The sequence below is a fragment of the Juglans regia genome, chromosome 7, assembly GCF_001411555.2.
Source record: "Juglans regia cultivar Chandler chromosome 7, Walnut 2.0, whole genome shotgun sequence".
Lineage (NCBI taxonomy): Eukaryota > Viridiplantae > Streptophyta > Magnoliopsida > Fagales > Juglandaceae > Juglans > Juglans regia.
The window spans coordinates 3,251,589-3,311,670 of record NC_049907.1 but is presented as its reverse complement, the minus strand read 5'-3'; the positions used below and the strand labels follow the sequence as shown (position 1 = coordinate 3,311,670).

The following is a 60,082-nucleotide window of genomic DNA, read 5'->3' as shown; positions in this document are numbered from 1 at the left end:
ATTTTGTTCTTAGACAATGTACGCGCACGTAATACTTACCACATGATGTTTTATTTCCAAAAATCTGCAAATATATATATATATATAAAAAGTAATTTATTTGTAGATAATTAAAAGAAGCCAATGCATATCAAATAAATCTCACATAAGAATTTGTAGTTATATGATTTACTCTACAATTAGCAATGAAGTCAAATAACTCCTAAAAAGATTGATATATATATAGATGACTCCTAGAATAATCGATGCATATATACCATATATATATAGATGAATCTGATCCTTGCTCATCGAGGTTGTATGTTTATATATTGATCTAAAATTGTAACTCCTTGAGGCACAAAAACTGGACAATGAGCAGACAAACTAATGTGAAAATTCAGTTATGTATGTAGAGAAAAATATTGTATCCAACTTATTTAAATCAACTTGCACTATGATCTAAAAAGAAAAATAATTTTAGACGCATCCGTGCCACTAAAAGTAGTGGTCATATATACCTATGTATATTTGTGACCATTACATCTGATCATTTTCACATATCATGTACCACATTTTTTTTTGTTTCAATCTTTTTTAGGTTTATTATTCTTAAACTAATTAAAATATTTTACTCGTCATCTATATATTACACATTTTGTAAGAAAAAATGAAAAAAGAGCGGTATGTAGCAATGATGAATAAAATTTTTTTTGATAGAGTATGCTCATCTATTCATTAGTCTTTTTTGGTTTCTAAATAAATATATGTTCGTCTGATTTTTCTAAGTAAGGACTTCATATATAATTTAATTCTCGATGGAGATTAAAACTGTTATTCCGTACGTACGTACGTATGTAAAATAGATAAAGATTTATGTGACTTCTGCAAATTGTAAAGTAGATCAGATAATTATAAATTCTTATGTGAGATATATTTGATACGTATATGCTTCTTTTAATTATCTACAAATTAATTACTTTATATATATATAGATTTTTAGGAATAAAATATCATGTGATACTTACCATGCACGCGTACGTTGTCCAAGAACCATATTAACTAAGACATGTATGGGTTATTCAACAGCAGCTTAAAGATCAATGTGTCATAATATAATTGTATTATGTGGCTAGATGAATTAATTATAAAAGCCTTCTTGGGGTTATGAATTGAAGTTCAAACCTTGACATTCGACCTAGTATTATTGATCAACATTGCAATCTTTTTTCCTAGTCTGGAGTACAAATATTATACTATTGGATAAGAAAAGTAAACTGAATGTAATGGATATTTTGGTTGCCCCACTAGAAGCGGCGATGGATAACTCCCATCGATAAAAAGTACTAGAGATTTATAAGAACTTGAAAGAAACTCGGGTTTGTGACGATAGACGTTAGCCAACCCGATCCGGCTCATCGATAGTAATGGCTGGTTCGATATCTTTTTTTTTTCAGGTAATACCCGACGAGCTCTACATTTGTTGGGTAGAACCTATATCCAGAATGATAGTGTCTTTAATATTCTTCCAACTCCTTGATGCTAGGGTTATGGAAACTATCAAAGAATATTGGTGTGAGTAAGGTTTGGGGTTGATTTAGGGAGTCAACAACCACTGCTTCTTGTGGGGTAATCGAAACGTCCATTACATTCAACTTACTTTCCTTATCCAACGGCATAATATTTGTACTCCAGATTGGGGAAGAATACTGTATTATTGATCGATAATACTACATTAGACGTCAAGGTTTGAACTTCAATTCATGACCTCGTGAAGGCTTTTATAATGAATCTATCTGGCTAGCTATAACATAATACAATTGCACTAGGATACATTGATCTTTAAGTTGCCCTTGAATAACCACTCGTATGTGTCCTAGTTATTTTGTTTTTGGACAATGTACGCGCGTGTGATACTTACTACATGATGTTTTATTTCAAAAAATCTACATATATATATATATATAAAGTAATCAATTTGTAGATAATTAAAAGAAGTCAATGCATATCAAATATATTTCATATACGGATTTGTAGTTATCTGATCTACTCTACAATTAGCAGAAATCTCATAAATCCTTATCTATTTTATGTACGTATGTACGAGAGAACAATTTTGATCTCCATTAACAATTATTTTGTATGAAGTCCTCACTTAGAAAAGTCAGATGAACATATATTTATTTAGAAATAAAAAAGAACTAATGAATAGATGAGCATACTCTGCCAAGAAAAATTCAATTCATCTTTCCTACACACCATTTTTTTTTTTCATTTCTTCTTACCAATATGTGATATATAGATGCTGAGTAAAACAATTCAATTAGTTTAAGAAGAATAAAATTAAAATCGATTGAAACAAATAATAAAAAAAGAAGTGTTGTTTGTGGTATTTGAAATTGATCAAATGTCATGGTGACAAATACACACATTGGTATAAATGATCAGTACTTCTAGTGGCAAGGAGGCATCTAATTTTTTTTTTTTTACATCACAGTCCAGGTAATTTAAATAAGTTGGATACAAATTTTATCTTTACATAGCATAACTAAATTTTCACAACAGTTTGTTTGCTCATTGTCCATTTTTTGTGCCTCAAAGAGCTATAATTTTAGATCAATGTATAGACATACAATCTTGACAAGCATATATAGATGAATATGATCTTAGGATCAGATTTATCTATATATATATATATATATATATATATATATGGTATATATGCATCGATCCTTCTAGGAGTTGTATGAGCTCATTGCTAGCTTGTTTCATTATTACAGAAATTACACTTCACTTGATAAACTTTTGTTAAATTTGTGTGATCAAAATAAAGTTTCTGATCCCTAACTACTAATTCATATCTAATGATTGCATGCAAGGTCATTTGATTATATTGAATTATTATTATTATTATTATTACATATATAGATCTGCTTAATCATAATATCAATATATAATTAGATTTTTTCAATTTATTTGAGTTCATAATGTTCATCATGCAAAGTGGCATGCAAACACTGTTTCTCTAGTATTGCGCGCATATAGTGTTTTTGGTTGACGTAAGATTATTGACAAGAGATGTGTGATCCTGCTTCGAATGAAAAATTCAATTTTCAAGTTGGTGTGTAGAGCACTAGGGCTGAAAACCGATGGGTTCGGCGCAGTTTCGGTGCCAAACCGACGCCGAACCGATGTCTGCCATGAGATGAAAAAACCGGCCGAAACCGATCGACTAGGGGAGAGAAAACATATATTATCGGTCTCGGCGCGGTGTGGTTCGGTTCCTCGGTTTGCCGTCGGCGTCTCTGTCACGGAGGAGGGATATGCCGCCGTCTACCATGAGAGAGTAGAAGAGAGTTGCAACTTGCAGGTGAAACAGAGCGAACGAAAGAAGACGCGGGGAAGAAGAAGAAGAGGGGTGAGGGGCAATTAAATCCATTTTGAAACGACGCCGTTTGGCTTTTAAGCCAAACGGCGCCGTTCCATATATATATTTTTTTAAGTTCCAAGAGAAAAACGACGCCGTTTCACTTAAATAAGTGAAACGACGTCGTTTTATATAAGAAATATATTGTAAAAAAAAATATATAAGACGTCGGCCGGTTTGTCGGTTTAGACCGGGATTGAACCGCAGACCGAACCGGCCGACGTCGGTTTCCTTAATTTCCTACCGCCGGCCGACCGGTTCTTTGCCGGTTTCAGCCGGTTTTTGAATCCGGCGGTCGGTCTGAGTTGGCGGCGGTCGGTCCGGCCGGTTTGTGTACAGCCCTATAGAGCACACCTAATAAAGTATTGTTTACATGATATAATTTGATTTGAAAGATAAATTTTAAAATTTAAATTTTACAAATCAAATCTTATCATTTCAGTTATGTGTATTGTATGCTCTACACATTGACTTAAAAATAGAATAACTTGTCTCGTAAACACCTATGTCAAAAAAACTTCTACCCTATATATTCGCTTTATAAAAAAGTAGAATCTATTATTAAAAAATTAATTTTATCATGTGGGTCCTATGTTTTATTCATTTTTTTTCAAAGCGATTACGCGACGGTTGTAGAATTCACGGTTGTAAATATATTTTCTCATATATTTAATTTCCAGCAACAGTCATATGTAAAGTCACCATTTATCTCAAAAGTTTAAACTGATGGAAATATATAGAATTTATTATTCATATTAATTATTGTATGAAGTGATAAAGTTAAAAAAAAAAATGTAGATCGAATATCTTAATTATATACATTGTTTGTATTGTTAAATACTTCAATTTTTAAAAAAACCTCCTTTCTATGATTTCGTTTTCTTTTTGCCTATTTACTTTTCTTAGTCAATACGGAATCTTATATGTTGGATTTAATTTAATTCCTTAGGCTATGAAGAATTTCTCCTGATAATTTTGGAAAAAGGTGGAGAAAAGGAAATAGTATTTTATAGTTTGAATTTATGATTTGCTCATTCAGAGGCCTATCATGTGTATTTTGTTCAAGTGGAAAAGGGGATTTCCATTTTCACCTATTGGGCTCCCAAAAGGCCCACACCAGGCCTGCTATCAGTGTTATGGAAGCTGGGTGAATGAGCCGGAGTATGAGTCTTGTAGTCAAACTAATATCATGGACCTTTGAAGCAAGAAGAAGGAGGCATAAAAACCTCAAGGCCCATCACGAGTTTGCATTACGGCATCGATTCGTACACATTGTATGAATTTTCTTATCCCAGAAGATGGATCAAAACTTCAATCGAATCGTCACTGCAACTTAACAAAATGTCGGCCAATTCACTTAAAATCAATTAGCATTAGCGCATGTTTCAGGGAGTAATACTGATGTGGACACAGTACCACAAGAATCAGTCTCACGATCACGATGATGTTCTTGCAATTCGAATCCATGATTTTTGACTCTGATACCACTTATCAGATTGTGAGCGACTAATATTCCACTTAAAACAAATGAGGAATGCTATACATCAGTCACTATTCACTTTTACACATCACACTTATAATTTTTTCATAAGATGTAAATGTATTTTTTATAAGATGTGAGATGATGAATAATGACTGATAAAAAGAATTTTTCAAAACAAATTAGTGTTAGAGAATGCATACTCAAGTCTTTTACGACATTCGACGTACATCGTATTATACGGTCCATTTTTAAGCGATTGTAGAGAGTAGCGGCTAGTATTGTGGATCGACCAACATACACGTACCCCAAAACAAAAGGTGGTTGTTACTTTAATTAAGAAACCCTAGCTGGCCTTGTGTTTGGCGAGAATGGGATTTCAAACTTTACTGGCCAAAACATCAATCACAAATATGGTTGGTCCTTGGCATTGTAGTTTTATCCCTTTCTTTTTCACCCATTGATGAATATATATATATATATATATATATGTATGTATATATAAACGTACATGATCTCTTTTTGTCGAATGTAACCTGAACTCTGGAGTTTATGTTCTATTGTCATGTCAATTTTCATGCTTGAAACAGCTTCACAGCAAACTGGGAATCATACAAAGATATAAAAGAAGAGCAGCACGAATTGACAGTTAAAAAAAACACAGCTTTAATTGCCAGTACTACTGGAGCCTTTCAAAACTTTCAAGTAGGACAACGTACACATGCTATATCCAACCTCGATCGAATAGGTACATTAAAAACACTGTAAAAGATTTCATGTATTGTCTTTGGTCTTGACGATGGACCCAATTAAAACAAGACACACTACTTCGCAAGGCTGTACATAAAGAGAGGCCGGCTAGCCTCTTTCCCTCCCATGTTCAACATGATGATCAGAAACTGCTTGCTAATAGCTCTTGTTGCTCAACATGGACAGCCTGGCATCTCTCTTTTTTGGACAATGGTTAAAAACTTTCAACACCTCTCCATCCCCTTACTTTGGACCACTTCTCCCACGTGGCCAGGGCCACCCCTTGCCGGGAATGCCACGTGGACCACTTATTTGAACCGAGGACCACCTTATATATATATATATATATATATATATATAGATAGATATACCATCTTCATATGACACCATCCCCCATTTTTGTTTCACAAGTAGTGCTAGCTATGGCTTTCAATAATTTCAGGTCATTTTCTATATGGGACCGACCCTAAAACTCCCCCAAACCCGAGGCCACCAATAAATTTAGGGTTTGTCTAAAATACAAATTGGTCCCCGGCCTGTCATTAGAAATATTAAAGTTTCATTTCTTGGGTAATCACCAAGGAAAAAAATTGGCAACACTTGTCACGTCAACACCTATAGTACTGTGATATTTGCACGTGTTACAAAGGTAAACCTTTTGAGCAGTGCTATTTTAAGATTTTTACGCCATACACCATTCACGTGTTATAATTTAATTTATAAGATTTAAATTTTAAAATTTATTTTTAAAATTAAATTATATTAATAAGTACAAGATGATTGTGTAATATTAACCGGAAACTTTCTACTCGTGCATGGCTGGTTGCAAATTTTCAACTTCGATCAGTGCATTATATACATGCAGTACCTTACATGACGGGCCGGGGGAACTCCTGATCGATCCGCTCCTCCGATCCCAAGCTGGTTGTGTTTATTTTTTTTCTCACTTAATATATATTATTTTCATTATTTTTCTAATTCTTATATTTTTAATTTGAAGTGTTTTTCTGATTTAGTTTTTCGTTAAATTTTTTTCTCGTTTATATTTTAAGTACAATTTTTCTTTGATTTTCAAGGTTTGTTTTTATATTTTGTTTTAATTTAATTAGTTTCTTATGTTAGTTTTATAATTTTTAACTTAATTTTATTTTCAAATTTTAGAAGATTCTCCTCCTGTGGTGCGATTTTTAAATTTTTAATTATCCAAAGACAAACTAATATAGGTATTTTCTTCTAACTTTTAAGGCTTTTATTACTCTTTTCTCTGTGAAAATAATTAAAAAGAAAAGAAAAGAGTAAAGTGTGAAAGGAAAAGTAAAATAATCTCGAGAAGGGTGGAGCCATATATATAATCTCAGGATGAGAATGATGAGAATGTTGGTCCAATATTATTAATTTAATGTAATAATCTCAGGAAAGTGACCCACTTGAGAAGGCCGCCGACGTGGCTGCAGTTTCCCTCTCAAGTCCCAAGAACAACAACCCCTTAGAAGATTCGTCCATTATGGCTCTAACTTTCTAATTAATTTATATAATCTTTTATTTTGTAAGATAGTATTGTCAATCGTCTAGCTATAAGCCTAGAAAAGTGCTATATATTGGCCTTTAGCAGCATGCATGCACTAGCTAGAATTCCATCAATCTGATCACAGACCTTTTAATCTAATTCGTTTTTCATTTTCTTTATAAGCTAGCTAAAATAAAGTGATTTTAGGTGCTAGAGGCATTGAGTACCACATATTTAATGACATATATCTAATTAAGTTAAATCCTTATGAGCTTTTTCAATTTAAATGGGGTTATGTGATCAGTTCATGATTTGATTACAGAAAAGAGGTGATAAGATGTGTACCTAGATACTCAAATTTCTTTCCCTAGTGACTAGGAAAGTGGAAAATTTTAATATCTAATTAATTAGGTTTAATTATTAATTAGTATAATTGTTAATTTACTCCGTCAGCATATGATCATCACCACAATTATGATAAATTATTTATACATACAACTAATTAGTATAACATAACAATATACACACACACACACACACACATATATATATATATATATATATATATATAATCTAATGAATATTTTATGTTTTGATACCTCAGAAAACTTCTTGGCCGGGCTAAATTAAAAAAGGTGACCAATAATTTTCACTCTTGGTCCCACGTACACATGATATCTTGTTTCTCTTAATGCTAGCTACATATATATATAATCGTTTTTTTACCCCTTCAAAACAAGCACAAAATTATGATCTTGTGCGGCATGGATGGTACAATTGAAAAATCATGAACAAATAATATTTTGTATTATTTATTTTATAATGATTTTATCATTATCTATATATACGCGCGCCTCAACCTAGATAGATTTCAACTCTTTAGACCAATAGAAGAAGAAAACGGAACAACTAATTAAATACTAGGGTTTGGTGGGTGTGAGAAAGTCACGAGATTTAATTTTTAAGCAAAGAAATATACAATAATATTGTTCATGGTTGCTTTAGCAATATCTGATGGAGTATGATGATCTAGAGATGCCTCATTCATTAAGGGAAATGGTTAGTTAGGGTTTAACATCATTAGGTAAGGCGGCTTACCCAATTTATTATTGTTTATTTTATGTGGGAACAAGCGGTTATATATATATATATATGTATATTTATAGGATACAATTTAATTAAAAATATGATCAGTTTTTAGTACATGTCATCATCACCATTAATATTAAAAAAAAAAAAACCTCAATTCTTTATGATATTGTTGTACATGTTTGGTAAGTTCCGATTCTAAGGTACTATTGTCACCTGAGGTTTATGGAATTCGATCCTTAGCCATCATTTTAAGTAAACTTCCTTGCACGGAGTCTCATATAATATACTTCATTTACGATCGAGTTTGGTCAAATATATTGTCTTGCTTTAATATCCTATGCATATAGGGTATTTGACCTAGGAGGTTTCAAACTTTTCAAGATATCAATCGCTAAAATTGACACGTACACTGCCTATAATCGTGACGGCAAGTACTTCATTTTGTGATGAGGTCAACATGATCGATGACCAGAAGGACAGCCCTAGCTAGCTAGATGAGATCATTTGGAATTCACCAATCAGCTTTGATTAGTACTTGAAATTATTGTATTTTCTTTCCTAATTTTCTTTTCTTCTCTTTCAGGCCTTCTAAAGAGGATGTTTATATATGTCTCTGTGTGTGTGTATATATATAGTAATAGGTCATTAAATAAGAAGAAAGATTTGAGAAAAAGCAGTCCCGGCAGTGACATGACTAGCTTGATAGCGTCCGATAGTTGCATGCAGTACTTTCTGCTATATATGTCATGAATCGCAAATATCAGTGAATCGCAATCAGTAATTTTTAAGCTGATATATAAATATTCAATGATACATACTGCATGGTGATCATCAGGCCCTTTTCATCTGATCAGCCAGAATTAATATTGCCTGCCCAGGTTTTTGATCTTCATATATAGGTAATTCACACACACACACACACAATATATATATATATACACATTATACATATATACATATATATACATAGAGTACTACGTACTACTGCAGACATCATGAGCACAGTTTGTCGCTAACCAAAAGGAATTTCGTGGTTAGAGAAACAGAGAATTGCTTTATAAACAACCTCATGAAATTAAGCCAAGCCGGCATCACGTGGGGTTGGGATTCGCTACAATTGCCATATAGCATTATATATGTCATGGACGGCCGTACATATTAATATTGGTAATGCATGGTGCTTCAGTCATACTTAATCCGCCTAAAACACAACAAGTACTCTTATAATCCCAAAAGTTAAAAGTTCAAGCAAATTAATATTCAATAGTTCTAGGACTTTTAGATCAATAGTTAAATTTTTAACAATTGGTATCAGAGCAGAGACAACGTCATGCGTCCAAGTCACAGAGGGGGCGACTTGTAGGCCGGATTAAAATGTCTTGATACTATTTATGTGTACAGTATTAAGTCATTGAATACTGATATATACATAAAGCTGCCAAAAAGAAAATGGCTACCACCAGTTAGTGTGGATATAGTGGGTCGTTGTGGACGTCGGATTCGGAAGCATGGTGAAATGTTATGATCCTTAAAGCTAAATATTTAACAAAATTAGTATTCAGCAGTCCCAAGACTTTTGGATCAATGGTTGAATGTTTAACAAAAACTATATACGCATGCATAGATGAGCTTGGTTAGCAATTAGTAAATGTAGAAAGTTCAAGAAAAAAGGAGGTTGAATTTTCCAAATGTCATTAATTAATATCAGAACGTTCATCATGTTAAATGTTAATTAAAAGCTCTTTCAAATTTCAAGCATTTATTTATTTTAATTCAACGTACATATGCACATATGCAATATTAATGTTTATACAATTTACTTATTATATATCATATATAATTGTTGGGTCTAGCTAGTATATATAGACTAATTAATATTGATATATAATTTCTTGTTAATTTATTTATTTTCATTAACGGGTGCCAATCAGTTCGGTGCAGTAAAGTTTTTGTCATCCAGCTCCAGCAAGAGACTTTTTATATATATATATATATATATATATATATATATATAAATATATATATATAAATTATATAGGTAGGAATTATCATACCACATCCGGGAGGGAGTTAATTTTTTCTGCCTGCTTTTATTTTGAGTTTCTAGTCATTTATGTAGCTGTAACCTTTTTTTTTTTTTTTTGTTAATGATGAGGATCGAAGTCATAGTAGTTGAGAAATATAGTTTTTATCAATACACACACACATATCCAACAGGAACCAATTGATCATAAATAATTTCAGATTATTCTATATATATAAATTAATTAACCTAATTGGCAACTTGATCATACATATAGATATATAGTTGACCTCAACATGATATTATATATATATATATATATATATATTTCAAAAGAAATGTGCAGACGCTTACATACTCTATGATTACAAATATTATTTTTTATATAATATATAATAAACCTAATTGGAAATAGATTCCCAGCGTTTAAGACTTGGACTCACTCGACCCAGAAAATTTTAATTATGAAAAACAAAATTAGTTTGACCAGATCATGTGTATATATGTGAGTTATGAATTTGTCAAATATATATCCCCGAAACAAAGTCTATCAATTAAAGTGCTGTGCTCAAGAGTGAGGAGAAAAAAGTGGGAGGCATCCCGAAAAGGAAAAGAATAATTTTGAATGATATTGAAAAGCAGAAGGAGAGGGACCATCTTTTTTTTCTTTATCAAATATATATATATATATTAGAAAAATTATATATATTAGCAGAACTTAATTAAATTACAGAAATAATATTTCTTATAAATTAAAGAAAATCACGTCAGCAATCTTTTTTAAGTGAACTTACAAGTAGTTTAGGGATTGTTTTATTATCACCAAGAGAGTGCGGTTAATTAATTGGGATGTGAGGCTGCATGCATGCTAGCTGCAGATCACTACTGATCATGGGCGACTGCCATTTTGTCTTGCACTTTTGCTTTTGCATCGTCTTCCAGCTTTCTTCTCCCCTCTGATCTATTACATATTGGGGAAAAGGGACATTTAGAAATTAATGGCGTTGACGCCTCCTCCTCTTACGTACATCAATATGATGCCTGTAGACTTGCTTTACCACGCACTTTCTTTTTTCCCTTGATCGATCTATACAGCGTTGCGGCCTCTTTCTTCTTTTTCCCTTCTTTCTTTTCCTCCCAGACAGAGCACATGAGTATATATATATATATATATATATAGGCTTTGTTAAGGAACTTCAAAGTTGTCACCTCTTTATTATAAGAATTTAAATTTCTTTGATTCCTTTCCCGCATAATTACCAACAAGCTGCATGCATGCCTTTTAACATATATACGTCAATTATTTTTTTTTCTTTCCAACTGGCTGCCTATATATCTTTAATTACTAGATGATGATCTATCTCCAACTCGATACACACATTCCCAAAAAATAAAAAATCTTAGGTACTATATATATATACAATACAACAAATTATTTTTTGTAAGAAAAAAAAATCTTTGTTAAAAGTCCAATTTTTATTGCAAAAGACTATCTTCAACGATGACATGTTGTTGCCCTAGTCTCGCAAATGCCACGTTGGTAAAAGTTTATCCCGATGAATTTTTTTTTTCATTGCAAATAGTCAATTTTTGCAACGAGATTTTATTGCTGCAAATTAATTTATAATCGTCATTGCAAATTTTAGGGTTCACGATAATATAGACATTCGTTGATAGGGTTTTATTTGCAAAAGAGTATGTCTATTTGCAATGAAATGTACATTTGTTGTACAAGAAGAGGAAAAAAAAAATCGAGGCAAGCTATTGTTCAGAGTGCACCGATCGACGGTGACGCCTGCACGGTGTTCTGGACGGAATACCACTTATTTGCAAGGATTTAAATTTTCTTGTAGTAGGGCTCTAGCTAGTACATATTATATGCTAGCTCTCATGCTTGTAATTGACGTGTCCCTTTCTTGATATATATATTGCAATATTATTATAATAAGCTCTTTAATTAATTTCCTGCGGTAGGCTTTTGCGTATTATACGTATCTAAGTGCATGAAACTGATCTGGTACAAATAGTTGGTGAAGTTTGGATGATAATCCCGAGACCGTACGTACACATGGAAAAGTTAGTTAATATGAGTCCAATTGAAGGGAAGAATTAGTAGTACCGTCCCTTTCAGCATGAATATTAATTACTATGCCATTACGACGTACGATGACCAGCAAGAACAAATTAGGTAAATAATATTGGATTTAGTGCATTACAGTGAGAAATATAATTTAGAATTTTAGAATTTATAACTTATAATTTAAGTAATAAATTTTATTATTAAAAATTATTTAATGTTTGATAACTATATATTTAAAATACTTTCGGACAAGTTACGTTTGTTTAGAAACAAATTAAAAAAATATTTTTTGATGTAAAAATTACGATTATTTGAATTGTTAAAGATAATGACCATATATATCATTGAAAGTTTGAAAGTTGTAATTATCTAAAAATTGTATAAGTAATTTCATCCATTGACAATCTTTTTAAAATTTGGATTACGTTCCGTATTATCCAAAAAAATATATTTGAAAAAAAAACGTTGATATTTTTTCTCAAACATACTTTTTAGCTTATTATATATTAAAAGTGTTTTAATATGTAACATTCAAATAACTTAATTTTTTTATTAAAAAATTTTTAAGATTATTTAAATACTTTTTAATACTCCTACCGCAACTCCGAACAATCCCTTACTGTATGTCTGTACATTACGTTCATGATATAGTAGCAAATGGGGGATTATGGGTGACTTTTCGGTTATTATCATTTTCCGTACAAAGAGATAAACTCTTAAATAGTTATACATGATGATATGCATGCATGGATCCCTTATATATACATGTCCGATTTAATTGATTAATTAGATCGAGTCTCGTTCTTAACACATGATTGGGTATATTGTGAGGGAAAGAAAAGGTCAAGAAATATTTTTGTGGGGGCCCAACTTATAAATTACCACTCCATGCATGATCATGTGTAATCATGTCATGTGTATTATATATAAATTAATTTACTCAACCTAATTAAAAACGAACGAGTACAGTAATGTCAATGATCTTGTAGCTAGTGATCTGATGCATGGCATTTGGGTACGTGTCTCCCTTGAGTGATATATATATATATATATATATATATATATATATATATATATGTCGGGTAATGAGTCGCCAACGCACCTCATAAAAAATAAAAATAAAAATAAAAATAAAAATTTAATTTCCTAAATAAATCATAGTTTATATATATATAACTCTCTACAGCGATTACAAGTATATAAATATCTTAGAATAAATTTTTTCCTTCAAGTAAAAGTTTCCTAATTTTCTATATTTATAGAAATGAATTAACGAAAAAGTTATATAAAAAAAAAAACCAACTTAATTAGTGATCTCTTGATCTTTTCAAATTATGTTTAATTAAACATGGTATTTTGAATATATAAGATTCATACATCATCATCTATGTGTTGAAAAATTCTTTGTATTTTCTTAATTTCTCGATATAAACTTATAAATTAAAGGATTAATTGACCAAATCAAACTCATCCCCACTTCTGATTTTTGTTTTGCCGAGGCTCATATTTACTAATCTCGTATCGTATAATAACTTTGGGGTCCATGTTAATTAGCTTTTATTTTTCATACAACTCAAGCTTAGCTTTTATACACTTCTTTTTAAAATATTGGCCCTATAATTAAAAGAAATTGCTTGGAGGGCTAATATATTAGTTTTAGGAGGTCACATCATAAAAGATTATAAGAAACCATGCATACAAGAATTATAAAAAACACTTTGGATGGGCCATGCTTTTGGGAGGTTACTTCATATATAAATATATATATATATATATATATATATATAATAATGACCACTAATAAGAATTTTCAAATTTTGGGGGACCAACGCACAAAACGTGGTCTGCCTCTGAGGGAAATTGCTCTTAGTGAGGTCATGTACGTGCTTTGGCATGTTCTAAAGAGTTAGTACTAGGCTTGTGGAGTCTTGGCCGGTGAAAAGGATCGATCCTGCATCGTTACTCGGGCTAAGAGTCGGACTTTCTATTATTTTTCCTATCCATTTGATTATGGCCTCTCTCTCTCTCTCTGATCTATATATATAAATATATATATATATATATATATATAATATTATTTCAATTAGTTTAAATTTTTAAGATAAATGATGATTTAAAGATGTTAGAGAAGTAAGAAGTGAAAGCTAGCTGAGAATTAAAGGATCAATTTCGATCCTCAAGTTAGGCGGACTTTGAATTTACGCTTTTAATGCATGATGATCTTGTTGGTGTTAATATCTGTGCCTGGACATGAGGCATGTTTACTAATTGGCAAAGTTTGGTCGTATGCTCTTATTTTTGTGCCGTTTTGAAGGTGTAATATATATGTTGTGCTATGAATAGGTGGTGCTGGTAATTGTGGTCGTTGTTTATCGTTCCTTGGTCATCGGTTCATGCTGCAGCGTTTGTGGCCATTTGTTATTGCCAATTCTATACTCATGATGATCATTATTCTGCTTGTAGCTAGGGGTGGGCTCTGAGTACTGATCATCAGACTCCAACGTACAGTGCAAAGGAAAATTCGAACACAGCAAGAAAATTGAGGAAGATAGCAATAAATTGTGATATGAGTAGAACTCACATGCCTGCATCACTGAAAGCTAGCTACCCTCAATACTGATCATATATATCCTTGAGGCTTTCATGCATATTCTAAATGCATAAACATTTATGTTAATGCTTAAATTTACACAACAGATTGGAAGCAATGAAAGAATTATCTCTGACTCACGATGGTGATTCAGGAGTCGATACAGTACTCTTCACGTCTATCCATAAAATAATAACAAATAAAAATAAATAAATAGAGACACAGAGATTTACGTGGTTCAACATAATGCTTACGTTCACCGGTTGTTTGGGAGCGAAATCTACTATAATGGATGATTTTACAATCTCTCGTGGTCTCACATATCTCACAGCACAATAGAAGAATTTAGGAAATATAATTTGGAATCACTATGCAGTGTGGTAGAGTTTGTACATAAGGAGCTTGTGGAGAGCCTCTAGAGAGTTCATTAGATTTGTGGGAGATTTCCTCCTTATATAGAAATCTATTTCCTTGGAGTGATTGAGTTCAACTTGCCTTATGAAGCTATCACCTTTTAGAAGTCTGAGTCTCTTTCATTTTAAGAGTTAAGTTTATTTCCTTTTAGGATTCTGAGTAACTTTCTTTATATCTTTTTAGCTTTATCTCTTGGGTTGATTTTTGGCTTTATCTAGAAGCTAAATTATAGACCGTTAATTTGACCCATATAATTTCATTTGGCTTGCTTACAAATTGAATTTAAAAGAAATAAAACCCAAATGATCAAAATAAAACCATAAATCTTACAAAAATGTTAAAGAACATATATATTGATCGGTAAATTGGAAGCAGGGAAGATTGAAAATAAAAGAGCCTCATGTAGCAGTGGGTTAATTTCGGATCGAATTTTTACCTAAACTTGAAAATGAGATCAGAGGGAGAGAGGTTTAGATATTGGTCCAAAACTCGTAGTTACAAGTAGTACTAGTGGATTCCTGCTTCGGGTGCTATATTATATATATTTATATATATATATATATATATATATATATATATATATATAATCCAATTAATATAATGGCCCTCCCGCATGAGCCGGAGAAAATCATGAAAAAAAATTAAGCAAAACTATCAATTAGATAAGCTCTAGAAAATGTAGAAAAAACAATCGAGTTGCAATTTTCTAGATATGATCAGACATGACCTTGTGGACCCCTATGGTCACTATCTAGATCTGCCATTTGCAACGAGGGAAATTAGTAATGACATATTTAGTTAAGAATGAAGTAAATCATGAGCTAGTGATGTGATGAATTAACCTATTAGAAATTAAATAATTCAATTAGTGCATAGCAGAATATAGTTGCCGTCCTTGATTGATAAGTTTTGAAATTGTAGCTTATAAAGTTGGATATGCACTTAATCGGTTTATATACGTACTTAATTAACGTATAAATTGAATAATAAAATCTAGTATTATCTTAACTTTTTTAGATAAATGATAATTTTATATCTATAGGACGTATGGAACAGAGATCTTGAATTCTTTTAGGGCATGCTGCTTGGGTACGTACGTCATGAGATGAGATGAGATGAGATCAATTATGTAAATAATAATAAAGTGATTTGTGAATAATAATGAAATAATATGAGTTAAGATATTTTATTGAATTTTGAGAAAAAATGGAGGAAAAGTTAAATAAAAATATCATAAAGTTCAAATATTGTTTGAAAATAATTTTTTAATATTATTTTTGTTTTAAAATTTGAAAAAGTTGTATTATTTTTTGTATTTTGTTTAGAAGTTTGGAAAAGTTAATTAGATAAAAAAAAGTTAAAAATTTAAAATTAAAAGGTGTTTTATATTTAAATGGTGTGTATAGAAAAAAAAAGAAATTATATATGAAAAATTTTAAAATTAGTGCCCAAACATATATTAACTTGTCAATTCGGGGAGGAGCCTAATTGAAGAGCCTATATATAGCTAGTAATTAGGGCAAGTTTGGGGCCTTAGACGAGACACACAATTTTCATATGATTTCATTTCATTTCATCTCATCTTATTCTCAAACATAATTTAAATACAAAACTTTCAAACTAATCATTACAAAATTTTCAAACTTTCAAATAAAAAATAAAAAACAATTCCAACTTTTTCAAATCTCCAAATAAAAATAATATTATAAAATTATATTATTACAATATTTTAACTTTATAATATTTTTTATTCAACTTTTTCTCTCTCATTTTTCAAAATCTAAAAAATACACAACTCAAACTATCTTACTCCCCAAACAAGCCCTAGATAGGGGTTGCAAGAGAATGCGTGTCATGAACAATAGTTTTCCTATTATATTTGTATATTTGTAAGGGACAAAATACATCAGGCTCATAGTGTTTTTTATACCCAGCCCAAGGGAAGATGACTCATTAGGAAGGAAGAATAAAAAGAGAGAGGGAAGAGACAAAAGGATGAGAATGGTGTCAAAGTGTCAGGAGGAAAAAATGGGAGTGGACATAAAGGAAGGGTAATGTGACATAAGGGGGTTAAAGGGACGTAAAGTAGGCTTATTTAGGAAGGCTTATTCATGGACCTTTTGGCCAGACTTCTTCAGGAATGCTTATTCAACCTCACGACAGGAGCTCCCACAACAAGATCTCCACCATAAGATAGTCCTTCGATATCTATTATATAGTGAGGATGAAAGACCATGAGAGATTGTAAAGCAAGCATATTATAGTTTACTCTCCTCTCCCAAAAATCTTGTGGACGTAGACCCAATGTCAAACCATATAAATCTGTGTATCTATCTCTATTTATTTTCTCTGTATTGATTTACTGTTCATTGTCATGGATGTGTGCATAGACGCTGTACAGCACACCAGACTATCCTCAGGGGCTCCACACCACACCGATTGAGATCCAGAACAACCTCTACTGGTCGGGAATGGATCTTTCTCCCATTTCAGCCTGTTGTGCCCTTTTTAGGCATTAATATATAATATCTTTCTTTTTCCCTTAACTTTAGTTAAAATCTCTCTAAAAGTGAGATTCAACATGCTTCACCATTATAATGAGTTCCATATTTCCCTATCCATGTATATTAAATACAAAAGTAATATCTCTTATATATATGCTTTATAATCTTTCCTTTCTATATTAATTTATTCTTTGCTTTTATCTTTCATACATTTGACATGATCTCATTGGCATTTGCCAAATGGAAAAGTTGTACAAACATGCACTAAGATTGATTTATTAAATAATTAATTAATGGTATCATATAACATATATATGTTTGTGAAAGTTGGGAATTAAAAACATTGATATAAATAGTGTAAAGAAATGACAAGAATTAAAGATATACGTACGTATGTATTAACACATTTGAAGAGAAGTATATAAAAAGTAATTTCGATTTTGAAAGTACGTAGGATTGTATTCATGTCTTTGGAATCGATCAAATTAAGGCCACATGATCATCAGGATATATCAACCTTTCCATCAATATCGTGAATTAATTACGTGCAGTAGTACTAGTAGTAGTAGTACTACTGCACGTATTACTACTGGGTACGTATTACTATCACAAGCGCCAACGACGTCCTCCTATTCTGGCCACTACGTACTAATTAAGCTGGTGTCTATTTGTGTGTGATTTTTGGATAAAAAAATTATAGACATAAGCTCCACATCATGTATATCACTTAAAAATATATAATTTTATTTTTTTATTCTCATATTTTTGAAGAGAATTAAACAACAAATGGAAGCGAAAATTATAACGATATGGTGACACTCCCGTGAGGGTATTTGTCTCACAAGTTGGTGATGAGCAAAGGGAATTGAGTGCATTTGTTTGTGCACCAATGACCCCTATTTATAGGCCATCATGCACCGGTTGGTAAATGGCACATCCATTGGTTAACCAATGGTAACCCAAATGTCACAACCTTAAGGAGTGACACATCTTATTGTGAAAGGGCACAACCATTGGTAAACCAATGGTAACCCAAAAGTCACATCCTTAAGAAGTGACACAACCTTTTGACTAAATCAAAAGGTTGTGTCTCTTGACACTTCCTTTAACATCACACCTCATAGGAACCATCACCATGTTAGAGAATATCATTCCAAGGGGTACACCGTTTGGTGATCACACCCCTTAGAATAACATCTCTCACTTGATCACACAAAACGGTGATGATCTAGTTGAGTATTTTACCTTGGTACCAATATAAGCTTTCCACTACTCAACTCTCATCTGCTACTCTTGCAGATCGGCGTCAGAGCATGACAAGCCTCTACGTGCACACGTTTTTTGTCATTACCTTATCTGACCGCACCCTTTACCATATGTGCTCCCACTGATCACATATTAGGGGTGACTTCATTTCACTAAAAAATTTGTAGTGAACGGCATCAATTCTCTATGACTGGATCAACAATCCATACCCCTGTCACAATTGACGACTTCAGCCGAATACATAACACATGTATTGACCTGCGCTGAATTTTCGTTAAGTACTTCCTCTAGAGGCTATTCTTGAAGTTTTTCCCTAATCACCTTATTAATGACTTTGCAAATGATTAACCATTTACTTGGGTAATCAAATCACATTTCACTAAAACTTTAGTGAATGACACTGAATTTTCGTTAAGTACTTACTCACCTGAGTATTTCCTTAATCGCCTTATCAGCGACTTTACCATGATCAACATTTTATTTGGTTGATCAACCTGCACTGAAATTTTATCAAGTACTCACCCTAAGACCATTCCTGAGGTTTCAATTTCGGTGATGAATTGGTCTGTATCAATTCTTAAGTTTCCAAAACTAGCCATGTATATCAATTTGGTTTTAAATTTTTATCCAAAATGAGACATAACCGAACCCGTTACGACACCTCTAATCTAATCTATAGTTACTAAGAGTGGCGGCTGAGTTCGAATTCGAATATAGATCTGCCTTAAACTATTAGTATTATTGACTTAAAATTTTATTGAATTTTCTAGTAGAATTAGGGTTTAAGCTAGCTATGGTGTTAGTATGACCATACTCAGATAAAGAGGACACATCCCATTGCCCTCCTCATACGTATCTTTTTAGCCAAATATATATATATATATATATATATATATATATATATGGACTCAATTAAATAGGTCATGTTTATAAGAAGTACTTCGTGACTCGTGAATTTAGGAAACGACATATGATTATTGAAATCATGAGGGTTTTGCTAGCACTTGTTCAGAGCATCGATCAAGCTATGTTTGGCAAATGAGAGTACTTGAGGTATTCTCATTATTATTCTTTATTTTATTATTATTTTTTACCTACTTTTCTACTATTCATTACTTTTCATCTACTTTTTATTATTATTCAATATTTTATTATTACTTTTTCATTACTTTTTCACTACTATTCACAAACATTCACAACATTTCTCAATACTTCTCACTATCCAAACGTACCGGCTAAACGTACGTACAGATCATCATTGCCATTAAAAATCGCAACGTGTGTCCAAGTAAGAGATTGATTAATGATGACGGGCGGCTTTTAATAATTAATCACATGATGTTCATGTTATACTATAATATATAAGCATTGTCACTGCAATGAGCAATCTACCAATGACTAAATTAATATATATATATATATATATATTTTTTTTCAAAAAAAGATAATATATATATTCAACTAGTCATAATTTGGTTATAAATTAAGCTTTTAGGAAAATAATTAGTCATTTAGCAAGATTATAACTCTAATATATATATATGATGCTAAATTAATTAACAACTCATCATGTCTAAAAAGCTCATTAGAAATATTATTTTAAATCAGATATTTGCGGACGAAAGTAATTTATTTGGCATGAAAATAACTTTTTTAGGATAAAAAGTCCGATCCAAAATAAACATATCGCGTTAAGTTATCTAAAAAAAAACCTATTTATCTTTTTAACCATCATTATTTCCAAGTAATTACTTGATCATATTGAATTAAATTATTTGGAATCTTTTACTAACAGCTCGCTAATCATTTGATGTCACATCATAGAAGATTAAAAAACGATAGTTTGCAATATTTTTCTTTTAAAGTGAACTCACGAAATGCATATGTAATATTTGAAGTCACGTATTCCTCAGTCTTTACTAAATATTAACCTGTTTGGTCTACATTTTGCCCTAACCCTTGCTAATTAACTGATTCCACAAATAGTATATATCATCGCCATGTAGAAGAAAAGAATAGCCTGTAATGTTTGAAGTGATGCATTATAATTAATTGTACCTTAACTTCCAATATTACAATAAAGAAAAAGTGTGCACAAATGAATGTACATGCACATATGGAAATTCAAAGACGATAATTAAAACATCATTATTAATGGATTATCAAACTATATTAATATTAATGATACTGAGATGTGATCGAGCATAATGAATCAATTTGCAATATGCATGATGCATGACTGGCTAGCTAATTAATTCCCTGCAGAGTACTCTCCCGGAAAATTTCAAAAGAATTCAATATTCTTGCATGCATGATCATGAACATGATGTGGGGAAACAAAGTGACGAGTTCATCATGATCAGCATGTAGTACTGTTCCAAAATGGATCACACATCATCTTTTGGTCCCATCAAAGTAGATGATCAAAATGCAATTATAAGCTGAAAAAACGTGCTAGTAGTACTAGTACTACTACTACTACTGTCTGGTGGAGATCATAATTTCCAGTTGATAATTGCTTTTTTTTTTTTCTTTCCTTTTTTCCATCCAATTAAATTAAAGAACCATTAATTACTTATGTGCATGGTTGATGTTTCATGTGTGTGTAACGAGGAAAAAAGTAGGCCGGTGGCGCTGCTCATGCATGCATGCATGGATGGGTACTGATATTTAGAGGTTCTTAATTAATATCCTGAGATAAAAGCGAAAAAGCCATTAATTCAAAGCCAAACCTAAATATTTTCAGGAACCCCACAACCACCCTGCATGCATGCATGCATCCATCTAAAGGCCGGTGGCTCCTATCTCATCTCCTAAGCTTTTCCATACAACTTGAACGTGAACTTATACCTACATTAACAACAACAACATACAATTATTAATTAATTATAACCCCAAAAAAAGATTAAAGAAAAAAAAATGAACGTCATGAATATTTTACTTTTAGAATTAAAGTGCAACCAAAACATATGGGGGAAATTAATTAAATTCGAGACGTACGGTAATAAATATGAAGATATTAATTAGTCAGAGATGCACGTGCAGGGGACCGACTTTCACACGTGAGGGGAGGATGAGATAATTAATTATTCGCTAGGTTTTGTGAATGATGATCGATGAAGTGGGACAGCTTTAAAATATGAAGCGTGTGAGAGATCGAATTAAGAGGGTGATGAGATTCATGTGATATTACCCAGAAAGACGACAGATGGAGATCAGGAGGAGAGGGTTGGGCTGTCAATTGTCCATCCAAGTTTTGCAGTTGGAAAGAAAAGGGTTTTATCTCCCTTTCAACGGGTGCATGTTGAGTAACTCATACCTAAAATTAAAAATAAATAACAAGAATTTAAATTTAAAAAAAAAAAAAAAAACGAGTGGTTGACGCGCGTACGTACGTCGATGATCATGAACAAATATTAATGCTAGCTAACAAATTAATTAGGAGTCTAAAATTAACTTGTAGTTACGTACGTACGTACGTAAGAAGCTAGCTAGCTAGACATGTAGTACGTAGAACTAGTAAAATATATGATTTATTCTTGCATTTTAAGGGGGAAAAAAAAAGGAGGTTATATATATCATGATGTACTTAATTGCTTTTAAGAAATTAATAATCAGGTACGTGATCATGAGGCACGTGTACGTTAGTACTCCTAGCTGCATGTGTACAGTACTACTATATCTCTTAATTAATTATCATATATTGCTCAACCAATCCAAAAAGAGTTCTATTAAAAATTAATTAATAAATAAATGAATGAATATACTCATTATATATATGATGGTGTATTTATACATATATATATTTAATATAGGCTTATAATCCCTATATATGACATATTATTATAGGCCGGTTAAACAAAAAAACTTGGTTAATTAGTCAAACAATTGAAAATGATTATATATATAGGCTTACTATACATATATATATATATATATATTATTATATATACATACATGACACGGTGATGATCTTAATTCATATATATTTGTATAAAGTCAAATATGAAGAATGGAATATTGGATTTTTCTGTCTAATTTTCTCGAAGAGGTTATCTTCTGTCTAATTATTAATTAGCATAATACTATATGTATACATAACTTTGTCTCTTATGCCTACTTGGTGCATGTGTTGTCAATTATTTTTCTGGCCTCTTGGTAATTCGATCCCGGCCTGATCATGTCCTCAGAGGCAGAGTTTTGATCCTGTTTTCACAGTAATTAAAATGAAAAAATCTATACAAAACTGGCGGTTGATATATATATATATATATATATATATAATATTAATGGTACGGAAATGCATGTATATATGGTTCCTTAATTAATTATATATATAAGATCAATTTTAGACTTCTACAATGAAAATATAAGAATTTAGACCTAATTTAATTGGATGTTGAGATCATGAGATGATAAATTTGTGAATAATAGTAAAATAGTTTATGGGGTTTTGGAAAATGAAAGAGAAAAGGTTGAATAAAAAAAATTATAAAATTAAAATATTATAATTAGAATATAATTTTTATTTTGAGATTTGAAGAAGTTGAATTATTTTTGTGTTTTGTTTATAAGTTTGTGAAAGTTGAAATGATAATTAGGTAATGATTAAATAAAAAAGTTAAAAATTTGAAATTGATAAATATATAATTATTGTGTTTGAGTATAATACTAGTACTGGTGTTCGGGTGTTGAGATGAGATGAGATGAATTGAGATATTCTCGACATCCAAACGGGACCTAAATGCATTTTAATTATGATCATGGAGTACACAATTTGTTTTATGAACTAAAAAATGGGACGTCATTATATATTAATCTTTCCCACACACAAATTATGATAGGGTAAGTACACGAACACATTTACAATACATGCACATAATATTGGTTTAACCATGTATATAGAAATATTGTACAAAACGCAAAAACATTGTACACAAATATATATATATATATATATATATAATGCGCTCTCACCTACCTATTTTTTTCCCAATAAAAGATACATAATATAATGCTTAATTAATTAAATGATCATTAAAATTTGTAAGCTGAATTATTGATATTGATCAGATCATGATATATATATAGATCATGTTGTAGTTCAACATTAACAATCACATGACATCATCAGGTAACGAAAAGGTTAAGGCACATGAGATGATGATAAAAACACCACAAAAAAAGGGGAGGGAGAAATAGACATCCAATGCCTATTATATTGCCATATTTCTCCAACCTTAAAGCAGTTATTTGTGTCTTTCAATTCATATATACCAGGTATCTCCAACACCTAAACCTAATTTGCCCCAAGCTTCCGACCTGTCTAGCTAGCTATGGCTGATCATCTCCAGCCGCCAGCCTTTTTTGTTTTTGTTTTTTAAGGGAAAAAAAAAAAAAAAACAATTTGATCATGAGCACTAATATGCATGCAATGGTTCCTTCATATATAATTAATAAATCTCTCTTTGGACCCGTAGCTATGCACTAGCTGTCTCTCCCTTTGGCCTGTTTTACTATGTTAGGTTATTGGTGGATGATAATAATAATAATATATATAAATAGTATCTTCAAATGACCAAAATAACCTAGCAAAACATATTCATTACAAGTATTAGCTAGGGCATCATGGTCATTCAAAGAGAATATGGACAGGATGGTGGTAGTTTGGATCATTGAGATGACTTCGTACTGACCTTATCTTTATTATTATTATTCCGTAGTTTGCGTTGGTTTCCAAGGGAATATGGAAAATGACAATAATAACCGACATTCGAAATGGTGTTTTGGTAATTTCGCAGCAATAATAACCTATTTATTTAAATTACAAAATATATATGTATATATACAAGCAATTGGATGCCATTGATGATATAATTCTGTTGAAAACGCTACTTAACAAGTGTGTGGGACTCCTACTCTGCTCTAGATAAAGGTTATTTTGGTCAATTGGAACATGAGATATTAATAAATCGAAGTCTAGCTTATTTATTTATTTATTTGGAGGTTTTTTTTTTTCCTACATATTATAATATTTCATTTTATAAATTTTCTTTGAACAAGCGGGCAACAAATAAAATAAATACAGGCTATTATTGGTGAGTAAAAAGGAGGTGAAGAAGAAGATCGAAAAGCGACTGCTTCTCTCTCTTTCTCTCTATGCCTGAGTTTCTTTGAGAGAGATATCAGTCCCCAAAGCCTCCATTTTTATTTTATATAGTATGTAACTTCCATCTCTCTTTTTCCAGAAGGTGATTGCAAGAACACTTACTGCAAAGAGCGGCCAAAGAGAGAGAAAGGAGAGAAAGAGAAAGAAAAAGACGACAGACGGAGCAACAAAGAACAAGAGAGAAAGAGAGAGAGCGAGAGAGAGATAGAGAGAGAAGATCAGGAGGAATTCAGGAAGCTTTCAATACCGCAGAAGAGAAAACGATGTCTGAGAGCTTTACATCCTTTCACACTCTGCAACTCTAAGAGGTACATACACAGACACACTCCTATATATATGTTTACATGATGAACAAAGCTGAAAATGATTAAGGGGAATAAAAATAAATAAAAATAAAGCAGTACCAACAAAGACCCATCTTATTCTCTCGCTTGTTTCTTCCTTCCTTTCTTTTATATAGTACTCTTTTTCCTTTTTCTTTTTTGGGTTATAGATGATGAATGACTCAATTAGATAGATGATGTGTGTTCTTCTATTGTTTGTCTCCCATGACGGATCCTTTATGAATTGAGCAGAAAGGGATAAAGAGAGTGCGTATAGTGGCTCAAATTAGAGCCAAAGAAAGAGATGATGATGAAGAAGAAGATTCTGATATGGGACTAGCAACGCCACCACTTCCACCAATTTTCTCGTTTCCGAAGACCGACCACTCAATTTCAATCCCAGAAAAGTCCAATAATTCTGCCAATTCTATGTCCCAAGACTACCACCACGGCATCTTCAGCTTCTCCAATGGGTTTGAGAGATCCACCGTATCACACCAAGAACAACAACAACAGCATCAGCAACATCATCACCATCACCATCATTTACATGAAGCGCAGCAACACCAGATGGCGCAGCAGATCCGTAGGGACAAACTGAGAGTGCAAGGCTTCGAGCACCCACCACCAGTACCACTGGTAGGGATAGATGAAGAAGAATCCGGGGGCCTTCCGGTGTATGAGACGGCCGGGATGCTATCCGAGATGTTCAATTTCCCTCCTGGGGGTGCTACCGCTACAGACTTGTTGGAGCAACCGATGGCACCGAGCTATCGGTCTCCACGGCCACAGCCGGCGCCGGCAACAAGTATGGCCAACGAATGGTACGGAAGCAGACAAGGGATGGTGGTGGGTTTGGGACCCTTGGGAGATGCGAAGAATCAGAATAGTGTGAATAGCCGTGACAGTCTTGCTCAGCCTCATCATCATCATCATCATGCTCAGATTTCAAGCATTGATGCTACAGATTCAGCAGCTGCCATGCAGCTTTTTTTAATGAATCCACAGCCAAGATCTCCATCTCCTCCACCTCCTTCAACTTCTTCCACTCTACACATGTTGCTTCCTAACCCATCCACTTCTATTCAAGGGTTTGCAGCATCCGGGGCAGCAGGAGGAGGTTTTGGTCAATTCACTTGGGTACCTGATGGCAGCCATGTTGGAGGTACTGCTGGTACCCAACTCAACAACCCTAGTGAAATTGGAGGGGTTGTGGAGAGCCAAGGTCTTTCATTGTCTTTATCTTCTTCTTTGCAACATTTGGAAGCCGCAAAAGCGGAGGAATTGAGGATGGGGGATGGCGGGATATTGTATTACAATCAAGGAGCTGGGGGCTCATCGTCAACTCAGTATTATAAGAACTTGGGCGGCCATAACCAGACCTTGCATTTGCCGGGAATGGCTCAGAACCACCAGGTTCATGTTGGGTTTGGGTCCTCATTAGGCGTGGTAAATGTTTTGAGGAATTCAAAATATGTCAAAGCTGCCCAAGAGTTGTTGGAAGAGTTCTGCAGTGTTGGTAGGGGGCAATTCAAGAAGAAAAAGTTTGGAAAGCACAACAGTACAAACCCTAATCCCAATCCAGGTAACAATAATACAACTGGTGCTGGTTCTTCATCAACCTCAAAGGATCATCTACCTCCATTGTCAGCTGCTGACAGGATTGAGCATCAGAGAAGGAAGGTCAAACTTCTTTCCATGCTTGATGAGGCATGTAATCTTACTCTCTCTCTCTCACCTTCTCTCTCCTTTCAAGAGTCAGGAGTCAATCATTAGGCTATTTATTTAGTCCAATATTACTTTTAAAATCACCCGGACAAACACAAAGTTCCGGCAAGTTTTCATATTATATTTTTCCATATCTATATAAATAAACCAACACCTGTAGAGAAAAGCCGGCTAGCTGGTGAGATAGTGTTCCAAGGGATCAAGTTATATATATTGGCGTGTAATTACACACTATTTTTTGTTTATTTTATATTTACTATCACTGATCCATTGGATTGGTGGAGGTGTTTTACAAGGTATTAGAGGCCGGGTTTTGGTTAGGTGAGAACCTAAGATCAGAGACTACTATATATTAAGGAATTAATGCGCCCAGTAATTAAGATGAGACGTTCCTTTTGATCAGTACTTTGTGATTGCAAACATGGCCAATATATGTAAGCCACACGCCACATCAAGCAGGAAGTTTTCATGAAAGCAGATTTTGCTTATCAAGCAAGATCCTGATTCCAAACCCATCATATATATATATATATATATAGTTATGTATAGATATAGCTGTGAAAGCCATAGATCGATAAAATATTATACCTTGGTTGTTGACCGTGTGAAGGGGATGGCTTTTTCTTTCTCTTGCTTCCTATTTTTTCCTGCCCGATGTCCATTAAATTTCTTTATGCACACAAGTCTGTCAAACGACTGTAGTGTGTAAAGAAGAAACACGAGGATATTCTTCCTCCATAAGGCATAAACCATCATTTCATTGTACCAGGCTTTGATGCGAAGATTTATTTTCCCGATTTGGGATGCCTTTACGAGCAATAAAGTCTTCTTATAAGTTATACAGAGACTATATATAAAAGAGGATATCGTCTTTATTAATTTTCTCTCCCTTTTTTTTTTTATAAACTCAATTTTGGTAATATGCATGCTTGATGTTGACTTTCTTTATTACAACCGGCTGCTTTCTTAAGTTAATGTAGTATATACATCCATATATATATAGATATATAGATATACACACATATAAGGTGTAATTTGAAAATTTATGACAAAAATGAAAGGACGTGCATGATATTATACGAGATTTCTTTTCATTAGATATTGAAGAGTATTTTTTTTTTAATTTGTATGTGCAGGTAGATCGAAGATACAACCACTACTGTGAACAAATGCAAATGGTAGTGAACTCATTCGATCTGGTTATGGGTTTTGGTGCAGCAGTCCCTTATACTGCACTTGCACAGAAGGCAATGTCTCGGCATTTTCGGTGTCTAAAGGACGCAATATCAGCACAATTGAAGCATAGTTGTGAGCTTCTAGGAGATAAAGATGGTGCGGGGAGTTCAGGAATAACCAAGGGAGAGACCCCAAGGCTAAAACTGCTGGAACAAAGCCTAAGACAGCAAAGAGCCTTCCATCAAATGGGGATGATGGAACAAGAAGCCTGGAGACCCCAACGTGGGTTGCCTGAACGTTCCGTCAACATCTTGAGAGCCTGGCTTTTCGAACATTTCCTTCATCCGTACGTTACCTTTACCTATATATAAATATAATAATGATCAACATATATTCCTAATGAAAATCAAGAAAGATAAAACACCAAGCAATTATGACAAAATCATATATGCTGCATGGATCTACTTTTTTTCATCAATTTGTTATAACAATAGCGACATGCAGTTTAATTATCAGGTAAATGGAGATAGAAAAAACTGCTTGCAGGTTAGCGTTTAGAGTAACAGTAATGCAGATTGCAGTGTCCTTCAATGTTACTTCGACAGCAAAAAGCTGTAAAAAGAGCTCCATTAATTATACTATATTATCTCTCTCTCTCTCTCTCCTCTCTCACAAACCTCTTAATATTAAGATGGATCAGTACTGGGAGCAGTGGTCTACTTGTGCTGCAGCAAGTTGCTAGATCTGATCTCTTTCTTTCTCTTAGATTCTCACGCCCTGCAGGGAAAGCAGGAAAGATTAATTAATCCCATCTAGGGGTACAGAAAGCTCGGTGTTTCTCTGTACATACGGGATAGACAAGGACTCTGATGTCATTTTCTGGTCTCTTTCTCAGGTACCCAAGCGATGCAGATAAACATCTGTTGGCACGGCAGACTGGTTTATCGAGAAATCAGGTTTGTCCTCTCTACTCCTCCTTTTTCTCTAAATAAAACAGCAAAATCCCATATCACAGAGAGAGAATCTTTCTTGCTGTGTGGCTGTGCATTTAGCATGCAGCCCGTTAGTGCAACGAAGGAGAAATTAAGGAATCTGTTGGAAAGGAAAGGAAGACAGCAGCAAGCCCTTCGGTCGGACTTGCATGGTTTTGTGCTTTATTTCTCTGATTAATTTCTCTGTCTTTCCGTTAGAGAAAGACAACTGTTTTTCGATCCTCCTTTAATTTCATCTTTTCATTTAGTTTGGATTCTTTTGCATCATGACATAAATTCTTAAGATAAAAGAACGCGGGACTAAAGTACGGTAGAGAGTGTAGGCATGAAAGTTTGCAGATGGAACGTGAGAGTTTGCAGCTTTGACTCTCTCTCTCTCTCTCTCTCTCAAATCTATTGACACCATCTACCCACTCAGTAGTCAGTACGGCCATACAGACAGTAAATAAATTTGGGTACTTAAAAGACAAATACGAACTCCTTATCCATTGTTAATTAATAATTTTTCACCTGTCAAAGAAAATGGAGTTAGATAAGGGGTGCATGTATAAGTAACCAAACTTGTTGCTTAAACACGAGATTATGAAAAGTGTTAATGTGTTAACGTCGGGGTTTTAAATGTATGTTTCAGGTTTCAAACTGGTTTATTAATGCCAGGGTTCGGTTGTGGAAACCCATGGTGGAAGAAATGTACCAACAGGAAGCTAAAGACGTGGTGGGAACAGAGGAAAGAGAAGGAGAAAGGAGCCAAAACAACAGTGGCCTCACACAAACTCCAACGCCCACAACGACAGCTGCAACACCAGCATCAACGACAGGACCAGCAACAACAGCAACAACAATACCAACAACAACAATCACAACTATTACGCCAACAGGCAAAAGATCCGATGTCAATGCGCCCGAAAGCGACCCTTCACTTATCGCAATCAATAGACATTGCTTCTCAGAAAACCAAGCAAAGCAGGGCAACTCCACAACCACCACCACCGCCACCGAGATGGCACCGCCGGTGTCGCAGTGTTTCCCGACGACCCAGGACAGCTCGGACATCCTGCATCAGCACAGATCAATGGCTACCGATGACACGTGTCGCCGTGGCAGTATCGTTTCTGCTGATCATCACTTTGGGACCATTTCTGGGAATGCTGACATTGGGTCTACCCTCATTAGGTTTGGGACCACCGCTGGTGATGTATCACTCACTCTAGGGCTACGCCATGCAGGAAACATGCCAGAGAAAAGTTCTTTCTCGGTTAGAGACTTTGGAGGATGCTAAAGTTCTATAGTCGCTTAAAGGAAAACGAACAAAAAATCTTTTATTTTCTTCATCTTTCTTTTTTTTTGGTTCCAACCATTATGATCAAAACACATTATCAGAAACGTAGCATTAAGCTAGGCGCTAGCTCTGTGGGGATCTATTATAATTGTATAGTAGATTGTTTTTACATATTTTCCTCTATGTACTTAAGGTTTTTGTACCTCTTATTATATAGGAGTATTTGCTAAAAGGACGTCATGGAACCCTATTTAGAGAGAGGAGGGCCGGTTATTGGCAGTAGATTTTAGTACTGGGTATTATTATTTTGAATAATGGCAATTAGTCTCTGCACAAGTTCTATATATGAATTTATCTCCTACGATATCACCACCATGCATGATCAAGTTTTATATATTACTGATCTTTATAATTTCCCTTTCAAGAGGGTTTCACGAATTTTTTTATTCAGAAATAAGATAATATTTCTTGCTAAGAAAACAATCTTTACTTGCAATAATATATTATATATATGTGCCAGCTTAATTCATTGTTGCTGAAATCATCTTGTACCATGCAGCTTATTAGGTTATTTTAGCTTAGACCACAAGAAAGCTAAAAATACCATTTTCTCAAGATTAGAATCCTAGCTAGCTAATTTCTCAAGCTTAGCCACAGTGCAGCTTGTGCCTACGCCAAAATAACTCTTTTTAATTAACCACTGACAATATGGGTTCACTACTTCTATTAATTGTGATATGGTAAATTATTTAAAGGTCACGCGCGAGTTCTTGCTTCGTGGGTTAATAGGTTATAAGATCAGTTATAGTATAATTACCATGCATACTGATCACCATGCAGTACTTTCGATTCATAGCATGCAGTACTATCACCAGTACGTAGTACTACTTCAACCTTTTGCTTCACACAGATAATCGTCTAGGCCCCTAGTCTTGTTTAATGGTAGAAAGTACAGTGCAATACCTAGCTAGGCTATAGAAGTGTCAACTTTAGAATATGTTATACTTGCTTCGAAACTCATCAAAACTTGGTCAAATTGCTATTAATGAAAGCATTAATTGTTACTAACAAATTCTTTCTTCACTATATATATATATATATATATATATATATATATAAGTACTTTGGCGCGCAAAGAACACTGATGCTGTTGGAATTAACTGAATATCATGGCTGTTAATTTGTAGTATATATAATAGTAGAAGTAAATAAAAGAAATTCAACAATCACATAAAGAACACTAAAATTTATGTAGTTCAGCTTAAACAAGCTTACGTCCACTGGCGGAGTCGATCTCAATTCATTATCATAAAAATGGAGTAAAGAGAGAAATTACAAATCATTTTTCAATCCCAAAAGTCCCAATACACTTAATGAATTCTCAAAATCTCACAAAATGAGTTTTATACTTAACGGTACAGGAACTCTAGTTTACGAATATTTGTTCAAGCTAGCAACGTGTTGAGCAAACAATTTATCTGATGTTCACTCGAGCTAACTGTCGAGCGAACAATCTGCCTGGAGTTCGTTTGAGCGGATGACAGATGTCAAGCAAACAGTCTATCTAGGGTTCATTCTAGTAGACTGTCGAACTAAGTGTCGAGTCAAAATTCGCTCGAGCCACAATCAAGCCAAATCTCTTGAATGAGATTTTCAACAAGAAATCAAGTTACCATTCCAACCTCTACAAATATACTGGGGGTCGATGGTGATTAATTAATTAGCTAGCATGCATGCAGTAATATATGAAAGCATTAAAGAAAAAGTTTAAAAAACAAGTAATTAGCCTAACTAGCTAGTGTTTTTTAGTCAAGTGCAAATGGAGAATCATAAAACTCAATGCCTTTGCGTGCTTTAAAAGGCGCAAGAATAACACAAGAGCCGCAAGCTAATGATCGGTAATAAAATTATGACAGCCATTGTGGATCTGACATATATATGTCTAAGATAATGCAATTTGCGGCGTAATTAATGACGACTGAGCTATATATAATATATAACAGTGAAGATTTCTCTCTTTTACAAGCTGCATGTTGGGTCACGACAATAAATTCTTATTAATTAGCTGAATTTAACTCCTGTATAAAACTCAATATATATATATATATATATGTTTGCATTTTAATCCACATAATTTTTAAACATGTCTGCTTGCTAATTATGATCTGATCATACAAAACTGAATTGTAGTACTCTCCAATAAAAAATAAAAAAAAAAGAATAAAAAAAGCTTCAATTCATGTTGAGAAGAAGTTCAAGGGATCGATCGAGGAGCTAGCCAGCAGTGGGGAAAACGATAAGAATCTTTGCTACCAACCATAACATGCTTGTTCTAATAACTGGGAGAGTGAACGGTACAACACAATGTTTTAAACTAGTACAAGGCCAATAGCATCAATATTCTTGTCTTTACTATTCATGTCACGCGCGCCACAGGTAGAGCTAGCAGTCAGTAGGTTAAATTTGTTAGGTTTCCTTTGTGACTCAAAGCCACGCACGAAGCTTCCTTAGAATCCCAAACAATTATCCGCAAAGCAACAAGTACTCTTTACCTAATAGGTTGCTTTTCCTTTGAGAAACTGCATAACTGACCGAAAACAACGTGTTCTTTCTCATATATATATATATATATATGTAGAATTTACAGAGTTGTTCTGCTGCAGCCATCAAAGTCGCTCGCTTCCTTTCAAGTATAATGATCTCATATAAGAAATCTTTGCAGGTATAGAGTACTAAAAATAAAAATAAAACGTTCAAGAATATGAATATAGTACTGAAGCTCTAGATCTGTGCTTCCCAATCTCTATATTTTAGGTATCAAGCAATGTCATTTTCAGTCGTATTCCGTTCGAATATCATGTGGTACTACTGCTCAAAGAAAAAATCTTAAAAAGTGAACGGATCCTTAATTACTAATTACTTAATATATAGTATTAAGGACGTTTATACTTAATTTGCTTTCTCTGCCTGTATGTATGTGTGTGTGTGTATATATACGTAGGATGATATCTCATGAAGGCCGGGTTTGTCGATCGTAGGCAACAATAAATACATAACATTGAATTAATTACGACGACCGTACCATTTTTCTAGGCTGCGGCCTCTATCTAGCCGTGTGCTGAATACCACATGCATGCGCGCATTTTGTGCCATTGCTTAGGTACCGAAAGAAAGAAAAAGAAGAGCTAGCACTGCATAAGTACTGAAATAAAAATAAAAATAAAAATAACCTTATAATATATCTTAGTCGTCTGATATATTGTATGTGAATGGTACTCGATGCAGTCATTAATTAGTTATCGGAGTTTTCGATAACCCTTTTGCATTGAATGTGGGTATAAATGTTGCTTTTTCTGGTGTGGGGGCCTTTAATTGTTATGTGATAGTAGTACTGTTCATTATCACCTCGTCCAAACGGATAGGCTCAAAGACCTACTCATTGCTACTCACAAAATCCTGGCTCCCCACATCGGAATGCTTTTTTTGTCTTGTTTGTTGGCTTAAACTGCCAACTTAAATGTGCAGAAACATGAGATCGACGACAATTCTAAATACATACTTATATATATATATATATGTGTATGTATCATGTATTTATGAGGTTCTTAAAATTTTGAATTGCAAGACAAGAACAGCATGGGGCCGGGGCCACCCACCCTTAATTAATTGCGATTATAGAGAGGTAGGTAGCTAGCCGGCCGTCGGATGAAAATACGATATATATACAACTGTCGTCTTGATCTTTATTGGGTCTTCAGGAAACCCAAAAGGACTCATGTCTAACCTCTCAGATACCTGTAGGGCCCTAAAACATTGAAAGCACATATTTTAGACATGGTCATGGGATTGGGACATATAAGGAGGATTTGGGCCTGCATGGGTCCATCTCTAGTCGGTATGGTTTTATGTCGCAAAATAAATGGGAAGGATTGGGTGCAGCAGATGTAGGACAGGGTCAAGCTGCATCATGTGTTAGTCCAACCCCACTTAGGTATATAGTTATTACTATGACTAGGGTTGGAAATTGGAACATATGTAGATAGTATGGTGAGGCAAGCACATGAGAATATATATAGCTAGGATTTCATCTCAGATACCTAAAATTCAAAGGTGCCATATATATATATATATATATATATATATATATTTATTTGAGGTTTAAGATCTTTGTATATATATATTATGTGCGTCGGTTTCTATTTATTTTTGTGGGCTATAGGAAATATTAACATTTTGGAAGGGTGGCAATGAGAGGGGCCGGAGCTTTTATTTTAATTTTAATTTTTTGGTGTAGGGGGGACCAGATATAGAGGATCTTTCTCAATTAAATTAAAGGGAAAAGGGGGATTAATTTTTGTGTAAATTTCAAAGGGAAGATTTTATTAACGTGTAGATCACAGGCAGCCCATGTTCTTGCTCCACCACATCTCTATGTCTATTATTTGATTTATAAGAGAAAAAAAAAATAATCTATTTTTCAACCTCAAATTATCCACTTTTATTGCAATGTGATACCTATCTATCAGTTTTGACATGTAATTTTAATCAGACGAAAAATAAGTCATATAATACAATTTGTAGAATTTGTATGACCAACTCTTAAACAACAGTAATATATAAGAGTGACAATATATGACACAACTCTTGAATCCAATATGAACACAACACAAAATAAACGGTTTTAGGAATGATATAAATAGATTTGACGGTTTGACCTGATAAGACACAATTAATAAACGAGTCAATCGTGGATCAACCCGCAATCAACCTGTATAACACGAATAAATTATATTTTTAAATTTTATAAATTTAGTCTTATATGTCTTTTTGTTTTTGTTGGGAATATGTGATATTAATATTAGTATTTGGCTATGTTATATCTCAAACTATTAAATCTTTTTTGTTAATATGTAATTTTTTTTTTTAGGAAAATACTACTTTTCTTCTATATTATTGGTTTGGATATTGAAAATAAAGTATTTTATCATCAATCCAGTTGCAATTGTGAATTATTTATATAGTTATCCTTGCATTATATATGAAATTATTATATTAATTGAGTTAAAAATATAAGGGTAAGCTTAACACATTTATATGAAATGGGTTAAAGCGGGTTGAAATAGGTCGTGTCCATATTAGCCCAACAAAAGTTAATAATTATTAAATGGGTTAAGCAGGTCGTATCGTGTCACCTGTTAACTAAACAGGTTGGATACAAGTTTTAGAGCCTGACTCGTTTAATTAAACTAGTTAGGTTTGAGTTGAACCATATGACATGGTCTACTACTCCTGACTCAACACAGTCCGCAAACATGAGTTTTCACTCCTAACAGTATATATGGCCGTCACCTTTTTGTATTTATTTGAAAGAAAAATGTATCAAAACTGCACAATAGTAGATTTGAAAGTAAGAATGGTGGTTAGCATTCATTAACGAAGAAAGGCATAAGCCTTTTAATGTCATCCACAAACCACATAATAATGCCTCTTGCTCGTGGTGGTGGTGGCGGCCGTGGAGATGAAGCTGAGGAGGGTAAGTCGAGAGGTGAGTTGATTACAAGAAGTTTAATTTTGTGTGATTTTACAACCTCGACATTAGTACTTGTAGTAGGTCGTGAGGGTTAAATAATCATGTTGAAGGCGAGCCTCCCAAAATAAGTTTTAAAATGTGCATGATGCCCTAATTTTTAATATTTTTTTTATGAACAAATTCATTGCATTATTAACTAAAAGAGAAATATAATAAGGCATTTTGAGAAATGATACCAAATGATTGGTCCAATCCCATAGTTGACGGGTTTAAGCGGATTTTGAAATCATATTTTCATTTGATAAAAAATTAATGAAATTCAATATAAATCTCGTATTTACTATTTTTGTTTTTAAGAACACTCTTACTAATATCATTTCTCTTTTATAATATGTAACTGCAGTCATCACATTTGCTCAGTTGTCATGTCATCATTGAAGACTCGGATAAACTTCACAAATAGATAATAATGTGAACATCTACGTACTCTAACACGAACAAGTATTGTGGGAAAAAAGGAAAGGCATCACTCTGTCTGGATACATTCAGAAAAAAAAATAAACTCACATGAAGCAAACTACTTTCAGTTACATTCCTTTCAATCCATAAACCCATTATCCACCAAATCAATCCACAGAGCATTAGTCAAAAGATTTTGCACGAAGCAGTATAAACCCAAGTCATGGCGCCAGTTTGATTCTCAAGAGATTTGCAACATCTGAAGTTCTGAACTTTATTTTTTCAAATTTTTTAGCTGCTAAATCTGCCCTTTCTAAACACTAAAGAGAGTTCCAATCATCACTCTTCGGTTCTCATAAACTCCTCAGTTGGTATTGACACAGGCTTTGAAATATAATCCCTCTGTAGTTGAGTTCGCTCTCACTCGTGCGGTTGTTTCTTCAGGGTTATTACTGGTGATGTCATTGAGCTATCTGACTGGAAATTATTACCTGGAGTTTCAACGTAAGGCCTGATGAATGTCCTCCGCCACCAGACCTCGAAGGCTCTCTGAAGATTTGGGCAGTTATCACCAGCCTTCAAAAAACTTCCTAACCAAGAAAGCAATATGCTCTGCTGCTCCTCTAGAGGCAGGGTGAGGATTGTCCTCCCAATTCCTTCCTCCACAACCTTTCTATCAAATGATCTGCACCCATGTTGTAACCAGCTGTAGTCATTAATCAATGGTTCTAACCAGGTTTGTAATAGCAATTGACGGGTGTCCTTTGATGGCAGGAGCTCGCCTCTTCCAATGCCAACAAATAGCCTTGCTGTAATGCAGCTAACATGATAACGAGACACAATGGGCAGCTTTGAATGTAGTGAAGCCAACTCTTGCTGGCCAGCCCACAATAGTGCAAATTCATCTGCCGCTTGCCTGTCAGCTAAAATCTCGACCAACCATGAAAGGTTATCAGCCTCTAGAGCTATTTGCTTCACTACAGGTTCTCTGTAGTCCATAGGTTTATCAGCAAACCCTGGTTCAGCAGCATGCCTAAACAAAGACAAAAGAGAACTCAAGCAGCTTTTGCATGAGCTATAAACGGTTTCATTGAAGATATCAGATGAACCTGCACAGCTTGGGAGACTGTTATTCTCCCTAAGAAGCTTCAGCACTACTGATTTCATTTCCCTTCGGCCTCGCTCCTCATTGCTTTTGAGAACGAGGTCAATTATTTGTGAAAGTGTGTCTTTAGGTTGTTTGGAGGCATCAGAAGAAACTCGCTTCAACACTGGGGTGACACCGATACCCTCACCCTGGAGTCGTAGGACAGAAGAAACCACCTTTTCTTCTTCTTCGCCAACCCAAGGGACAGCTTCCAAGTATTCTAAACATGACTGCATGCAAGAGTTGAAGCCAAGTAGTTCTGCAACCTGGAAAACAGCTCCATCAGATGAGGTTTTCATGTTATGTAGAGATACATGAAAGTGCTAAAGGCTGATGTAAAATCCAATGACTGGAAAGTATACAAGAAAAGAAATGCCACTACTCCAACTCATATCAATGCTCAAAAGGAAACAACACCGACTACAACTGAAGTAGCCAATCAGCTTACAATACATCTACTCGGAGATAAAAGAGCTCCAGACAGTGCAAGAAGCTCCATTATCCCTAGTAATAGCTACCAACTTCATTCACAAACAACAGTATCACCATTGGCAGATAAGAAACAAGGTACTCAAAAGCTTCAATGCGATACCATGCAAAAGAATGAAAATCCAGGCCAATATTGCCGGGGAAACTCATCAACAATCTGGATTGCAAATTGATTAAAAAAAGAACTGGCGAGAGATAACAACCAAGTGAAATTATGCCGTAGAGAGAAATAATAATTTAAACCATGTTCCCTGGTAATTAGTAATTTAGTATACAACACAACGCTTTCCTTAGCCAGTATAAAAAATCTTAATGGTACAAAACAAACATATTGATGCAAAATTGGATTTCTTCCATGATGAGATAGCTCATTCGTCTACACATTATGATGTATCTAAATGGTTGAAAGCAACACAAAAGAGTGAGCCTTCAGAACCGAATGCATTTAGAAGGAGAAGCATCAATGAGATGAGAGATTAATTACAGTAAGCAAGCAATATGCCTCATAGTTGTCAATATCACATCATATGCTACACATCTCGTGCAATATTATATGATTCACCCAGATTCGACCAACTCCTGGTGGTTTTAAATATGTCATCTGAAGCCCTATTAACTCCTTTTAGGGCAAAACTATTTTCTCGCCAAGAGTTGCTTTGAGTTACTGGAAGCTTAGAAGATTCCATCCGAATAATTATGGGGGGAATACAGGTAATTAAAAAGGATTATGAGAATAATTCCAATTACAACAAGTGCTTTGAACAAGATTACCTTGAAATTGGTTATGATTATAAATCACATAAAAACTCAAGGAAAGTCCAAATCATATATGGGCTTCTATTCCTAAATGATTACATAATATTACAATTACAGTCCCATGGACCATTATAAAAGCCAATAACTCCTCTCTCATAGGCAATATGAGATCTAATTCCCAATGGTCTCATCTGTTATAATCTTCCCTAATTAAAATTGCTGCCATCCTCATCAGGCCGTTCCAATATGGTATGGCTTAAGTCCCATATTCTGTTTGAGATTAGCTATGATATTTAACTTGAAAAACAAAAGAGCCCAAATCACATAAGGGTTTATACTTCCAAAGGACTAATCAAGGATATAATTGAAGCCCTGTGGAACATTATAAAATGCAAAAACATCTCCCTCTCAAATAATGTAGGATCTCATTTACCAACCCCTCATACTAAATCTGAGCTGTTACAATAGTAGTTTTAGCATTCATGATAGTTTAAACACCACCCCAAAACTTATCCAAAAAAATATGACCCCAAAAATGTGGATCAAGCAACCAAACATTTTTCATGTACTCAAGCTTCCACAGTAGATAAGTTTTTTGTATTTAAAGTAGTTACCATTCTTAATTGCTCGCAAGGGACCATTAATAGCAATCAAACATTTAATATATGCTAGAGAAAGGCTGAACGAAATTTACCGACACTGCACGATGACCAAGGCCCAATGGTGATCAGTTTTCAATCTACAGCTTTTTAGCCTTGATAGGCAGGTTTGCTCCTGACAAGGGTCGGCTTTTAGGGATCATTTTGATAATTCGAGTGGCAGAAGCCGAAACAGCTACTTTCAAAGTTATAGAAAGAAAAGCAACGATGGAGTGAGAAGTAGGAGTCAGAAAGATGATTATGAGAGAAAGAACTCCTATGTCATAAGTGAAAGAACTCATTTGTTTTCCTTTTAAAATTTGAATGGATTCATTCTTATCTGATACATACACGAAGAAGACTCGAAAGAAGTGTTTGATGGCTCAGAAGCAATGCTAGCTATCTGCTTAACGCAAGTAAATTAAATGTTGTTTTCGAGGAGATAGGTAGAAAGAAAAAAGTCTCCTAGCTAAAGGTAGCTTGTCTTGCTCAAGAAGTGAGAACAGTAAGAATAAGGTAACTAACGGGTACGTAATGAGTGGGAATCATCTATCCCCTCACAACCCACCCATATGCGAGATGCCCTCTCCTCTATTTGCCCATTGGACGTGCAGAGGAAAAGAAGGCCATAACAGATAAATCAAATGATGATGAAGAATCTGCCTTGCCCATAGTAATGAGATCGAGATACCCTTCAAGGACTCTTCATTTGTCAAGGACAGCTTCTAGCAGGATTGGGGTAAAGGTACCACCAATTGTATGCACAGCAGTGCGAATGGATATATTAATTTTTAATTTAGGTTGAAAAATTTTAGGTATGGCAGTGTGGTTGGGTTTTTTGATCGGTGATTTTGGTTAATTTGTTTGGGCCTTTCAAAGAAGAAGCCAAGTTCACTGCCATCAACGAGCCAAACCTAAACAGAACAACCTCCACTGGTTCAGCCTATGGGGTACTACATATAGGTATGGTGGCCGGATTCTGTCAACCAATTTGAATGGTTTAGCTGTCGGAATCCAGCCATCTATGCTAGAGCTCAAAAAAGCATAATTTGAGGTCAAAAACAGCTGTGCATGCATGAGTAAGCCATGGGGAAATTCTTTAATATAATAACGACTTCATTTTTAGTCCATAACAGGAGGGATTTGCTTTTCATTACAAGGCTAGCCATCCTTATATCCAGAAAGGCAGGAACTACAAAGGACATATATAAACCGCATTAGAATTACTTCAACAATGGAAACCCATCAATGAATCATCTGGATGAAATTATTTGAAGCAAAGAATTAAGATTTCAGTTTTTAGTTCAAATGACTTGAATAGAATATGAAAAGCACAAAATATATATATATATATATATATATAAACCTTATAAATATATAGATATGTATGATTCGGTATAAGCATTATTTTAAATCCATTGCATTCGGTTAGGTTTTTTACGCAGAGAAGTCAGAGCTTCTTCCAGGTGGAAGCCCATTCCTTGTCAACACGGTATAGTTTTGTTGGAGCAAACCCCTAGAAACTCAAATGTATTGTGGGTTATTAAAATTCAATGAAGCAATTTCTTTCTTGTTTAAATCCCTCTATTATTAATCCCCAATCCAAATGCAACCTAGTAATTGTTTTACATAGGCAAAACTTATATCAACAATATAATACATATAATCAGACAATGCAAGTAACATGGAGAGATCCATTGCATGGTCATGCAAATTACCTTAAGAATGCGGAGTACGCGAGAGACACTTTGCTTGATCAGTCGTTGCTTAATTTCTTTGCAATACATTAGTCCCACAGTTTCAACATATATCTCAACATCCTCACAATCCTCAATTTCAAGAGATGACGTACCAGACTGTGGTTGAGAAAGCTTGTCTGCAATATAACGGCTATTCTCCACTAGAACATTCTTATGAACACTCAATTTCACACAAAACCCCTGCTTTCCAAGTAAAATCACCTTCATATCACTGGTTCCAGGCTCACCAAACTCAATTGCCACCTTCCTTGGCAAATTTTCAATTTTGGGTCTTGGTGCTCTTTCAGCAGCCACAGGTGCACTCAGGCCGGGTGTATCAGGGACAAAGGTTCGCTGATCTGGTCTTGATGGGGTGAATGTTGGCTTTCTTTCAGTTACTGGGGTCTGTTTCTTGGTGACAGTGGTCTTGGGTGGTGGTGAGGAGGGTTTTGGTTTGTTTAGAGGGTTTTGAGCTTTGAGGGTCTTTTGAAACCCAACTGGAGAAGGACAACACCAAAAACCTTCCGGGGTCACTGCAATTGGGACATTTCTGATCTTCGTCTGGCCTTGTTCTACCCTTGTAAGTCTAATTTCAGCCATATTTAAGAAGAATTCGCAGCAATATTCACTCAAGATGGGGCATTTACAATGAAAAATACACTGAAGCCCGGTGGATTATTAGAGTCACTCGAACTTTATAGAAGTGAATAAAATCCCGAGAAATTAAGAACTGCTTCTTTGACAACAAAACTCTTCTTCTCCAAAACAGCCTTGGTACCTTGTAAACACACGGATACGAAAACTAGAAAGCTGTGTTTTTATGTTGACTCAAGGAACCCCGAGTTCATTTTTACTTCCTCCAGAAAAAGACCAAAGAACTGCTTTTTATAAGAACAACAATTAGGAAAAAAAAAAAAAAGAGTACGAAACAATGAGTAAAGATTTGGATGAAAACCACCCGCCTAAAACCCAAAAATAAAAATAAAAATAAAAATAAATCACAGTTTCTCTAAAACAGGAAAAATAAATTACAATTTACAGCTAGCTGAATAGCAGAAAGGTAAGGATACGCGTAAAGGAATAACAACGTCTTCAAAAATATAATCTTTGCAGAGACGAAATTTACTCTCAAAGCAAAGTACAAAAAAGCATCCACAAAAGCATTATCAAGAGGTAACTACAGATCCACTTCCGGTTAAAAAACCCCAAAAATTCAAAAAGTACCCTCAGAAATCAGAAACAAGAAAAAACAGGTCTTTCCTCCGCTCGACAATCCCAATACCCCAAAACAGCTCAAGAAAAAACTCACTAGGAAGCAGTAATCGGAGAGCTCACTGGAAACCCATCTCTTATCTCATTTTCTTTTTAAGCCCACAGGTGGCTAAAATGATTGAACGGGAGCCCCGGTGTCAAGCATCAAGGGAACCACCGAACAAAGACTTGCAGGGTGGGATAATAATTAGAGTGGTAGTGGCTCTTTAATTTGTAAAGTTCAAGAATTTACCGGAAGGATTCCCCTCCCCCCAAAAAGAGTGAAAGTTAAAGAGGCGATGGCTCATGGGGCTGGTGTTTCCTACTACTTTAGCAATTTGTCTACCTCTACTTTTGATGATTGTGTGATTGTGGGATTGTGGGTCTCAGAATTTGCATGCCACTGCCTCTGCAAATTACCGTGGCCCTCTCTCTCTCTCTCTCTGGGGGGTTCTTATAATAATACTATACCTATGTTGCTTTTCGTGGGCCGTCGCTGGATATTCTTTGAGTAAAAGAGACCATCGCTGTCATGGAGAGTGATGTGCTAAACATGCAATCATTTCAATCACTGAGACGCCCTCCCTGTCATGGCGTTGCTAATTAGTAATTGGCTATAGGGCAGGGATGATGGAGGATGGAAAAGCTTGAAGTTAATCCCAAATTAACTTATTTAAATTTTAAACTATTGACACAAAATTATTTAAAATATATCATATCAATAAATATAATTAAATATAATAATAAGATTTAGAAGAAAAACTCACATCATTCTTTTGACAATTCAACCATGTAAAGTTAAAAATCCTTTTAAAAATGCATCTATATTCAAAGTGGTAATAAATATGAGAAACAATATTCATCAATTATATTTTTTTGCGACCTAGGAAATGGATAACTTAAAAATATGATTCTTACCTATACAGTAAAGTAAATACGGCTTACATCTTATTAAGATTTTATTGAATATACATATTATTGAAAAATAAATGGATAAGTTATAACTTATATATTATGAAAACAAAAGAATGTTACATATCAGCTATTGTTCACTCCAACACTCTATACATATATTTTTTGAAAAATACTTTAATCACAAAAGGATTACACAAAATTAAACCCACAAACTGATGTGGTTTAATGTAGTGCGTCAGATAATAAAGTTACTTTTATTATAAAGTAGATCTAACGGATTCTATGAAGTTATATCAGTTTGTGAGTTTATTTTGTATAATCTCTTTGTATCTGTAACAGTTCTCATAATGTTTTTTTATAAAATTGACACTTGCATACTCTACGATTATATATAACATTACTTTTTTCGTCCAACTATAATAATACCAACCACCCACACTTATGTCATCTTTTCGAGCTTTTAATCATAATCAATGAGCCCTAACATTATTATAACCTATTCCAATGGGTCAAGGCTGGTCACCCAACGGTGAACCACCCTATATATATATATAGCCCTTTATTTATATCTTATAATAATCTAAATGTAATAGCTTTTTGTGGGGCCAAACTTTAATTGATAGTAAAGTGAAGGAGCATCATTCAAATTATTTTGTTCAACAAGAACATGACCTCCCATCTTTTTTTCTTTGTTCCTCGATCACTTTGCTGTTTGCTTTAGAAAAAGAATGGAGAAAAAGCACCGTCCAATGGCACAAATATTTCACATCTTTTTCTTTTCTTTTATCTTAATTTTTTCCACAAAATTTGTTACTATAACATAGAAAGTAATAAGACATTGCATTAAATTCTTATTTAAAATATATATAAATAATATTAAATACTATAAAATCTATAATTTGAACTAGCAACATCTATAAAGTTTGAGTAGTGTTAACAACTTCTTTGACTTTTTGGTTGTTTTTATTTCTTTTATAGTATTAATGTGGATAATTAAGAGCAATGGACCATGTCAACTGTGAAATGTAGAGTTGTGAGCTGCATGATCATGCATTGCAATAATAGAGCCTGGAAATGATGAGAGAGTGGAAGTTAGAAGGAGAGAGCACGTTTTCATCATCAATGGCTACCAAAAAGAAAGCCCATTGCAACGTATAATGGCCATGTGGGTGGGTGGGTCGGTCGATCGTCGACTCGATGCTCTCTATATGCGATAACATTGAACTTCGGTATTAACGCCTCCTACACGTGCTACCTTAACGTAATAATCAAGCAATGTTTAGTTTGGCCTTTCAAGACATAACCCTAATATATCAATGAAGAAGATATGCAATGATTTTTATTACTTTTTTTTATATATGATTAGTTGATTTGCTTTTTGGGGTCTTGAAAAAAATTTAGTTAAGATTCTAATGTAATAACATATTCAAAAACATCTGTTGGGTCTGGTAAATTGTAGACTTCAACAATATGTACTCTTAATTTTTTTTTTTTTTTTTGAAATCTTGCATTGTATTCATTTCTCAATTATTCCTTTAGAACCAAATGGTAAACACAACCAGGGACTTCCTCTAGCCAACAATGTTCCCCATCCATCTGCAATGCCAACCTCGCTAGATGATGAGCCACCACATTGTCTTCCCTTCGAGCAAACTCAATTTTTCATCTCCCATTGTTACTCCACTTCTGTTTTATGTCTTCTATGAGCTGCCCCTCCAAGATTCATCATCTCTTTCAGTTCTGACAGCATCTATAACCTCCTTTGCATCTCCCACAATGATCACCTCATGGATTCCAATTTCTAAGCACAACATCATTGTCCTCCATAAGGCATTGGCTTATGCCATATAGGGAGAATTCACATATCTTCTAGTTGCACATAAGGAAGCAATAACATCTCCTCTGCAGTCTCTTGTTACAATCCCCATCCCCATCCTTTGTTGTTCCACATCCAGAGCACCATCAAAGTTTGCTTTATACCAGTTTGTCTCTGGTTGAATCCATTTGCTACTCGTTCCCCTCTCTTCCTTCTGTTGAACTACTCTTCATTTTTTCCGAATAGTGTCATAAGAGTCTTCCAACCCATTTACAGCAGCTTGCGAAACTCTACTTGGACTTTCAAACTTGTTATTAAAAACAAAATTATTCCTTCTATATCATATGTACTTCATTATAGCCACTACTCTTCCAATACATTCAGTTTGTATATTTGTATATAAGTCATTCCACAACTGTACAAAGCTGCTATCACAAACAGGCCACTTATGGACAAGACTATTTCTTTCTCCCAACACATCCCTTGTAGTTGGATAGCTCTAAAGAGCATGCATAATTGTTTCATCATCAGTTTGGCATATTGGACAATTTGAAATTTCCACCACTCTTTTCTAGTATAATAACAACTTTGTAGGCAGAATATTATTCACAACTTTCCATAGAAAATGTTTAGCAGTAACAGGGATATCAAGCCTCCATATGTTCCTCCACATATCATTCCGTTTATTATGCTCAAAAGGACCACACTCCCCCCCACTATTGCTTCTGTTTTTCCATGTAGCAGGCACTCTTAACAGTGAAGACACCTTTGAATTGTTCCATATCAGCTTAGTTGCCAACCCATTCTGACTAACTGGTATTGCATATATCAACTTAGCCTCCTCTTCACCGAAAACAGCCTTAACAACATTTTCCTTCCATACCCACTTTTGCTCATCAATCAACTCACAAACTTTTGCATCTTTCTGTAGAATTCTTACAAGTGACTGTACACAATGGGTACTAGGAGTAGGCAACCATTTATGGCCCCAGATACATGTTGTTCTCTCATCCCCAATCCTCCATTTCATACCTTCCTTCACTATTCTTAAATTCGACCAGATGCTTTCCCAGATTAGTGAAGATGAATTTCTCAATGGTGCCTCCAGCAGTTGCAAGGTTTTAAAATATTTATCTTTAAAGACCTTGGCTACCAATGAATGAGGCTTATTTAGCAGTCTCCATCCATGCTTTGCCAACATGGCACTGTTGAAGCACTCCAAGTCTCTGAACCCCAAACCCCCCTTCAACCTTTGCTAACCCAAGAATCCTCCACTGCTTCCAATGAATTCCTTTCTCTCTCTTTTTTTTTTTTTATTTTTTTTATAACTAGCCCACTAGAACCTAGCCATAAGTGCCTCAATCTCCTTGCATGGCTTCTTAGGCAACTGAAATATACTCTTAAAGTTTGCATGTAGTTTCTATCTCTTTTAGTTTAAAAAAGAGTAATATTATGTATAAATGCTAAATAGACAAGTTTTGTACAGTTTTTTTGTAAAAATGTGGGCCCCATTAAAAAGGAAAATATGTCTTTTTTATACTTTTTCACAGTAAAGTCCACTTTTTTACAAAATATCTATGCATGACTTGTCTATTTAAAACTTATACAGATCATTTCTCTATCAAAATATACAAATTTGATATAGAGAATATAAGAGTTACAACAAGAAAATGTTACATACAACCCACGACACAAAGAAGTTGTTTGTTACAAGAACCCTGTAATCAACATTGTTTTTTTTTTCTTCGCAAAAAGGGGAGAAGGGGGCAACCAGGGTAGCAATCCTCCCTAGGCATGACTATAGGAGCCCCTCCTCACTGTGAAATGTTCGATTTGAGCCATAGCTACTGCCCCAAGGGCGAGCCCGTCATCATAGTACCCCCAAAGTATCCAGTTGGTCTAAAGTTCATCTCATGGCCCAACGGTCAGGCTTTACTACCAAAATTGGTTTCAACTTATATCCTCTCAAACTCTTAGGGCAGGTTTGGGGTACAAGACAAAACATAAAATTCTCATCTCATCTCATTTAATCATTACACATTTTTCAAATCCTCATACAAAATATAATAAACAATTTAACTTTTTCAAATCCCAATACACTTTTTTCAAATCTCAAAACAATAATAATATTAAAACATAATATTTTAAATTTCAAAACAAAACACAAAATTCTCATTTCACCTTCCAAACCTGCCCTTAATCTTGAAACCATGAAATACCAGCTTGTACCATCTAAACTACCACTACTCTAGGGCTAAGCTCCGACTTCGACGGAGTTGTCGTTTCCGACCTCCGACTTCGACTAGAGTCGGAGCCAAATTGTCCCTCCGACTCTGACTCCGATCGGAGGTCAAAGCTCCGACTTCCATTCGGAGTCGGTCCGTTTATTTATCTACATTTCTAACAGATCGAAATGTTTTAGACGGCAAAATTATATGGTGAGGAATATATAATAAATTACTTGTTAATGTCAAAGGTAGTACTTCGAGCTAATTAAAGAGTACTTATCCCACATCTTTGATCGGGATATAACTACATAAATATAATTACATAAATATAACTACATAAATATGATCACTAAAGCCCAAGTCCAAATCTGTAAAAAAAAAAATACTGAAAAGATAAAAAAAAAAAACCTTAAATACAATAGTCCAAAAAGTAAATAATATATATGATGTAGCCATAAGTTATAACAGTCTCATTTATAACGTAATAACAATATTGACTTAGCCTTGAAATATAACTACATAAAAAGTAAACATGAATTTCACTCAAATGCTTTTTGTTCCATTGGTCATGCCTGAAATGAAAATAGAAAGTTGCAATCAATAAATGAAAAAAAAATTGATAATAAGAAATTGAATACGGTAAAAGTATAATTTGATTCTTACCAAAACTCTCAAGGGGCGTCTGTTCCAGACTCTCAATCATCGGCAATTATGTTAGGGTTCACAATTAGATCTATAAAATCATAAAAAGTAGAAATTAGAAACATTAAAAATAATTAAATCATTATTTAAAAGCATATAAACTTACCCGATTCAAGCTTATAGCTCTTGGCATCAACGACAACGGTATCTAGTCCAATGAACGTTTCACTTATCCAATTCTGTGTACAAACGAGAGCCTTCACGGTTGACGGTGACAATGAACTCTGATAAGCATCCAATCCGGTGTTAAATGCCGACTCTGAGGCAACTGTAGTGACATGAATGACTAGCACATCTCGGGTTACACGAGAAAAGACTGGATACTTGGTGGAATTAACTTTCCACCAAGTTAATAACTGAAATACATCACTAGGTGCCTCGAATACTTCCATAAAATATCGTTCAACCTCAGATGTATAATGCATAATATTCTTTGTTGACATGAGTTGATGATACTGCTGTATAATATGATTGCCTCTAACCCCATACATAGAGGTTGCTAGAAGTGCGCTCGAGCAGAACTCTTCCAGAGAGGTTCGCTCGATGTGCGCTCGACATCTCGCTCGAGCCAATGTTCAAAATAACGTGCGCTCGACACCTCGCTCGAGCCAACAGAGCAAAAACCGTAGGTGTTCTATTCTTGATTCTCTTGTACATTTTATCAAATACATTGCATGCATACAACACAACATACAATTCATCAAACACATTTCTTTACTACAAATTTACAAAACCAATTCACAAGAATCACAACAAAATACCAATTCATAAGAGACGTGCTGTAGAAAATTAAATTGCTTGAATTAAATTTAGGGCTCGAAACCCCTTACTCTCACCGTAGGTGGAAACTGAACAGAGGAGCAACGAGGAACGGCGGCACGGAGGAGCAACGACGAACGGCACTGAGACACGAGAGAGAAGGGACGCGAGACGGCTTCCCTGGTTCAGACTTCAGACGGACTCCGTGAGACGCAAGAGAGAAGGGAGAAGGAAGACCGAAGAGGAAGAATGGGGGTCCTGCGTTTTGGACCCCCTAGTGTGATCAAAACGAAGTCGTTCCATATTAAGTGGAACGATGTCGTTTAATTTTTTTATAAAAACCCAGTGACGGCTGGATTTTTGTTTTTAAAAAAAATCGGCTTCGATTATCTATTCGGAACTACTACGAATTCCGATAACTCCGACTCCATCAAAGACAGAATCGAAGCGGATGTCGGGCAGAGTCAAAAATTTCAAAATTTTGCACAACCTTAACTACCACTTTGGTGGTTGTAATCAACATTGTTTAGCTCCCATATATATCATTTCCATGAATTTTTTTTCCTTGATAAAATAAAGGAAAATTAAACGAACTTAATGCTAGATTGCATTGGCCAACCCTGTGTCATTCTACTCTACAGAGTCGATTCTGGACTACAAATCTGTAGCTATAGCTTGGGTAGGCTACACACTTTTTTATTTTTTAAAGGAATTCTCCAAAATTTTGCCACATCTCCAACTCCAAACATGCACTTAAATATTGAGAAATGACGTTATTATATCCTTGATTTTATCATCTAGCTATATTATTTATGTGAAACATTATAAATAGTTTTATATATCAACCACTTAAATGAACAGTCACTTAAAAGGTTACTTTAGCAAGTGTGACTCAGGATGACTAAGTCAAGGATGAAGAGTAACATTGTTCTATAATACTATGAATTTAATAAATTTATGTTAAATTACAGAGTTGTTTAAGATTTTATAATGATTGCAAGAGGAGAATTTAATCGTTAAATTAATATTCCTAATACCTGGCCTTGTTTGTTTTGGAAAAACATCTCATCTCATCTTATCTCATTTAATCATTACAACTTTTTAAACTTTCAATACAAAATAAAATAAACAATTCAACTTTTTCAAATTTCAAAACAAAAATAATATTAAAAAATATATTCTAACAATATTTTATTTAACTTTTTAACTTTAATCTCATCTCATCTCTAAAAACAAACGAGGCCTAAACCTTATGAGACATCAAATGTACTCAATGTTGGTGCTTAGTATGTTTACAACAGCATTATTCAACAAATATCTCCATTTAATGTATTGCATCTAATGCATTCAACAAATATCTACATTAGTGTTGCATCTAATGCAGTGAAGCAGAGATTTAAGTCAACCAGGAATCAGTCCCAAAAAACATTCATAACAATTACAAGTCATTTTGTTTCTTTCTGATAAGATTTTTCTTTGGATGAATGGCTGTCATGTCATTCCAGATTTGCATATCAGAGAAGTGCAGAGACAGATTTATTGGAAACAAAGAAATGAGGGACCTGTAAAAGACAAAAACATAAAACTAAACAGGCTTTTTCGTGCACAAGAAGACTCAGTTCTTTAGCTGCATATGGCAGATTGTATGGACCAAAGCTGCCAAAAGTGGTTTCTCATGTCTGCAATTGTTTAGATTTTTCGTAAGTTGTCATGCAAAGCCCACGTGAGTATGGTCCATGCCCTGAGGCTGATCCTTAAATCAAACACGAGGGCTTGGTTACCTCCATGACCCCACAAGTGTGCGTGTGCAGCAAATAAAGTAATATGGCTTCAGTGGATGCCTTTCAGCCTTTGTTTTTCTTTCTGGTGACTGCAGTTCCGTCATTTTCGAACTGTTGTTATCGTGAGAATTGAACATACAATGAAATACAAGTGGGTTTGATTTGGTGGATGCTACTACGTCCTCACCTCTCAAAAACATTTCAGAATTTTTTTTTTTTCCTTTAGAGGTTGGTATTCCACTATTTGGAGGCACTAAATATGAGTATCTAGACATGCAATTGACTAGTCTAAACATTTATGATCATAAAAAAATTTACATATGAAAAAAATAAGTAAAATTTTCTCCTATAAACTATCACCTATCAAAAGTCTCAAATTGAACTCCCAAATAACCTATTTTTTTAAGAGTAATGTTATATACAATCGTAGAGTGCGTAAACATCGTACAGTCATTTTGAAAAAAAATAAAATCCACTATAAAAAAATTAATTTTTTTTCTTGAGTTCTATATTTATTAATTTTTTTTTAAAATGATTATGCGATACTTACGCATTCATGACTGCAACTATTATTTCTCTTTTTTGAATTTGTGCACTCGGTTTAAGATCTAGCTGGTAGTTTGAGGGTGAAAAGTATAAATTTCCTCCTCGAAAAATATTTGCCAGAATGAAATGAAATTAAACATTTCACCATTCATGCACTCCATAAGAAGAAACATTACAACTCGCTAACAAATGAAAACAAAATGAGGTGTCATCCTCGTTCATACATAGAAAGATGTATACAACATAGGTACGATCTACAGGGAGAGGAGGGGGGGAGCATAAATAATTAGCTTAAGCTATATTATCTACAAAAGGGAAAGGTTGGACGCTATGATGTGCAGGATCAGAAGTTAAGACAAAACCTCAATAAGAATGTTGGAGAGTGGGCCGGTTGGTAATTGGATTGACGTTCCCATCTCAGATTCTCCCATTCCCCAGCAATAGAATTTTAGGCACAGGATGATTGTCTAGATTGGATTGGCAGAGCACATTGAAGTTTTAATAAAGGCGGCCCCTACAGTTGGAAGCTCCACAGTGACATGGATATCCTTCTCCAGGGACCAGCTCATACCGATAGTTGAATGTCAATTCCTCGCCCAAAGCTATCTGCTCATAAAATAGTAAAACAAAATTTAAAAATTGGCAGTGGCCTCCACTAGTGCGCGCGCACACTACTTCAATGATACTAGTATGCAAGTTTTCAATTTGAGTGCTATTGCTCAAGGGAAAGCGTATAGTGGACAGGACCTTGCAAAGGCCTCCAAGGAAATAACTTCTTCCATACAACAGAAGCTATCATCTTGAAACCATAATGGAAAACATATTTGCTGGGTCATCCCAAGTATCAGGATGTGGAAAAACATCATAGGAAAAAACAGGGAGAAGTTTTTCTTACATCTCGACTTGCATAAAGACCTATGTGTGCAAGCTGACTATCCATGCTTTCCACAAGAACTTGGTAACTCACAAGATTTGGCAAGCAGCTACAAAATAGCAGATTTCATGAGTACATAAGAGGTTCAACACGCCTAATAGCTGATAACAGGAAAAAAACCAACAAAGCCTTTCATTTCTATTTTTTTTTTTTTAAGCCTCATCACACCAATTGGTCACACAAAAACCTGTCCACTAATTAGTCTCGGGCCATTACTTTCCTAAACTAAAGGGTCTGATTGGTGCGCTAAATTGGGAGAGAATCTTCAAATTGCAATCCAACTCCAGTTCTTTTTGTAAATGTTAACTGAATATACTGTTTGGACACCACCAAAAGGTTGAGAACTGAAGTTCAAATAATTATGTTATCGGGAAAAGTGGTTGACAGTTACACTTAAGCCCCAGGAAAGAACCTTGAACATATGATGATAGCATTTGGAATATAAAAAAAGGTATCAATAAATAAAAATGGTAAATATTCAGATTTACAATCAAGCAATGCTTCACTCAAAAGACTGGATGTACTCTGGAATTGATTATATTATAGAAGAAAAGTAATAAATAGAAAGTCAAATCTTGTTTAAAGCTTCTTAACACCTGGGGTATACCAATTCAGAAAAGTGAAATCCTTACATTTATTTCAAGTACAAGTGGCTACAGGAACTATATTTGCATGTGTTTGTGTCTGTGTGCCTTTGCATGCTGCGAGAGAGAGAGAGAGGTGAACGTTCTGCATGGTGGTGGTGCAGAGGTGCAATTCTGACAATGGTGATGGCATACTGGAAGTGGCAAAGGTTCTTGATATATTTAAAACAAACCCAAGAAACTATTTTTCTAATCCTTTGATTTTTTAAATTAAGAAATTATTATATAATATGATCCCGTAACACCATTATGGGACAGAAAACTAACGAAAATTTTGTATTGATATAAAAAAATTCCATCATTATATCTTAAATTGATTGATTACGCAATGAAATAACCCCTTTCATAAATTGTGCAAACAACGATATAATAGGCTAATAGCTATTGGTAGTGGTGCAGGTATTATACGCTTGAATTATCAAATTTCCAAATCCTACAAGCTAAAGGCAGTCTCACATTTTCTTTTATCGTTGGCTCTAAGACTTAAAAACTACAAGCATATGTCACAATTTATTATCCTACAAAGGTATAGATGGTAAACAGCTGCAGATTGTAGACTTGATTAAAAACTTGCTTACATTAGCTACTTCCAGAAAAACAAAAGAAAAAAAAAGTTGAGGTAAATTGGTAGCCCACCAATAGATTTGGCTTAGAGGGTTGCATATATGGCCCGAGTAAAACCCGATTGAACTAGAGAATCACTTAAAAAAATCCTCAGTCAGGAACACTTTTCTCACCTGTGATTGATGAACCGGGAAACATTTCCATATTTTGTTGCATCAATCACATATCGGACCTGTCCTTCAATCAATCTACTCACGTCATTGAAATGAGTATCAATGTCATACAGATAGCCACAACCCTCTTTCCTATACCTGAAAATACCACAAGGGTCCATTCAAAATGTATAGCACAAGGTGTAGCATAGAGTAAACAAAAGCTGCACCTATCAGGAGAATGTGAAACCTGTGCCGCCTCTTGTTTGCTTCCTTCTCATCCAAGAGCTCCCCAATGTACTCACATACAAATGTGCCACGCAGGATTGCTTCACCTGCCCTGAGTCCCCATCCCTGAGAATCAACACCGAGAGAATTTAATATGGACATTAAAATAATATAACAATGATAATAATACCTTTTTCTCCGTTTTGAAGACTTCCAGCTTCACCCTTACTCCATTCTGTAAAACCCTATTACGACAGGTTCTACTGCAACTGCACATATGATTGCATTCATAAACAAGGTAACCCTCCTGCAGAGTTATGTGAAAAACACACTTCTTAAGCAGACCTAACCAAGAAAAAAAAATGTGTGCAAAGAAGATTATGAACAAGTAAGCCAGAATAACAATCCAAACTGCTTGTCATTTAAAAGTGCAATCTATGGCCAATCATATAGGTCATATATCTTTCCAGCAAAATTCTTGTTTGGGAAAAAACATTTTTAGGGGATCTTTGGTAATATTTTTCATCTCATCTCATCCCATCCCATTTCCTTCTCAAACATCATTCAAACACAAACACTTTCAAACTAATCATTACAACTTTCCCAAATTTTCAAACAAAATACAAAAAACAATTAAACTTTTTCAAATCCCAAAACAAATATAATATTCTAACAATATTTTAACTTTATACTATTTTTATTCAACTTTTTCTCTCTCCTTTTCCAAAACCCTATAAAACATCATAACTCAAATCATTTTACTACTATTCACAAACTATTTCACTACTATTTACAGATTTCTCATCTCACATTCCCCAGGCATCCCCTAAGTGAATCCAAGATTTACCAAGTTAATGCTTTCTATACAGCTCTCCCTGATGGGATCAAAAGAACAATAAGGTTTAGTGCAAGCCAAGCAAATTAAAGGCAGAAATAACAGCCATGTCTGTCTAAAACAAGAACAGGCAATAGCTAGCTGAAATCATTAAAGTAAATACTAGGTTTCTTGCAGCTAAGGAACATGCTGATACCATACGTGGCCAATGAAAACAAATCCCGTCCAAATGGAGAGAGAGAGAGAGAGAGAGATGACAAGGGAAATTGATGGTGGATCAAAATACACTACCTCCAAGATGATCCGGCCTTTCTCATCATATGGGAACCTGTCGCACATGAGTTTCCCATAAATGTCTTTTGCATCATCATAGTCATTATCAAAGAGATATACATGATCACATGCTTCAGGATTGCATGTTGAATTTGGGCAGGCACAACCCAATTGTAGGCTCTACAAAGAGAAGGAAACAAACAAAAAAATCATTCAACAAAACAAGGATATAGAAATATGCATAAATCTTGCTTATTGTGCACCAATAAATTTGTGAATTTGTGTGTCAGAGAGAGAAAGAAGGAAGGAGAAACAAAGGGGGAGATGAGAATGTGCATAGGGAGATTGCATGTGAAGTTATAAAGTAAACCGTTGATCAGGTCATTTAACATGATTTAACATGTATCTCCAACTTATAAGAATTAGACTAGGCATCTCTCAAGTTTAATTTTTGAAACAGGTGACAATAACATGCATAAAAAAATGGGAACTACAATAATACAATTCATATAAACATAATCTAAGATCAACTACAGAGCATTAGATCATGGATTAATATCTTCCAGATAAAGCTACCTCTGTATCGCCACCAGCAGATTGATCAAGAAACAGCTTCATGACATATGTGAAGCTTTCCCAAGGCATCACATTTGGGCAATCAGAGCCATCTTCGCAGATGTGTGAAGAATCCGAGACACCCTCATTGGCAATGCAGGCCACTGGAATTGGTTCCTGCCCAAAGCTTATATCATTACACAAGACAGCTGCCTTTTGCATGGACTTCTGTCCCAAATGGTGGCAGTCAACGATATAATGGCACTCCTCCACCTCCCACTCATCATTAACTGGATCTAATTGATGTGCAGCTCTGTACCTCACAGAGTCACATGGAAAAGGCAACAGCGGAGACAGTGAGTTTGGGTCCTTGAACGCCTTACAACCTTTAGGACATATAAACCCCTCTTGGTGCCAGTCAACTTGAATGTTATGCTCACTGCAGAGCTTGGCTGCCTTCAGATACAAATGTTCTGGCAATACACCATACTTCCCTTCCAGGGATGCTACAAGACTGACCTTGCAGCAAGCAGAACGAGCAATAGTTAAAATATCAAGGTTGTTAGGCCGAGGTTTGGTTTTCTGAGATTCAGAAAACAAAATCTTTGCAACTGCAGAGCAGTGGGATTCTGTCAATCTACCAAGACTTGCCTTCTCGGTTACATGAGGCTGTAAAGTTACCCCTACAGTGCTTAGTGACTTTGATGCCTGAGTGTGTTTCTTCATACTGGCATTGGCTCTGTTCCTGATTCTATATGATGCTGCTGCTAGACCTTTTTTAAATCTAGGACGGCTGAGTCTTCCAGATTTTAATCTATAAGCATAATAACGTATCCCCCTCCTTGAGGGGTGAGAGCTGACCAAACTTGGCCCCATATGAGCAGCTTGATGGTGACGGCCAAGATCAGGTAGTAAATCAAACTTCAACCCACAAAACCTGCAAATAAGCTTTCGGAAACACCCTAGATTCTCAGTGTTATTGTCCACAGTAGCTGTATTGCAGAGCTCAGATTTCTGTGGAGAATCCTCACCAGCAGGCAGATTACGCTGTTGACCAGCTTTTAATGGCATGAAATCAACAGGATGAACTGAAAGGACGTGCAACCATAACTCTTCAGTGTTCCCAAAATGGCTTCCACAAGGAATACACTGGAGAAGCATGCATTGTTCCACAAATTCCACATGGTGTCTCTCTTGCACATGTGTTTCCAGGACTTTCTTATTAGTAAAGGAATCAAGGCAGATGGCACAAGCATAACCTCTGAACAGCCATTGTGCTTCCTTTTTATGAATGTTCATCCAGTGGCTACCAAGTGCTTCATTGTCAAGAAACTCCTCTGAGCAGATTTTGCACCTAACAGCATTTTCATCATCATTACTATCATCGACTGCCATTGGCAACACCACCTGTTCTTCCATGACAGAGGTGGAAACTCGTGCAATTTCATCAGCACTGAAGCCCCAAATCTCTCTAAGTCTCTCTATCTCACGGTAAACCAACTTTGTAAAGAAATTGCCAACACTAAAATCTTTAGAGGCTTCAGATATGGCCCACTGAAATTGAGCCTCCCTAGGCACTGGGTTTCTCAGGGATAAAATACTTTTAAAGAGCTTGTAGAAAAGCTCACACGCTTGATGCAACCACAACCTTTGCTCCTGTGAACAACATTTCCTCAAAAGATCTACAAACACTTCTTTTGAAATAATTCTATCCTTACCATTCCTTGCACGTTTAAGCCAGCTTGGAAGGTGTTTCTCACAGTATAATGAATGGTGCCTTGGACTTTCCAGACATGGGTTGAGATTATCGGGCAGGTAGTAGCTTATGCAGTGCAGCTTCTCCGTTCCATTGCAATCCTTGCCAGGATGCTCAGGCTTTTCAGTTAAGCTGTTCCTTCCATGGAAGGCATCAACAGCCATGACTGAGATTGGATCCACTTGAAGGGGACTTTCAACTTCTCCCACATATGCCATTTCTTTGCGTTCTGTGGTTTCTGAACTGGGAAGGTCCTCCTCATGCTTTCTCTTAACCATCTCTGGGAAGTTTAATGTCCCTTTTGATTCACTTTGAGGTCTGTGTTTCTTACAGAATGAGAAGCCGTATAGAGATCGATGTTTACATCTAGTACCAAGAACAGTGGTACCTTCACACATCGGGGTACCAACCGAGGCAGTTCTTTCTGCTCGAGCAGAGCTACCTATGAACCGAGAAGACAAATGCACACAGCAGTAAACATCACCATCGTTTGCCCACCTCACACATTGCCTTCCCTTAGCTTCTATAAATGCGATGCATTGTCGGTTCTTACTCCCAGGTTCCAAGGATTCAGTAGTAGCCGCTTCATTCACAGGTGTCAACTCCATATCTTTGGTTTGAATTAACTCAGAATTTTCAGGTTCAACTACAATGTTGTCCCATTTATTAACCACACAACAAGGTGTACCTGTAGGAGCAGCTACCTCCTTTCTCTCGTCCCCTTTACAGTGTTGTGATGCTGATGTAGCAGCACTTATAGTATCTTGACCATTAAAATATGCAGAGTCAATCTCAAGAGTTATTGCTTGATCAGATACAAATGTTTCCACTCCAAAAGCATGTGGCTCTGCACGACGAACTTCAAGCTTTGGCCTCTTCTTGCTAAGTTGGAGATTTGTGTTCAAGAGATCATCACTTGTTTGCAGCTGCACGTCTCTGGCACTGGATACTGGATGAGCTGTTGAAAACCATTTCATAACTTCATGCTTCCAGGTTTTCCACTCAGAACCCAATGTGGGTTGCATAGGTGAATCCCAGAGAGAGTTGACTTCTTTCCACAAAATAAAATCAAACAAATCCTGAACCAAAGGAACAAAAGCATCAGACAAAATCCTGAGAAAACACTTCAATTTTATACTATTTCAAGACCCTAAGGGTCCATTTTTATTATCACAGATGAGACAAGGAAGCCAGTTATGGTATCTACATTCAACTTCTAGGTGGGTTGAGAATAAAAGAAATAATTCATTTCATACAAATAGAAAACATTAACCAAAACTTTCAAATGAAGTCAGATAGGCAGGATGATGAGTACCTTGAGCAATCTAAGACTGTATAACATGAAGGGACAAGAAAAAATGTTACATACCTCCTTCAGCTTTTCGATGGATTCAGCACTATGTGCATTCTCACATCCTTGCGCCCAAGAGTGAAAATCATGTTGTAGCCAGTAAGAATTTATGTAATGCTGAAGTATCATCTGTGCAGGAAATAAGAGGCAACACTTCCATGTCAACCAAAACAAGTGATGGGAAAGACTGCTACATATCAAGAACAGGATCATAAAGATTACTGTAACACATGGAAGTTTGGGGGGGCCCTGGTCATGAAAATCCTTCATTCTAACCAAAAACAGAGAATATCACTTAAATTTCATCTGTGTTAGAGATGATAGCAACAACAAAAAACATTATAAGTAGCAAGATAAGCTGCCAGAACAGGACTTTGAAGCAGCTGCTGAGAAGAATAGTAGCCAAAATGGCCATTCCATGGTTCAACAAAACAATGACAATCATTTCAGAGGCAGGTGCAGGTGTTAGAAATCAGCAATCACTAAGGAAGCTTTTCATTCAATGGCATTTGAGAATTTACTTTAAGGTCTAGCGCAATCGGAATCAGAGTCCTAAACTCATAGGGATTGTTTATCCTTGACAAGTACTAGGGAGTTCATATTTCCGTAGGTGCTGAACCAATCCAAATCTTCCAATCCAACCCAGCATCAATTTCCAACACATGTCAACTTTCGATATGTGTCGACTCAGGTGCTAGAGGACCCAGCTAAATTCTGACTTCCATCAAGGTGGAAGATAGAACATAATAGATGGAATTCAACTTCTGACCTGACCCGATAGATAAACAATATTTATGTCTTGTTAAGACAAACCCTAATCCCCTACCCTTCCTCTTCTTAGAGTTTCCCATTCCCAGGTATTTACTATCGATCCATGCGCCTGGCGTGCATTATTTACATTCATGTACAAGTGCAAATATAATGTTAGATAACTCATTTTGGGATTCCCAATCTTAACCATGTGTAAGGCATCCATTAAAGCTAATCATGGACATGGTAGTTGGGATGCTAGCAGAGGAGGTCGGCATTGACCAAGACCAAATCTGGCAGTAAAGGGGGTTATAGTTTGACCTTTGGTTCAGAACTATGCTTGCTTCAGAATGCTGGGAAGATTCAGAAGATAATTTTGGCTTCTGACTTCTGTCAGGTCTGAAGTTAGGAAGATTATATTTCCAAATCAATCAGTCAATATACAGCTCCAACAAGACAAGTATCTAGAAATTTTTTCATAATCTAGCAAAATCACTAGGAAATG

At 34.9% G+C, this 60,082-nt stretch overlaps 3 protein-coding genes across 8 annotated transcripts in view; 1 reads left to right on the top strand and 2 right to left on the bottom strand.

Moving 5' to 3' along the window:
- Positions 1-25,215: 25,215 nt before the first annotated feature.
- On the top strand, positions 25,216-31,125 carry LOC108995343 (BEL1-like homeodomain protein 4). The gene is made up of 5 exons (XM_018970893.2): positions 25,216-25,589; positions 25,857-27,314; positions 28,469-28,854; positions 29,404-29,464; positions 30,132-31,125. The coding sequence occupies exons 2-5, from the start codon at positions 25,935-25,937 to the stop codon at positions 30,777-30,779; spliced, it is 2,475 nt and encodes an 824-aa protein (XP_018826438.1). The 5' UTR covers positions 25,216-25,589; positions 25,857-25,934; the 3' UTR covers positions 30,780-31,125.
- A 5,571-nt stretch (positions 31,126-36,696) lies between these two features.
- On the bottom strand, positions 36,697-43,227 carry LOC108995348 (BTB/POZ domain-containing protein At3g50780-like). The gene is made up of 3 exons (XM_018970905.2): positions 42,847-43,227; positions 41,517-42,415; positions 36,697-38,181 (listed from the first exon to the last, which is right to left on the bottom strand). Exons 2-3 carry the CDS (start codon positions 42,135-42,137, stop codon positions 37,189-37,191), a joined length of 1,614 nt encoding a protein of 537 aa, XP_018826450.1. The 5' UTR covers positions 42,138-42,415; positions 42,847-43,227; the 3' UTR covers positions 36,697-37,188.
- An 8,435-nt stretch (positions 43,228-51,662) lies between these two features.
- LOC108995364 (histone-lysine N-methyltransferase SUVR5-like) overlaps positions 51,663-60,082 on the bottom strand; it is a 14,688-nt gene continuing 6,268 nt past the window's right edge. For 5 of the 6 annotated variants that reach the window (XM_018970928.2, XM_035692343.1, XM_018970930.2 and 2 more), the window contains 8 exons: positions 58,846-58,956; positions 55,742-58,555; positions 55,184-55,345; positions 54,248-54,364; positions 54,080-54,183; positions 53,851-53,988; positions 52,431-52,518; positions 51,663-52,141 (listed from right to left, as the gene is read on the bottom strand). In XM_018970928.2, coding sequence (XP_018826473.2) covers positions 52,034-52,141; positions 52,431-52,518; positions 53,851-53,988; positions 54,080-54,183; positions 54,248-54,364; positions 55,184-55,345; positions 55,742-58,555; positions 58,846-58,956 — 3,642 coding nt within the window. In that variant the 3' untranslated portion in view covers positions 51,663-52,033. Of the gene's footprint in view, positions 52,142-52,430; positions 52,519-53,850; positions 53,989-54,059; positions 54,184-54,247; positions 54,365-55,183; positions 55,346-55,741; positions 58,556-58,845; positions 58,957-60,082 lie in introns of those variants that run through there. The other variant, XR_001996848.2, reaches the window with a different exon arrangement.

Excerpts from the sequence above, each read along its gene's own strand:
- LOC108995343 (XM_018970893.2), top strand. The coding sequence starts at position 25,935 with ATGGGACTAGCAACGCCACCACTTCCACCAATTTTCTCGTTTCCGAAG. Across the intron at positions 28,855-29,403 it reads TTCGAACATTTCCTTCATCC|GTACCCAAGCGATGCAGATA; the intron begins GTACGTTACCTT and ends TCTCTTTCTCAG. Across the intron at positions 29,465-30,131 it reads CTGGTTTATCGAGAAATCAG|GTTTCAAACTGGTTTATTAA; the intron begins GTTTGTCCTCTC and ends TGTATGTTTCAG.
- LOC108995348 (XM_018970905.2), bottom strand. The coding sequence starts at position 42,137 with ATGGCTGAAATTAGACTTACAAGGGTAGAACAAGGCCAGACGAAGATC. Across the intron at positions 38,182-41,516 it reads GCGTACTCCGCATTCTTAAG|GTTGCAGAACTACTTGGCTT; the intron begins GTAATTTGCATG and ends GCTGTTTTCCAG.